Source organism: Pristiophorus japonicus, unplaced genomic scaffold (genome assembly GCF_044704955.1).
Source record: "Pristiophorus japonicus isolate sPriJap1 unplaced genomic scaffold, sPriJap1.hap1 HAP1_SCAFFOLD_56, whole genome shotgun sequence".
Lineage (NCBI taxonomy): Eukaryota > Metazoa > Chordata > Chondrichthyes > Pristiophoridae > Pristiophorus > Pristiophorus japonicus.
In genome coordinates, this window is record NW_027254467.1 from 2,131,039 (window position 1) to 2,203,127 (window position 72,089).

A 72,089-nucleotide genomic window follows, 5' to 3' on the forward strand; every position below is an offset into this window, starting at 1 on the left:
AAGAAGTCGGAGCAGGAGTAGGCCACATGGTCACTCGAGCCTGCTCCACCATTCAATACGATCATGGCTGATTCCCATAACCCCTTATTCCCTGAACGTTTAAGGGTCGCCCATTTAAAACGGAGATGAGGAGGAATTTCTTCTCTCAGAGGGTGGTGAATCGTTGGAGCTCTCTGCCCCAGAGAGCTGTGGAGGCTGGGTCATTGAATATATTTAAGGTGGAGATAGACAGATTTTTGAACGAGGCCATATGGCTTGAATTGGAGAATAGAAAAGGGGCGATCACACGATTGGGAATGTACGAGAGATCCCCGAATATCCAGGGGGAGATATAGGGTCTGGTTATTCTGATTCATCAAGGAAACTATCGATCCTGGAGGAAAAATACTCTGATACAAAGGAAACGGACCCAGCCTCTCCAATTGATCAGTTAATTAATGATGTTTTCCCGTGAAAGCAACATAAAAGTTTAACACAGCGTATTCGCCCAACGTGGGGCTTGAACCCACAACCTTGAGATTAAATGTCACACGCTCTACCAACTGAGCTAGCCGGGCTTGGCCAATGTGGGATCCTTGACGTATGTCAAATGTTGTGGGTGGATTAATGATGATTGAAATCATGATTGAGTATCTCACAGACTTGAATTATGGAATTCCTTCAGTTCGCATTTCTTTAATTGTGCAAAAGAAGATTGTGGGTTAATTAATGATGTTTTTCTATGAAAGCTGCATTAAATTAAAATAAATGCAATCACCCAACGTGGGGCTCGGACCCACGACCATGAGATTAAAAGTGTCAAACTCTACCGACTGAGCTAGCCTGACTTTTGCCCAACGTCGGTTTTTATCGCTCATTGCAGCCAGGCGCCTGTTGGCTCCGCCCCAGATGTTGAAACTTGCTGTTGAAACTTCTGCAGTGTATATCACGTTTGCTTTACACGCAAAAGCTCCCTCGTTCAATCCCGGGAAAAAACATTATGTTTAAACTTTCTGTGGATGAACAACCGGAGGCGAGTTTAGTCTCCCGGCAAATGCTGCCTGACCTGCTGAGATTTCCAGCATTTGCTGTTTTTATTTGCTATTTATTCTCCTGGCAAAAGGCTCCCTTATTCCTTAATTGCACTTTGTTTCACTTCAATATATAGATAACTTTGACTGAGAGAAAACGGATCCACCGGGGACCTTTTGCGTGTGAGGCCAACGTGATACCCGCTACACTGCAGCCCGTCAAAGGGCGAGAAACCACTGAATATAAAGGATGAGCTGACAAATATCAGGGGCAGTGCAGTCTGGTCAATGTCAAACCCTCCTTTCTTATTCAGCAGTGGCATGAACGGGAGTCAGACGTCACAAAGTTTAATTAAAGACACAAATACTAGTAACACTTCCAAATCTTTTCAGTGTAAAATTCTTTCACTTTATTTGAAATCCTATTGCGTTGAGTCTGCAAATACGCACAGTGGGATTGTATCTTCACTATTGATTGTATTTTGTGTGCACGATAGGAATAACAAGTGCTCTTAAATTTGATAAACGTTGCCCCAGATCCCTGAAGACTTTGAACCAGAAAGCTAAAATACAGTGAGTAAAATGGGATATGGTTTAACAGTTAAGATGCAAAGCACAGGACAAATGATTGAAGTATGGACTGTTCCTGATTTAGCATTTGTTTGATTGTGCAACAGAAGGTCAGGGGTTAATTAATGATGGTTTCCCGTGAAAGCAAGAGAAAAGTTGAAGAAGAAATCATACGGTGCCTGTCAGGTGAGCGCTGCTTGTGACACCTGGTGGGAATGGGCGGGGATTTTAAAGCCCCTTGTATTGCAGAACCTTCATATAGACGAACATCTCCAGCGCAATGTGTAGGTCGCATGGTGCAACGGTCGTGTGTCTGACTCCAGATCAGAGGGTTGTGTGATCAAATCACTTCGAGGTCACTGTTCTCTTGGATATATTTCTTCCAGAATTATTATTTCCTTTGCTGTTTGGCAACAACCAAACCCATTTCACCAAGGTCTGTCTCACTGTTTCCCCGGTGCAAGGCAGAGATGCGCCTGCTGCCCTCATTTATTTCATGTGACAAGACACAAAAGTTCAAAATCAAACTGCAGGTGGCCACATGCAGCACTGAGCAGTCAGGATGGACGAGCGGTCGAATGTGCTGTGATCAGGTCACTCTTTCATCTGGAAATGTCGGTTTATGTACCATTTCACATACTTAATCATTAAGCGGAACCCATTTGTTTTGTCACCACCAACTCCTTGAAAGTACGATTCAGCTGTCCTCCTGCTCCCTTAACATTTCCGTCTGACCTGGTGCTGAAGTTTGTTCATTCATTTGTCGACCGGCAATCATATATTTTGCCCTGAGCATGTGAGGAACTTTTATCCCGATCTGATTTGGTTTAAATGTGGTAATCTGGTGCTGAATGTAGAGATGTTTCCGCAGTGTAACGGTTAACACGTTCGCCTCACACGCGAAAGCACCTCGGGGGGAAATAATTTCTGGAGCTTTCTCATGCATGTTCAGAGGAGAGTTTGTTCTCCTGTGAAAGGTCAAGAGATCATAAGAACGTAAGAGTTAGGAACAGGAGTCAGCCATTCGTCCCATTTTCAAGTTTTCAAGATCTTTCCACCAGGTTTCGGACCGGGGACCTTTCGTGTGTGAGGCGAATGTGATAACTACGACACAACGGAAACACTGTGATATAATCTATCTTCGGATAAAACCACAGCTCTAAACCTACACAGCTAGCCGAGAATTCCGGAACTTGTTTTCAGAGAATAGAATGATGGTGCTATATTTAGGAAGGCTGTACGTGTGGCCTTCGACAGCGTGGGACATTTTCCACGCCTCGGGAACCTACTATCAGCAAGGGCAGACATCGATGACGGGGTCCAACACCGCCTCCAGTGTGCCAGCACAGCAATCGATCACCTGAGGAGGAGAGTGTTTGAAGACCAGGACCTCAAATCTGGCACCAGGCTTATGGTCTGCAGGGCGGTGGTGATATCTGCCCCGCAGTATGGCTCCGAGACATGGACTATATACAGCAGACATCAAAAATCACTGGAGAAATATCACCATGGCTGTCTCCGCAAGATCCTGCAAATCCCATGGGAGGACAGACGCACCAAAATCAGTGTTCTCGCTCAGGCCAACATCCCCAACATTGAAGCACTGACCACACTCGACCAGCTCCGCTGGGCGGGCCACATTGTCCACATGCCCGACACGAGACTCCCGAAGCAAGCGCTCTACTCAGAACTCCGACAAGGTAAGCGAGCCCCAGATGAGCAGTGTAATTTATCTCACACTACTGTATATAACTGTACCTTACCATGCTATACATGACTGCAACTAGATATGACCTGTAACCACAAGCATACTTTATCACCAGGGTTTCACTTGCAGGAGACACTGCATACCTGTTCCACACAGGTATATAAAGGCAGGTCTCAGGCAAGTGTGGCACTCAAGAGCTGTGAAATAAAGGTGCATGTCCAGGGTGACCTTGACTTCAGCATGTGCCTCGTGTAAGTCTGTACTGCAGGGTCAGGACTTTGCAGTGGCAACGAGTTACGAGATCACAGAATCCACAGAATGGCTACCAACGGCTCAGATGAGAAATATAATGCTGGAGACAATTGGGAGGACTTTATAGAAAGGCTCCAGCAAAGCTTTGTAATCAAAGACTTTTTGGGCGACGATAAGGCAGACAAGAGAAGAGCCCATCTCTTGACCAGCTGTGGCTCGAAAACTTACGCCTTAATAAAGGACCTGCTGGCACCCGAGAAACCGGCAAGCAAGTCGTTTGAGGAGTTGAGCACTCTTGTGAGAGACCACCTGAAGCCAGCGAGCAGCCTACATATGGCCAGACACAGGTTCTACAACTGCAGACGCTGTGTTGGACAGAGCATACCCGACTTTGTGGCGGAACTTTCTTTCCCTGGTGGACTGCCTCGGTACAAATGTCTGTTCTAGTGTGTTGGCTGTGCCCTCGCTGGGCTGGCGTGTTGTTGGCCCTGCAGGGCTGCTGGGTGAGCCTGGCCTTGCTGGGCTGTTGGGCGTGATGAGTTCGATTTCCTGGTCCGTTGTGGTGTCGTTGATCCTTTGGGTGTGTGTTGTGGGTTCGAAAAAGGTGGTGTCTGCTGTGGGTTGTTCAGGGCAGTCTGTGAACCGCAGCCTAGTTTGGTCCAAGTGCTTTCTGCAAATTTGTCCATTTTCTAGTTTGACGACATTCCTTCTTTAGCTATCACCGTGCCCGCGATCCACTTGGGACCATGTCCATAGTTTAGCACATGCACGGTCATTCAGATCAATTTCCCGTGACACAGTGGCGCGACCATCATGTACATTTTGTTGCTGACGCCTGCTCTCTCACTGATCATGCAGGTTGGGGTGGACCAGCGAGAGTCTGCTTTTAAGTGTCTTTTTCATGAGTAGCTCAGCCGGAGGCACCCCTGTGAGCGAGTGGGGTCTCGTGCTATGGCTGAGCAGTACTCGGGACAGGCGGGTTTGGAGTGAGCCTTCTGTGACTCGTTTAAGGCTCTGTTTGATGGTTTGTACTGCCCGCTCTGCCTGCCCATTGGAGGCTGGTTTAAATGGGGTCGAGATGACATGTTTGATTCCATTGCGGGTCATGGATTCTTTAAATTTGGCACTGGTGAAACATGACACGTTGTCACTGACCAGTATGTCAGGCAGGCCGTGGGTGGCAAACATGGCCCTCAGGCTTTCAATGGTGGTGGTGGCAGTGCTTCCCGACATTATTTCACATTCAATCCATTTTGAAAAAGCATCCACCACCACCAGGATTATTTTACCGAGAAACGGGCCCACATAGATGACATGGATCCTCGACCATGGTCTGGAGGGCCAGGACCACAAACTTAGTGGTGCCTCTCTGGGAGTGTTGGTCAACTGAGCACATACGCTGCATTGCCGTACACAGGACTCGAAGTCAGAGTCGATACCGTGCCACCACACGTGGGATCTGGCTATCGCTTTCATCATTACTATACTCGGGTGTGTGCTGTGGAGATCCGAGATGAACGTCTCCCTGCCCTGTTTTGGTAGCACTATGCGGTTACCCCACAACAGGCAGTCTGCCTGACTGGACGGCTCGTCCTTTCGCCGCTGGAACGGCTTGATTGGCTCTTGCATTTCAACGGGGATGCTAGCCCAGCTCCCATGTTGTCCATAGTTTTTTACTAGGGACAGCAGAGGATCTTGGCTGGTCCAAGTCCAAATCTGGTGTGCCGTGACAGGTGATTTATCATTTTCAAACGCTTCTATGACCAAGAACAAGTCAGCGAGCTGCGCCACCATCAACAAGTTTGCAGGCTGCGTCATTGCCACCCCCGTGGTGGGCAGTGGTAGCCGACTGAGAGCATCCGCACAGTTCTCAGTGCCTGGCCTGTGGCGGATGGTATAGTTGTACGCTGAGAAAGTGAGTGCCCACCTTTGTATGCGGTCTGAGGCATTAGTATTTAACCCCTTGTTTTCAGCGAACAGGGATGTAGGGTATTGTGATCGGTTTCCAGCTCAAATTTGAGGCCAAACAGGTACTGATGCATTTTCTTTACCCCGAACACACATGCTAATGCCTCTTTCTCAATCATGCTGTAGGCCCTCACGGCCTTAAACAAGTTCCTGGAAGCATAGGCGACAGGTTACAATTTGCCTGCAATGTTCGCTTGTTGTAATACACACCCGACTCCGTACTACGACGCATCACATGCTAGCACAAGTCTTTTACTTGGTTTATACAATACAAGCAGCTTGTTGGAGCATAAAAGGTTTCTGGCTTTCTCAAAAGCAATTACTTGTTTTTCTCCCCATACCCAGTTCTCACCGTTGTGCAATAACACATGTAGGGGCTATAAAAGGTGCTTAACCCCGGTAGGAAGTTACCAAAATAGTTGAGGAGTCCCAGGAACGACCGCAGCTCTGTGACGATCTGTAGCCTGGGTGCATTCCTGATAGCCTCTGTCTTGGCGTCTGTGGGCCGAATGCCGTCCGCCGTGATCTTTCTCCCCAAAAACTCCACTTCTGTTGCCATGAAGACGCATTTCGACCTCTTCAGCCGCAGCCTTACACGATCCAGTCGCAGGAGGACCTCCTCCAGGTTTTTTGTATGTGTTCAGCAGTGTCCCGACCCATAACCAATATGTCGTCCTGAAAGACCACCGTGTGTGGTACCGACTTGAGTAGGCTCTCCATGTTTTTCTGGAAGATCGCTGCAGCCGACCGAATTCCAAACGGGCATCTGTTGTAGATGTATAGTCCCTTGTGCGTGTTGATCCAGGTGAGGCCCTTCGAAGACTCCTCCAGCTCCTGCGTCATGTCAGTCGAAGTCAGGTCGAGCTTGGTGAACGCCTTGCCTCCTGCCAGTGCGCCAAATAGGTTGTCTGTCTTAGGTAGCGGGTATTGGTCCTGTTGCGAGAAACGATTAACAGTTACTTTATAATCGCCGCAAACCCTGAACGTGCCATGACTTTTGAGTACTGGAACAATCGGGCTGGCCCACTCGCTGAATTCCACTGGGGAGATGATGCCCTCGTGTTGCAGCCTGTCCAGCTCGATTTCCACTCTCTCCTCATCATGTGAGGTACCGCTCGCGCCTTGTGGTGAATGGGTCGTGCCTCTGGGACCAAGTGCATCCGCACCTTTGCCCAGGAAAAGTTTTCAATGCCTGGCTCAGAAAGGGAAGGAAATTTGTTCAGAACCTGGGTACATAAGGCCTCATCGGCATGTGATAACGCCCGGATGTTATCACAGTTCCATCGGATTTTGCCCAGGCAGCTCCTTCCAAGCAGTGTGGGGCCATCGCCCTGGACAATCCAGAGTGGCAGTTTGTGCACCGTGCTCTCGTAGGTGACCTTGACCATGGCGCTGCCCAGGACAGTGATAAGCTCTTTGGTGGACATTCTCAGTATCGTGTGGATGGGGCTTCGGGCTGGTCTGAATGCCTTGTTGCGCCACAGTCTCTCAAACATCTTTTTACTCACGATGGATTGGCAAGCGCCAGTGTCCAGTTCCATGGTTACTGGTAAGCCATTCAATTTTACAGTTAGCATTATAGATGGACATTTCGTCGAAAATGTGTGCACCCCGTGTAATTTAGCATCTGCCTCCTCTCTCTGAGGCTCTAAATTGCTTTGATCCACCATGGACCGATCTTCCTCTGCCACATGGTGGTTAGCAGCTTTTGCAGAGCTTGCAGCTCATTCGCAAGCCCGTTGGAGATGCCCCATTCTTCCAAAGCTCTTGCAAACTAACCCTTTGAAGCGGCATGAATAGGCTGAATGGAAGCCTCCTCAACGCCAACAATGTGTGAATTGCCTTGCATTCATCCTTTGTTGGGGATTCTGAGTCATCTGGGTCACCTGAGGCCTGCTGGCAATTGCTTACTCGTGGTTTCTGCCCTGTACATGTCTGCTCACAAACACAGTTCCACTATATTTATGAACATTGCTAGCACTTGTGTGCTGAGAGATTTGTTTGGTGTTGTCACTGGTGGACATAAATACCTGTGTTATCGCAATGGCCTTACTGAGGGTCGGTATCTCTACAGCCAAAAGTTTTCGTAGGATGGTCTCGTGGCCAATGCCCAGTACAAAAAATTATCTGAGCATTTGTTCCAGGTAGCCATCAAACTCACATTATCCTGCATGTCGCCTCAGCTCGGCAACGTAGCTCGCCATTTCCTGATCTTCAGATCGCTGGCACGTGTAGAACCGATACCTCGCCATAGCACGCTCTTCCTCGGGTTAAGATCGTCCAGAATCAGTGTACACAGCTCCTCATACGAGTTATCTGTGGGTTTCACTGGAGCCAGAAGATTCTTCTTGAGGCTGTTGGTCGGTGCCCCACAGATTGTGGGGAGGACTGCTCTCCTTTTTGCAGCGCTTCCTTCTCCGTCCAGCTCATTGGCTACAATGTACTGGTCTAGCTGTTCGACATAGGCTTCCCAGTCCTCACCTTCCGAGAACTTCTTCACGATTCACAAAGTTTGCTGCAGGTTTCTGTTGGATTCGTATTCTCGTCGCCAGTTATTGTGGTCCTAACACAGATGATGCTGCACACAGGGATGTTAAAGTAATAGTGACCTCAGTCTCTCATAAGACACTCCAGAGTGAGAAACTGGCCTTAGGGGCCGGCTTCAATACAGTGCTCCCAAAGGGTGCTGGGATCCCTTGCGACTTCAGGGGATGACCTCCCTGGTGGCGGAACATGGGAGTGCATGCTTTACAGATACACAACACATTCATTGCCTCAACTTTGATTTCTGCCAACATCCCTTGTGTTTAACCTTCGCCGCACATCCGCCACGATCTCTCACCGTTCCTCCACCACGACATCTCACCGTTCCACCACCACGATCTCTCGTCACTCCTCCACCACAACCTCTCATTGCTGCTCCACCATGACCTCTCACCACTCCTCCACCACGACCTCTCACCGCTCCTCCACCACGACCTATCACTGCTCCTCCACCACGATCTCTCAACGTTCCTCCAACACGATCTCTCACCGTTCCTCCACCACGACCTCTCACCGTTCCATCACCACGATCTCTCACCGTTCCTCCACCACGATCTCTCACCGTTCCTCCACACTGACCTTCCCGCTCCTCCGCTGTACCTGTGTCCCGCCGATGTTCCTGCCCATGCACCAAACGGCGACCTGGGTTTTGATGACGTGCAGCAGAGCAGGTCTCCAGCCGTCCTGGTTAACCCTTGGCACTGGACCAAGATCTCGCTCTGTCAAGCCCGTGTGGTGGCTGGCGTGCAATGTTCACACCACGTTAAAACAATCCACTCGCAGGCATCTTCCACCCTTTTATTGGCGTGCAGGTCTGGAACATCGGGTCCTTCATTGCAACACCTGTGAACCCATGTGGAAGTAAGCCTTCCTCGTTCCAGGACCCACCTATGATGATGATGATGATGATGTGTGGGACCTTACCAAATGCCTGCTGGAAACCTTCAGGTTAAATCTAGTAAGACCCGTACCTTGATTCAGTTTTCACTGATCTTGCCTTAGGAAGGCTATATTGGCTTTGGAGGGAGCACTGTGCAGGTTTCCAGAATGATACCTGGATTCCAAGATTTCAATTAAGATATGAGATTTCACCCACTGGAAATTAGAGGGTCGAGCAGTGATTTGATCAAAATTTTCAACATAATAAGGGAACAGATAGAGTAGACAGTGAGAAATCATTTCCGCTGGTTGGGGAGTCCCAGACTAGGGGCCATAGTCTAAACATTAGAGCCAGACGTTTCAGGAGTGAAATTAGGAATCATTCCTACACACACAGGGTGGGAGATGTTTGGAACTGCCTTCTGCAAAGGGCAGTTGGTGCGGGGTCAGTTGTTCATTTTACATCGCCTTTTGACTAAACTTTTTAAGGAATATGGGCCAAAGATGGATATATGGAGTTTCGTCACAGATCATCCATGATCACATTGAATGGTGGAACCGGCTCGAGGGGCTGAATGGCCTCCTCCTGTTCCTGTGTCACAGGCTCGAGTGGTTGAATGGCCTCCTCCTGTTCCTGTGTAAAGGCTCGAGGAGCTGAATGGCGTCCTCCTGTTACTGTGTAACAGGCTCGAGGGGCTGAATGGGCCTCCTCCTGTTGCTGTGTAACAGGCCCGAGGGGCTGAATGGGCCTGCTTCTATTCCTGTGTAACAGACTCGCGGAGCTGAATGCCCCTCCTGTTCCGGTGTAACAGGCTCGAGGGGCTGAATGGTCCTCCTCCTGTTCCTGTGTAACAGGCTGAAGGGGCTGAATGGGCCTCCTCCTGTTACTGTGTAACAGGCTCGAGGGGCTGAATGGGCCTCCTCTTGTTCCTGAGTAACAGATTCGAGGAGCTGAATGGGCCTCCTCCTATTCCTGTGTACAAGGCTCGAGGGGTTGAATGGGCCTCCTCCTGTTCCAGTGTAACAGGCTGAATGGCTGAATGGGCCTCCTCATGTTCCTGTGTCACAGGCTCGAGGGGCTAAATGGCCTCCTCCTGTTCCTGTGTAATAGGCTCGAGGGGCTGATTGGCCTCCTCCTGTTCCTGTGTAACAGGCTCGAGGGGCTGAATGGCCTCCTCCTGTTCGTGTGTCACAGGCTCGAGTGGCTGAATGGCCTCCTCCTGTTCCTGTGTAAAAGGCTCGAGGACCTGAATGGCGTCCTCCTGTTACTGTGTAACAGATTCGAGGAGCTGAATGGGCCTCCTCCTGTTCCTGTGTAACAGGCTCGAGGAGCTGAATGGGCCTCCTCCTTTTCCAGTGCAACAGGATGAATGGCTGAATAGGCCTCCTCATGTTCCTGTGTCACAGGCTCGAGGGGCAAAATAGCCTCCTCCTGTTCCTCTGTAATAGGCTCGAGGGGCTGAATGGCCTCCTCCTGTTCCTGTGTAACAGGCTCGAGGGGCTGAATGGGCCTCCTCCTGTTCCTGTGCAACAGGCTCGAGGAGCAGGTCCATCTCCAGAGCAAGGTGATGTCCACATCTGCCTGTTGTAGACTTGCGCAATCCAATATCCAGGATTACGTGCTGAGGGACGCACTTAAAATTGGTGTCGTTGCCGCAAAGGCAGGGTGGGGAAGGGCCACAGTTTAAAGCCCTTCTGACACGGTAAACCCCGGGGCTGGAATCAGTAGAAAACTCCCCTCGGGCCGTACTTGTAACTTCTTTATTGTGTACAATGAGCACCATGATCTGTAAACACCTATGTGGTGCCATGTACAATGTAGTGTCTGTTTCGTGATGCACGTTGAAAAAAAGTGTTAATGTACCGGCACCCATTCCATGTGCTGTATCGTGACACGTGTGATGTAATTTGTTGAATGTACTACAAGGTATCCCGTATTGTACTGAATTGTACTGGAACTGAAAAGCAAGGGAATATATCGACCGGAACTGCCGTCAGCACACAAATGTAGTGTATGGGATTACTGACCGCAGCTAAATGTGCTGAACTGCTTTTGAATGTACTGTACAAATTTTTATATCAATAAAGTATTTTTTTTAAATTAAAAAAAAATCTCTGCCTGACACCGGGGAAGCGGTGAAACAGACCTTGGAGCAAGGATCTGGTTATTGCCAAACAGCAAAGGAAACATTAATTCTGGAAGAACAATATCCAAAAGAACAGTGACCCCGACGTAATTTGAACAACCAATCTTCTGACCGGGAGGCAGACGCAGTACCGTTGCACCATGAGACCTACACAGTGACTTTGAGTTGTTCGTCTATATGAAGGTTCTGCAATACAAGGGGCTTTAAAATCCCCGCCCATTCCCACCAGGTATAGAAACATAGACATAGAAACATAGAAAATAGGTGCAGGAGTAGGCCATTCGGCCCTTCTAGCCTGCACCGCCATTCAATGAGTTCATGGCTGAACATTCAACTTCAGTACCCCATTCCTGCTTTCTCGCCATACCCCTTGATCCCACTACTCGTAAGGACCTCATCGAACTCCTTTTTGAATATATTTAGTGAATTGGCCTCAACAACTTTCTGTGGTAGAGAATTCTACAGGTTCACCACTCTCTGGGTGAAGAAGTTCCTCCGCATCTCGGTCCTAAATGGCTTACCCCTTATCCTTAGACTGTGACCTCTGGATCTGGACTTTCCCAACATTGGGAACATTCTTCCTGCATCTAACCTGTCTAACCCCGTCAGAATTTTAAATGTTTCTATGAGGTCCCCTCTCATTCTTCTGAACTCCAGTGAATACAAGCCCAGTTGATCCAGTCTTTCTTGATAGGTCATTCCCGCCATCCCGGGAATCAGTCTGGTGAACCTTCGCTGCACTCCCTCAATAGCAAGATGTCCTTCCTCAGGTTCGGAGACCAAAACTGTACACAATACTCCAGGTGTGGCCTCACCAATGCCCTGTACAATTGTAGCAACACCTCCCTGCCCCGGTACTCAAATCCCCTTGCTATGAAGGCCAACATGCCACTTGCTTTCTTAACCGCCTTCTGCACCTGCATGCCAACCTTCAATGACTGATGTACCATGACACCCAGGTCTCTTTGCACCTCCCCTTTTCCGAATCAGTCACCATTCAGATAATAGTCTGTCTCTCTGTTTTTACCACCAAAGTGGATAACCTCACATTTATCCACATTTTACTTCATCTGCCATGCATTTGCCCACTCACCTAACCTATCCAAGTCGCTCTGCAGCCTCACAGCATACTCCTCGCAGCTCGAACTGCCACACAATTTAGTGTCATCTGCAAACATGGAGATATTACACTCAATTCCTTCATCCAAATCATTGATGTACATTGTAAAGAGCTGGGGTCCCAGCACTGAGCCCTGTGGCACTCCACTAGTCACTGCCTGCCATTTTGAAAAGGACCCTTTTATCCCGACTCTCTGCTTCCTGTCTGCCAACCAGTTCTCTATCCACGTCAATATATTACCACCAATACCATTTGCTTTGATTTTGCACACCAATCTCTTGTGTGGACCCAGGACAAAAGCCTTTTGAAAGTCAAAATACACCACATCCACTGGTTCTCCCTTGTCCACTCTACTAGTTACATCCTCAAAAATTCCAGAAGATTTTTCAAGCATAAATCCATCCCTTTCATAAATCCATGCTGGCTTGGACCGATCCTGTCACTGCTTTCCAAATGCGCTGCTGTTTCATCTTTAATAATTGATTCCAACATTTTCCCCATGAGTGAAGTCAGGCTAACCGGTCTATAATTACTCGCTTTCTCTCTCCCTCCCTTCTTAAAAAGTGGTTTTACATTAGCTATCCTCCAGTCCATAGGAACTGATTCCGAGTCAAAAGACTGTTGGAAAATGATCATCAATGCATCCACCATTTCTAGGGCGACTTCCTTAAGTACTCTTGGATGTAGACTATCAGGCCCCAGGGATTTATCATCCTTCAATCCCATCAATTTCCCTCCTCATAAGGATATCTTTCAGTTCCTCCTTCTCACTAGACCCTCGGTCCCCTCGTACTTTTGGAAGGTTGTTCGTGTCTTCCATCGTGAAGACGGAACTGAAGTATTTGTTCAATTGGTCTGCCATTTCTTTGTTCCCCATTATAAATTCACCTTAATCCGACTGCAAGGGATCTACAGTTGTCTTCACTAATCTTTTTCTCTTCACATATTTACAGAAGCTTTTGCAGTCAGTTTTTATGTTCCAAGCAAGCTTCCTCTCATAATCCATTTTCCCCCTCCTAATGAAATCCTTAGTCCTCCTCTGTTGAATTCTAAATTTCTCCCAGCCCTCAGGTTTGTTCCTTTATCTGGCCAATTTATCTGCCTCTTCCTTGGTTTTAACACTATCCTTAATTTCCCTTGTTAGCCACGGTTGAGCAACGTTCTCCGTTCTATTTTTACTCCAGACAGGAATGTGCAATTGCTGAAGTCACCCGTTTGATCTTTAAATGTTTGCCATTGCCTATCCACCGTCAACCCTTTAAGTATCCTTGGCCAGTCTATTCTAGCCAAATCAGACCTCATACCATCAAAATTACCTTTCTTTAAGTTCAGGACGCAAGTTTCTGATTTAACTGTGACACTCTCCATCGTAATGAAGAATACTACCATATTATGTTAATCTTCACCAAGGGGGCTCGCACAACATGATTGCGAATTAGTCCCTTCTCATCACACATCACCCAGTCAAGGATGGCCAGCTCACTTCTTGGTTGAGAAAACCATCCATAATACACTCCATGAAATCCTCCTCCACCACATCACTACCATGTGGTTAGCCCAATCACTATGAAGATTAAAGTCACCCATGAGAATTGCTGTCCCACCACTGCACACATCCCTTCTTTCTTGTTTTATGCTGTCCCCAACCTTACCACTATCAACCAGTGAGACAGACATTGCAGCAAGGGTCTGGTTATTGTGAAACAGCAATTGCTAAAAGAACAGTGACACCGACATGATTTGAACACGCAACCCTTGGATCTAGATTCAGACGCACTACCGTTGCACCACAAGGTCTACACAGTAGCTAAGGGATGTTCGTCTATATGAAGGTTCTGCAATACAAGGGGCTTTAAAATCCCCGCCCATTCCCACCAGGTATCACAAGCAGCGCTCACCTGACATTCACCGGATGGTTTGTTCGAAAACCTTTCTCTTGCTTTCACAGGAAAGCATCATTAATTAACCTCTCACCTTCTTTTGCACAATCAAACAAATGCTAACTCAGGGACACTCCATACTTCAATCATTTGTCCTGTGCTTTGCATGTTAACTGTTAAACCATATCCCAATTTACTCACTGTATTTGAGCTTTCTGGTTCAAAGTCTTCATTGCCGATGACACCACGAATCTGGGACAAATTTTATCAAATTTAACAGCACCGGTTATTCCTACCGTGCACATAAAATACAATCAGTCGTGAAGATAAATTCCCAACGTGCGTATTTTCTGATTCAACGCAGTAGGATTTCAAATAAAGTGAAATAATTTTACACTGAAAAGATTTGGAAGTGTTACTTGTATTTGTGTCTTTAATTAAACTTTGTGACGTCTGACTCCCGTTCATGCCACTGCTGAATAAGAAAGGAGGGTTTGACGTTGACCAGACTGCACTGCACCGCATATTTGTGAGCTCATCCTTTATATTCAATGGTTTCTCGCCCTTTGATGGGCTGCAGTGTAACGGATATCACGTTGGTCTCACACGCGAAAGGTCCTCGGTGGATCCGTTTTCTCTCACTCAAAGTTATCTATTTATTGAAGTGAAATAAAAAGCAATTAAGGAGAATAAATAGCAAATACTGCAAATCTCAACAGGTCAGGCAACATTTGCAGGGAGACCAAACTCGCCTCCGATTGTTCATCCACAGCAAGTTTAAACATAATGTTTTTACTCAGGATCGAACCAGGGACCTTTTGCGTGTAAAGCAAACGTGACAACCACTGCACTACAGAAACCTCTGACACAATAGACCCAACAGAGGGGAGCTGACCAGTGAGCTCCATCTGTGCTGATCGGGAATGTGTTGGCTCACCTTCAACAACTTTTGTCCCACACTGAAAGTTCTCAATCCTTCGACTCCGCTGCCCTTTACAGAAATGTCACGGATCACTCAGCCACCGTGTTCACTTTCACATCGTCACAGTGGGGCCGCAGAGGCTCCTACCATCTCCCCGCAATCAGCGAACTCACCTAGTTTACAAACTTAAACCCCGAACACGTGCCTGGCAAAGGGCAGGAGAAGCCAGATATTCTGTAAGCTCGGTCTATCACAGAAAGTATTGGTATTCATGGTGATTATAGCAATTATTAATAGTCTCACAGACCTCAATTATTTTTATGCGATGAATTGATCGAGGATTGAAACCAGGTTAGTGCGCCAGATCTTAACCCCTTGACCACCAGGGAACAGTTACGATAAATGTCGATATATTTATATATATTTAGATAGGAACCTGAATGTCAATGGCTAGCTACCTTGACCTCTTGGTGCCCACGGTAGTGTGCCTAACTTTGAGTGAGAGAAATTGTTCCACAGTGACATCTGTCAAGAAAGACTGGATCAACTGGGCTTGTATTCACTGGAGTTCAGAAGAATGAGAGGGGACCTCATAGAAACGTTTAAAATTCTGACGGGGTTAGACAGGTTAGATGCAGGAAGAATGTTCCCAATGTTGGGGAAGTCCAGAACCAGGGGACACAGTCTAAGAATAAGGGGGAAGCCATTTAGGACCGAGATGAGGAGGAATTTCTTCACCCAGAGAGTGGTGAACCTGTGGAATTCTCTACCACAGAAAGTTGTTGAGGCCAATTCACTAAATATATTCAAAAAGGAGTTAGATGAAGTCCTTACTACTAGGGGAATCAAGGGGTATGGTGAGAAAGCAGGAATGGGGTACTGAAGTTGCATGTTCAGCCATGAACTCATTGAATGGCGGTGCAGGCTAGAAGGGCCGAATGGCCTACTCCTGCACCTATTTTCTATGTTTCTATGTTTCTATGTGTTCTACATGGTTACTGCTTGTAATATTACAAGGTGTGCACCAGAGGGCACTGCAGTGGGAGACTTGTAGCTTACCTGTACAGGTGTGCCTGCCTAGTGTAAAAGGCAGGCCACCAGGTGTGATCCTCACTCTGTGGTTATCAATAAAGGTGTAAGGTCACTACAGTTCAAGCACGACACATTGTCTCCTGGAGTCATCATCAGAGCATCTGCAGGTATAACAATTGGCGACGAGATTACGGACCTTCACACAAAAATGGCTAACCTTGGTACGTTGCAGCAGTTCGCTGACGGTGATGATTGGGAAGCATTTGTGGAGAGGCTCGACCATTTCTTCACAGCAAACGACCTGACAGGTGACAACCCGGCCACACTGGTTGATAAGTGCAGAGCTATGCTGCTAACCAGTTGTGGGCCCACCGTCTATGGCCTCGTCAGGGACTTGCTGGCACTAGCGAAGACAACGACCAAGGCGTACGAGGAGCTTATAACACTGATCCAAGAACAACTCAAGCCCAAAGAGAGCATCCTCACAACCAGACACCGGTTTTATACACACCGACGGCCCGAAGGCCAGGAGATCACGAAATATGCTGCAGACCTCAGGAGGCTGGCGGCACCGTGAGATTTTGGTGACCACCTCACCGAAGCACTGCGGGATATCTTTGTCATCGGAATCGGCCACGAGGGCCTTCTTCATAAGCTACTGTCAGCGGATACCACAGTCACACTGCAGAAGGCCATCTCCTTGAGCCTAGCATTCATGACCTCGACCTGTGGCTCTCGGCAGATGACTCATCCTCAGGACTCAAACCCGGCAAGTACTGTACACAGAGTGGTGCATTTAGAGGCTGGACTGCAGAACGTGAACCTTCTCAGGGGAGAGAGAACAGGCTCCCGAGTCCCTTAACTCACAGTCCATGGTCAGATCAGCCATGATATTATTGAATGGCAGAGCAGGATCGAGGGGCCGAATGGCCGACTCCTGTTCCTATTTCTCATGTTCTTATGTTAATCATTTAAGGAGCTTGAATCATTGATGAAGTTTTCTCCTCTATCTGACTTTACACACTCTGTATTTCGGAGATTGGATTAAAATGTTCACTGCTCATGCAACAAGGAACCTGGTGCGAATTTTGTTCAATTTATTTCATAGCAAAAGTAGTCTCCAAAATAATGTTTCTACACGGGTTCAAAACGGGGACCTTTCACGTGTGGTTCTCCACAGTGATGGAAGTTGTGCTGGAGTTTAAAATGGTGCATTCGATCCACTTTGAAAATGCATCTACAACTACGAGGAACATTTTGCCCATGAATGGGCCCGCATAGTCTACGTACACCCGCGACCATGGTTTGGTAGGCCAGGGAATGGGGCTCAGTGGAGCCTCCCTGGGGGCATTGCTGAGTTGGGCACAAATAGTGCACCTTCGAACGCAGAGCTCCAAGTCCGCGTCAATACCAGGCCACCAGACGTGAGATCTGATTATGGCCTTCATGAGAATGATCCCCGGATGCTTGCGGTGGAGCTCCCGGAAAAATGCCTCTCTGCCTCGCAGAGGCATGACTACTCGGCTGCCCCACCTGAGGCAGTGTGCTTGTAGTGATAGTTCATGCATGCTCCTGTGAAAGGGTTTTAATTCCTCGGGGCAGGCATCACGAGCCTCTGCCCAGTCACCGGTTAGGACACACCTTTTTACTAAGGATAACGTGGGGTCGCTGGCCGTCCAGGCTCTGATTTGGTGAGCTGTTATGGGCGAATCTGTGGACTCAATGGCATTGATTGCCATGACAATCTCACAGTCCTGTTGGTCAGACCCTTCCGTGGTCGCCAGGGGTAGCCTGCTGAGCGCATCGGCACAGTTGTCTGTACCTTGTCTGTGCCTTATGGTATAGTCGTAGGACGCCAGCATGAGTGCCCACCGTTGAATTCGCGCCGAGGCATTAGCGTTTATTGCCTTAACAGACACTTCTGGTACAACAGCCCCAACAGAGGGGAGCTAACCAGTGAGCTCCCTCTGTGCTGATGGCGAATGTGTTGGCTCACCTTAAACAACTTTTGTCCCACACTGAGGGCCCAAGTTTCGGGTGGAGTTGCTCCTAGTTTTTTGGAGCAACTAGTTTAGTTTGGAGAACGTTAGAAATTGCAATTCTCGGATATCAGTTTGCTCCAGTTCGACTGAGTTAGTTGAGGTTGGCTTCAGGTAAGGTGTTTTTTTTTCAAAAGGGGGTGTGTCCAGCCACTCAGGCCTGTTTTGCATATTTCGGCAGTGAAAACATACTACAAGCTAACTTAGGCTGGAGTAAGTTCCCACTTATGTAAGTTCAGAACAACCTTACCTAGAGGTAAGCTCAGTGCAGGCACAGCCAGAGAGGGGGTGGGAATTAAACACAAAAAGGACTGAAGCATTAAATACATCACTTAAAATGTCCAAAAACCTCTTTTGATGATATCTTGCCTTATATCTGCTGAATGAGGATAGCTGCTTCTCTTTTTTATAAATAAACAAGTGTAGCCTCCCGGCTGAGGCAGGCACATTCAGGCTGCTTTCAGATGAGCTGTGAGAGATTATTAAAGGGTCCGAGGGTCCTGTAGCTCCCCACACCAGGATATCCTCTCCCCCGGTGTTTTCCTCAGCCTGTGTTCGGTGTACGGGGAGCTTTGGCCCGGGTCCGAGGTAGCTTGCATCCCAGGGATGGACAATAACACTCAGAGCTCTGGAACTGGGAAGAGCGAATAACTAATGAGTTGTTTGTGGGTTTGACATGCGGCTTAGATCTGCTGGTATTAACCGAGGCAGGGGCTGTGAGACATTGCATTGTGTTCAGGTTTAATCACAGCAATATCCGCAGTCAGGAGCTGAAAAGGACGAAGAGCTGAAAAAACACGAGAAAAAAGCTAATAAATGTCAGCAATTGTGGTAAACTCTTTAATGTGTTTCCTGTTCGTTTAGTGGTGCGGCGCTCACAGAGGGAGCCCGGATTCAGAAAGTAACTCTTTCATTCAAAATCTTTAAAATAATGACGTGCAACGAATTAAACTGTGTGTCGGGGGATGGAGGTGGGTGATGATTATTTGTTTTATTCATCCGAAAGGTGCCTGATTTGTAGGACAAGGCTACATATCAGGAAGGAGTGTAATTAGATGACAAAGGAAGTGATTTTCTGATTATAAGTTTGGAGAATAAAAAGAGTAAATGCTGGAAACACTGAGCAGGTCAGCCAGCATCTGTGGAGAGAGAAACAGAGTTAACGTTTTAGGTTAATGACCTTCCATCCAAAGTTGGGCACATGTGTTAGGTAATATTATTAAACGTTTAAATTGTCACGTAGCAGGGGTAACGAAAATATATAAAATGTGGCATTTGTAACAGATAGATAGAATCCGATTAATGTTTGATCAAGTTGTACACCGAGCTGGGAACTGTAACGTGTTTGAGTTCTTCGGCTAACATTCGCATGGTTTGGGTGTAAGTACTGTTAATTGTATGTTTAATTATTGTCTGCTTAATAACTCTGACATGTAATGTTGCGGATCCTATTCCTGCACTGCACGTGTTACAGCTCTGTTTGGAGCACCGATCCCTTCAATCCGTCGCTTACAGGGACAGTTACATTCACCGTTTCTTTGTTTGGTGAAATTTCAAAGATTGAAAGGGGCGCACATCAACCTGGTCACCTACTAACTAACCGCTGCACGCTGCTCCCGTGAGATGGAAGACCAGTTACTGTTTCAAGCTTGAACGCAGGTACAAGCAGAATACATTCATTGAAAGTCCAAATCCCTGAGGCTTCTGATTATTTGCACCGAACTCCTTCGCAAAGAGTTGCGGTTCGTGTGGGTTGATTTGGGCACATCTTTCCCCACACGACGACACTTCAAACAGAACTCAACGGCTGTAAAGCGCTTTGGGGCGTCATGAGTTCCTGAAAGGGATTGCAGAAATGCAAGTCCTTCTTTGCAAAAGTTCGATGCAATTTCAAAATTCATTGGTAAACTGAGGGTTTGTCTGGGATTTGAAGACAGGACCACGTGCAAATTTCAAGTAACAACACCATAGCAAGAATCATATCCCTAGACCAACTAGCCAACTGCTTGACAAATATGGCGATAAGGTGTAACCATTATTGTAGCATTGTTAGTGAGTTGCTATTCTTGATCGGAGGAGCACATGAGATGGAATCAGTGACTTTTCTTTTTCGACCTGTCTTCTGAAGCACCGCACGGTCCCAGTCCGACAGTCAATGAGCTGTTGGGACGTTAGTGTATCCAGGCTGTGGGTGGTCACCCCGAGCGCAGCAGAGGGGTTTCTGCATTAGTTCTGGGTGGGGACAGAATCTTTCCCCTTCTCTCTTCCTCTTGTCTATATCCCTGTGCTTTGGTTTCTCTATTTATTCCCCTGTCTCAGTTTCTAGTGTTTAAAAGGGAACAAAAGATGAAATGGGTGTCACTGTGGAACAATTTATTTCACTCAAAGTTAGACGCACTACCGTTGCACCATGAGGTCTAGGTAGGTAACCGTTGATATTCAGGTTCATATATAAATATATATAAATATATCGACATGTATCGTAACTGTTCCCTGGTGGTCGAGGGGTTAAGACCCGGCGCACTAATCTGGTTTCAATTCCTCGATCAATTCATCGCATAAAAATAATTGAGGTCTGTGAGACGATTAATAATTGCTGTAACCACCATGAATACCAATACTTTCTGTGATAGACCGAGCTTACAGACTATCTGGCTTCTCCTGCCCTTTGCTGGGCACGTGTTCCGGGTTTAATTTTGTAAACTGGGTGAGTTCGCTGATCGCGGGGAGACGGTAGGAGCCTGTGTGGCCCCACTGTGAGGATGTAGAAGTGAACACGTGGCTGGGTGATCCATGACATTTCTGTAAAGGGCAGCGGAGGAGAAGGATTGAGAACTTTCAGTTTGGGACAGGAGTTGTTCAAGGTGAGCCAACACATTCCCGATTAGCACAGAGGGAGCTCACTGGTCACCTCCCCTCTGTTGGGGTTATTGTACCAGCGGTTTCTGTAGTGGTTATCATGTTTGCTTTACACGCGGAAGCTCCCTGTTTCGATCCCGAGTTTAGTCTCCCGGCACACGCTGCCTGACCTGCTGAGATTTCCAGCATTTGCTGTGTTTATTTGCTATTTATTCTGCAGGCAATAGGGCTCCATTATTCCTTAATTGCTCTTTATTTCACTTCAATAAATGGATAACTTTGCGTGAGAGAAAACGGATCCACCGGGGACATTTCGCGTGTGAGACCAACGTGATATCCGCTACACTGCAGCCCATCAAAGGGCGAGAAACCACTGATTATAAAGGATGAGCTCACAAATATCAGGGGCAGTGCAGTCTGGTCAATGTCACACCCTCCTTACTTATTCAGCAGTGGCATGAACGGGAGTCAGACGCCACAAAGTTTAATTAAAGACACAAATACAAGTAACACTTGCAAACCTTTTCACTGTAAAATCCATTCACTTTATTTGAAATCCTACTGCGTTGAATCAGGAAATACGCACAGTGGGATTTTATCTTCACTACTGATTGTATTTTCTTTGCATGGTCGAAATAACCGGTGCTGTTAAATTTGAAAACAGTTGCCCCAGATTCCTGGTGTCACCGGCAATGAATACTTTGTACCAGGAAGCTAAAATACAGTGAGTAAAATGGGATATGATTTAACAGTTTAGATGCAAATCACAGGACAAATGATTGAAGTATGGAGTGTCCCTGAGTTAGCATTTGTTTGATTGTGCAAAAGAAGGTGAGGGGTTAATTAATGATGGTTTCCCGTGAAAGCAAGAGAAACGTTTAAGAAGAAACCATACGGTGCCTGTCAGGTGAGCGTTGCTTGTGATACCTGGTGGGAATGGGCGAGGATTTTAAAGCCCCTTGTATTGCAGAACCTTCATATAGATGAACATCCCTTAACTACTATGTAGACTTTGTGGTGCAACGGTAGTGCGTCTGACTCTAAATTAAAGAGTTATGTGTTCAAATCATATCGGGGTCACTGTTCTTATGGAATTGCTGTTTTAAAATAACCCAACCCTTGCTGCAATGTCTGTCTCACTGGTTGGTCGTGGTCAAGTTGGGGACCGCATCAAACAAGAAATAAGGGATGTGTGCAGTGGTGGTACAGCAGTTATCATGGGTGACTTTGATCGACATAGTGATTGGGCTAACCACATGGTAGTAATGTGGTGGAGCAGGATCTCATGGAGTGTATTATGGATGGTTTTCTCAACCAATAAGAGAGCTGGCCATCCTCGACTGGGTGATGTGTGATGAGAATGGACTAATTAGCAATCTTGTTGTGCGAGGCCCCTGGGGGAAGATTAATAGAATATGGTCGAATTCTTCATCAAGATGGAGAGTGTCACAGTTAATTCAGAAACTTGGGTCCTGAACTTCAGGAAAGGTCACTTTGACGGTATGAGGTGTGAATTGGCGAGAATAGACAGGCCAAGGATACTTAAAGAGTTGACGGTGGATAGGCAATGGCAAACATTTGAAGATCGCATGGGTGACTTCAGCAATTGTACATCCCTGTCTGGAGTGAACGGAGAACGTTGCTCAACCGTGGCTAACAAGGGAAATTAAGGATAGTGTTAAAACCAAGGTCGACGCAGACAAATTGGCCAGAAAAAGGAACAATCCTGAGGACTGGGAGAAATTTCGAATTCAAGAGAGGAGGACGAAGGGTTTCATTAGGAGGGGGAAATGGATTATGAGATGAAGCTTGCTTGGAACATAAAAACTGACTGCAAAAGCTTCTGTAAATATGTGAAGAGAAAAAGATTAGGGAAGACAAGCGGAGGTCCCTTGCAGTCGGATTCAGGTGAATTTATAATGGGGAACAAAGAAATGGCAGACCAATTGAACAAATACTTCAGTTCAGCCTTCATGAATGAAGAAACGAATAACCTTCCAAAAGTACTATGGAAACGAGGGTCTAGTGAGAAGGAGCAATTGAAGGATATCCTTATTAGGTGGGAAATTGATGGGATTGAAGGATGATAAATCCCCGGGGCCTGATAGTCTGCATCCAAGAGTACTTAAGGATGTAGCCCTAGAAATAGTGGATGCATTGGTGATCATTTCCAACAGTCTATTGAATCAGAATCAGTTCCTATGGACTGGAGGGTAGCTAATGTAAAACCACTTTTTAAGAAGGGAGGGAGAGAGAAAGAGTGTAATTTTTGACCGGTTAGCCTGAATCAGTCGTGCGGAAAATGTTGGAATCAATTATTAAGGATGAAATAGCAGCGCATTTGGAAAGGAGCGACAGGATCGGTCCAAGTCAGCATGGATTTATGAAAGGAAAATCATGCTTGACAAATCTTCTGGAATTTTTGAGGATGTAACTAGTAGAGTGGACAAGGGAGAACAAGTGGATGTGGTATATTTGAACTTTCAAAAGGCTGTTGACAAGGGTCCACGCAAGAGATTGGTGTGCAAAATCAAAGCACATGGTATTGGTGGTAATATACTGACGTGGATAGATAACTGGTTGGCAGACAGCTAGCAGAGAGTCGGGATAAAAGGGTCCTTTTCAGAATGGCAGGCAGTGACTAGTGGAGTGCCGCAGGGCTCAATGCTGGGACCCCAGCTCTTTACAATATACATCAATGATTTGGATTAAGGGACTGAGTGTAACATCTCCATGTTTGCAGATGACACTAAACTGGGTGGCGGTGTGAGCAGTGAGGGGGACGCTAGGAGGCTGCAGGGTGACATAGACAGATTTGCTGGGTGGGCAAATTCATGGCAGATGCAGTATAATGTGAATAAATCTGAGGTTATCCACTTTGAGGGCAAAAACGTGAAGACAGAATATTATCTGAATGGTGGCAGATTAGGAAAAGGGGAGATGCAATGAGACCTGGGTGTCATGTTTCAACAGTCACTGAAAGTTGGCATACAGGTACAGCAGGCAGGAAAAAGGAAAATGGTATGTTGGCCTTCATAGCTAGGTATTTGAGTATAGGAGCAGGGAGTTCTTACTGCAGTTGTACAGGGCCTTGGTGAGGCCTCACCTGGAATATTGTTTTCAATTTTGGTCTCCTAATCTGAGGAAGGACGTTCTTGCTATTGAAGGAGTGCAGCGAAAGTTCACCAGACTGATTTCCGGGATGGCTGGACTGACATATGAGGAGAGATTGGATCAACTGGGCCTTCATACATTAGAGTTCAGAAGGATGAGAGGGGATCTCATCGAAACATATAAGATTCTGATGGGACAGGACTGGTTAGATGTGAGTAGATTGTTCCCGATGTTGGGGAAGTTGGAGCAGGCTCGAGGTGCTAGATGACCCACTCCTGATCCTAATTCATATGTTCTTATGTTCTTATAGCAATTCTAGAAGAATAATACTGAAACGAAATGTGACCTGACACCCAGAAAGAAGTGTTAAGGCAGATGGTTAAATGCTGCATACCTTTCTGCAAAAAATTCCTTTCACAAACATTTCTCTGACCGAAACAGCACAAAACAAAAATGTTCCTTTCAAAGTCATTAAACTCACGAATTTCCATGTCCCGCGAATCTCCTGAATCAGATGCCTCTAGTTTTGCCGACTCAATCCATGTCCCTTTGCAATGTTCTGCTTCCACCCACACTATGAAATGTGCCACTAACTTATCGAATGATTGGAATGGTTACAGCACGGAAGGCCATTCGGCCCGTCGAGACCGTACCGACTCTCAGCGAGTCCCACTCCCCCGCCCTTTCCCCGTAGCCCTGCAATTGTTTTTCCTTCAGACACTTATCCAACTCCCATCTGAAAGATAAGATTGAGTCCGTCTCCACCGCCCTTTCAAGCCGTGCATCCCAGATCCTAACCACTTGCTCCTGTTCCTATGTGTAAAGTCTGGGAAACACGAGACCAATTTCTGCCACACACACAGCCTCCCTAAATATATCACCGTCATTCTATTCTAGTAAAACGAGCTCCTGAAGTATCGGCCAACTGTGTAGGTTAAAGCTCTGGTTATGTTCCTAGCATTATGTCAATCGCAGTGTTTCTGTAGTGTAGTGGTTATCACGTTCGCCGAGCAAGCGAAAAGTTCCCCGGTTCAAAACCGGGTGGAAACATTTTGAACATTGTTCAATTAAATATTAGAAAAAATGGAATGACTGACATTAATGGTTCAATATTAACAAAGTTGGTGTTTGTTTCTGCTGATGTTAATAACCCTTCAACTAGGCTGGAGATTAGTATTTTGATGTTTCAAATAAAATTGTTGATATTTGATGTCTCCAAGATAAGAGAGACGAATTGATGTCCTCTTTCTGACTGCTCCATTTTTGATCGGGGTGGAGGAGCGGTGAGAGATCGGCGCCCAGGAGCGTCGTGATCGGGGCTCAGGAGAGGCGAGGGCCCAGGGACAGCATGTTCCAAATGCCAGATGGAGAGTGTCACAGTTAATTCAGAAACTAGGGTCCTGAACTTAAGGAAAGGGAACTTTGACGGTATGAGGTGTGAATTAGCTAGAATAGACTGGCCAAGGATACTTAAAGGGTTGACAGTGCAGAGGCAATGGCAAACATTTAAAGAATACATGGGTGAACTTCAGCAATTGTTCATCCCTGTCTGGAGTAAAAACAGAACGGAGAACGTTGCTCAACCGTGGCTAACAAGGGAAATTAAGGATAGTGTTAAAACCAAGGAAGAGGCATATAAATCGGCCAGAAAAAGCAGCAAACCTGAGGACTGGGAGAAATTTAGAATTCAACAGAGGAGGGCTAAGGGTTTCATTTGGAGGGGAAGCTTGCTTGGAACATAAAAGCTTCTGTAAACATGTGAAGAGAAAAAGATTATTGAAGACAAACGTCGGTCCCTTGCAGTCGGATTCAGGTGAATTTATAATGGGGAACAAAGAAATAGCAGACCAATAGAACAAATACTTCGGTTCTGTCTTCAAGAAGGAAGACACGAATAACCTTCCGAATATACGAGGGGAGCGATGGTCGAGTGAGAAGGAGGAACTGAAGGATATCCTTATTAGGCGGGAAATTGTGTTAGGGAAATTGATGGGATTGAAGGCTGATAAATCCCCGGGGGCTGATAGTCTGCATCCCAGAGTACTTAAGGACGTGGCCCTAGAAATAGTGGATGCATTGGTGGTCTTTTTCCAACATTCTTTCGACTCGGGATCAGTTCCTATGGACTGGAGGGCAGCTAATGTAACGCCACTTTTTTAAAATGGAGGGAGAGAGAAAACGAATAATTATAGACCAGTTAGCCTGACATCAGTAGTGGGGAAAATGTTGGAATCAATCATTAAGGATGAAACAGCAGGGCATTTGGAAAGCAGTGACAGGATCGGTCCAATTCAGCATGGATTTATGAAAGGGAAATCATGGTTGACGAATCTTTTGGAATGTTTGAGGATGTAACTGTAAATGTAGATTATTTTACCTCAATCTGGTTCAGCAAAATTACTGAAACGAATACCGTTTGTGCTTTAAACAAAGCAAGCTTTTATTTAAAAAGCAAATCCCGATCGGGGACCTTATCAGACAGAAGGAATGCAACTCTGATAGAACGCACCCACTTCCTGCGGCCAAAGTGATGTTCCATTGTAAAGGGACGACGGTTATACATTTTCGGCAAAAGATAACAAGATAGGGTTAGAGTGACATCCTAGTCCAGCCTATCCCTTTTGATCTCTCTTTGCCTTTGTCCACTCATAAGCCGACCTAAGTATGGTCTGATTTTAAACGAAGACCTTCTGTTAATGTTTCAGGTTAATAACATGATTTAATAAGACCTTGAGGTTTTTCTGCAAGCTGTGGGTTTAGTTTCAATATGTGTTAGTGTTGTAAAATTTCGCAGTATCGAGTCTGAGATATCATGGCTATTCTCCATGAATTCTTTGTTAGCTTATACTGTCCCTATACAATTCCTACGTTCTCAACTTCAATGTCTCTGTACATTTTTAAACATTCACATTCCCCCCTTTTATCATTCCATGATAACCCTGGTGACAATTCCAGGAGTATTGCATTCTGCCGTTCGCCCTCTCTTTCCTGATACATATAGTTGTTATTGTCGAGTAGTTCTTTACTTCGTTGGATCATAACTCGGGAGCCCTTGACCACAAGAGGGTTTGCTAACCTTGCCATCATAACTTTACAACAAAGGTTAAGGCAACCAACAATTCGATAGGATCTCCCAGATCCATCTGATAGCCAATCAAATCAGCTAGATCCTTCTGCTGGTGTGGATAACTTCTTCACCTGCCTTCTTATGTGATCAGCGAGATTTGTTATGTTTTCTGAGCTCTCAGGAATGTAAGTGCAACATTCAGATCCTATCAAGGCACACGTTCCCCTTTCTCAGCTAACAGGTAATCGAGGGCCATTCGGTTTTGTAATGCTACGGTCCTTATTGCTACCATTTCAGCTGTGATGCCCTCCAGAGCTTCAGCATTATTGTATTGGCCCCCCTCCTCTCGTGATAGTTTGGCTCTGAATCCATCTGACCGTCTCAGTTAGGGTTAGTGGAACGGGGCGCAAAGGAATTCCCCCTTTGGAATGTATAGGGAATGTGAACACACCCAGCATCTAGCAAAGTTCCCATTTTGCGCATAAACATAAGACATGTACAAAAAGGTGTTTACATGGAGCTCTATTCTCTGTTTCCCCTCCCATGTGCCGAAACTGTCATATATCAACACTATTATACAGCCTGTGGCATACAGACAGTTTCATCTTATGGCTCAGGATTCAGATGAATAGTCCAATTATTTTGCTGATTAAAAGAGTTCAGTTCTCCCGTCTCTCTTCTTCGGTCACCGTCGGTGTAGCTGGCTGTCTATCACCACGGGTAAAATTTCAAACTGGCCCACGTTCCAATTAGGATGCCAACGGCCTTGTTCAGCTATGGAGAAGAGGAGGTCTGTAACAGAAACAGGATTAGAATAACCAGTAAAATAGGTTCGGTAGAGGGTGGTGAGCTTGCAGTGGTGCAGGTGATCCCAGGCACCCCTCCCCTCAACCTTGGCTGCAGTGGCTGTAGTGAGTAACACCTGAAAAGGCCCCTCCCATTCTGGCTTTAATCCCTTCCGAATCAATACTTCCCTGGTGCCACGAGGGACAATTCGGGTAAAAGTGGGAAGTCGAGGTGAGCCTCTCGAACCTGGTTGTGAGCGAGTCGCAGAGCCTGAGTCAGAGAAAGAACATAGGTGGTCATCAGACGAGCTGAGATAACAGATCTAGGAACAATTTCCCTCATTAACACCTTAACAACAGTTTGAGCCTTATGGTCCAGGGTAGGGTAGGCTTCAATCCATCTGCTAAACACATCTGTTATTACTAACACATATTTGTAACACTTAACTTTTTGCAACTCAATGTAGTCCAACTGAAATGTCTCAAAGGGACCTACGGGTGGGGGCGCTTTACCCCAATCACAGGGGATTCCCTTCCCTGGATCATGTTGCTGGCAAACCAGGCAACGACTACTGATGTTCTGGGCGAGCGCCTGGAGTCTAGGGTGCCACCAGTAGCGAAAAGTGCATCACTCGTGGTTCTTGCTCCACAATGAGTAGCAAAATGCATACATTCAATAACCCACAGAGCCAACTCGTCAGACGTGCAAGTCTGTTCCGCGGGAGTGGTGCAGAGTTTAGAAACATTGTCATAAGTACATGCATAATATTTCCACAACAGTTTATCTTTTTCAGGAGCGTTCTCCTGTGCTTTTATAACATCTTGGATGGTTGGCATTGGTTTTTCCGAGGCTAACTTATCCTTCGCAGGATTTTTAGTCTGACTCATCATTTTGGGCACTGCTATCTGTTGGTCACGAGAGGCCTGTTTAGCCTCTTTGTCAGAACAGTGGTTCCCTATATCTACCGGGGATTTTCCGGTGGTGTGGGCGGTACATTTAACAACGGCAATGTGCTTGGGGAGCATGAGGGCTTGCAACAAATCAGATCATGGGCCACCCCAATGGCATACCGAGAGAAGGTATAGATATTGACTTTGAGGTCCTTGGCCAAGATACAGGCTCGGGTGAGGGAGAATAGTTCAGCTTGTTGGGCAGAAAAGGCGGTTTCAAAAGCGGCAGATTCCAAGACCTGATTCTCCTGGTTCACAATGGCGTTTCCGCAGATTCGTGTACCTTCTGGATTAATAGAAGAACTTCCGTCAACATACATAATACAGTCTGGATCTTCAATTGGGACATCAACAAAATCTTCCCTGACTAATGTGGCCTCTTAAATTAAAGATAAACAATCATGATTGGGTTCTTCCTCATCTTGGGGTGGCTCAGTAAGAAAACAGGCCGGATTAATTGGAGTACAGTGCCGAAAGGTCAGTTTAGGATAGCCTGTGATTTCAGTGGGTTCGGTCGGATAGAGGGCCAGTCCACATTGCCCTGCACTGGGATCTCAATCAGATCAATGGGAATATAACCCACTTGGGAGGGGTCCTCTGCCCACACATGAGGATCCACATAGTCAGGTATGTCAGAGCAAGTATGATGCTGCAGAGTCGTTAAGACCTTCTCGGGGTCCCCGTGCAATTGGACTGTTCGGCCATGTTTTACAATTTGCACATCTCGGCTGGTAGGGTCAGCCTCGTCTATAGCCTGGCGCACCATAACTTCCAAATCTTTAGCGTAGTGGGTAGGTAATATTTCACTAGTAATATGTGGTGCCACCGTTGGGGGCTGTCCATTTCCACAAAATCTGCCTTCCCTTCCGGTCCAGTCACTCTAGCCCTTAATAGAATTTCCTTCACTTCCCCTTCCTAATCCTGATAAAAGTTCTGCAGGTCCTGATTCTTTCCACTGGGATTGTCACTTGATAGGGTGCCTGCGGCAGGTCCAGAGAACACCACTGAGGTGTTCTAGTGGTATAATACTGCCGCTTAAGGGTTCCCTGTTTTACAATAATCCCTTCATCTCCACACTCTGAATGCAACTGCAATTTGCAGAGGAGGTCTCTAGCCATCAAGTTATAGTCCAGATTGGTTGTGATTACAAATCGATGTTCCACCGATTCTTCCTGTTAACCCATTTTAACTGGTTCTGACACCGGGAATGTAGAGACTTGTCCCAGGAATCCTGACAGTCCCTGTGTTTCAGTGAAGGCGGGGAGTTTAAGCTTTGATTGTACAGAAGACATGAAGGCTCCCGTATCTATCAAGAAGGTTTGCCACTCATTCCGAATTTTTAACAATATCATCGGTTCGTCATCTGGGGAGAGTCCCTGCCTAGTCAATACGAATCGGGGGATTGTTGGCCAAAGGGGTTGTTCTGGGAGAAGTTCGTGTAAGATCCCCGTCCTCTGCCCCCTTGCCACCCACCTCTTCCTTTTTCGTGCTGACGGGAGGGACAATTTCCATTCAAATGTCCTTCTTGCCCACAAATAAAGCATCCATCTCGTCTTTCCCAGCCCCGACATCTTCACATACCAGGCCGGGGACAGTAGGGCGGTCCGTAATTAGCAGGGCCCGGGCCATTTGGGTGTTTGATATAACCGTATCGCTGTTTATCCACCCAATCCTACACTCAACACTGCGGTTCCATCTGGTATCCCCTTGGGTCGGGTTTTTGTACTTCCACCCGAGGCGGCTCTTCCTTTCTAGTCAAGTATTCAGTCTTGACCCGGGTTGGGGGCGCACCTCCCCACTCTCCTTTCTTTTCCTGCCAATAATATTGAACCGCCCTTTCCATCTGGGCTTTACTATTATCTGCCCAATTATTCGTCCGGATAGCGTGAGCAACCGAATAGGGCAGGCACTGAAGTAGGATCGCGCAGAATTGAGGAGAATCCTCTCTTGCCCTGAAAGCATTATCTCCTGATTGACTTCCTTATATTTCAATAAATCTTTCCATGAATTCCTCGACAGTTTCTTCTCGTTTGGGTTTAGTTTCTAATACTGCGGCCATACTGATGGGCTTCTGAAGGGTCGTGTTGAGAGCATTAAAGATAGCGTTTAGGCGATCCTGGACATCGTTAGGGTGAGCAACCACCAATGCACCATGAGTAGCACGTCCTAGGTGAGTTAGAAATCGGGCATGCTCAGTTGGGCTCAGGGTTTGCTTTACCAGGGCCCACAGGTCCCTTGATTCTGCATTATATCCAGGCATGTCGTGGTCACTCCGTGAAATCGGAGGTCAGGGTTAAGTTGGGTTTGTGGATCCCTTTCAGCTTATTTATCTTCGCCTTTTAACTCTTCAATTTGTCTTGTTTGAGCATCTATTTCTTTATTGTATCAGGCAAGTATTATTACATAAGCTAGTTCTGTTTTTATTTTTATTCTGACTATCGCACCATTCCTCTGTTAGGTGAGTCTTTTTTCTATTAAGAAATCCAAATTGATAATGTTCAGTATGAAACGGCTTTCAATGGAACGGGTTAACTCCTTTACAGGTTTGTAAGAAGACCTGATGTCATTACGTGACTTCATGTAACCATCTGAAAAAAAAATCTTTTCATCAGGAAAGGCAGCATTTGATTAACTCCAATATTTTTAAACTTCTTATTCAAGTACTTGCCAAAGATATATTTTTTTAATTGATTTAAAACGAGACCACACATTTGTTTACTGAAATTCAATTTCGTCATCATCCTCGGTCAATGCAAAGCCAACCATTTTAACTAGTAGTCTATCGATACCTTTCTCAGAGGTCCCAGTGGAACTCTGAGTTCGTTTCTCGTGCGTGCACTCTTTCTTTAAGACGTCTACGGTTTTTAATATTTCCTCCTTCTGTCAATGAAAGCTCTAATTTAATGGAATTTTTCTGCCAACTGGACAGGAGTGATTTTTTTTTTTACACTGCAGTGGAATTTTTTTCATAATTTAAAATCTCAGAACATTTTATTTTCTTTCAGCACCTATTTAGTACGTTCCTTTTTTTTTGTCTTTTCCATAACTGGAGAGAAGTCTGGCACGTAGGCTGTGGACTGCTTTTCGTTATCTCAATTGTTCCAGCCTCAAGGTCGTGTTATTTAATATAATATTTTTTTTGCATCCTTTTGAATGCATCTCAGTTGTTTTGCTGTGCCTTCTCTGAATGTTTTCTTTCGACAAGTAAGTGAGCATGTCAAATCCTTTTTTAACCACCGGGACCATGTATTTTTTTCTTTTTTTTTTAATCAACAAACCTCTCCTTTGTACATTTCCTGGCTCCATAACTTATCATCCGAATGTACGTAATTCAATAAGGTTCACACTCTTAAACTTCCCACATACAGGACAACACTACGAAGGGTTAATAATAACTTTCATTCTGTTTGAAAAAGTAGGTGGAGTTAAAACAAACCACAACTCCCCGGCTTTTTTTTTACAGTAAAAATCACACAAGCATTTCTCATTTAAACAGACGTTATCAAGAGTCTCTTTTCTTTCCTATTAATTTTTGGATCATGATTGATCATCTATCCCTATCTAGCTTTAACTATCCCTACTTTCCGTGTCGCCGCACGGATCTACTCTTTCCAAGTCGCCGCTTGGTTTGCGTCATCACGCAAGACTTACCTATTCTAACCAATCTTTCCAAGTCGTCGCTTGGTTTGCGTCACCGCGCAATACTTACCTATTCTAACCTATCTTTCCAAGTCGCCGCTTGGTTTGCATCAACGCGCAATACTTACCTATTCTAACCTATATTTCCAAGTCGCTGCTTGGTTTGCGTCACCGCGCAATTTCCCTATCTCTATCCCTATTCAAAGTTTGAAAGGTATTCACCAGATTGTCCTGGATCTTGTTTAGACACTACCTGAGAATCAGCGAATGGCTAAACTTTCCTCAGACTTTTGAAACCGGGGGAAACTGGAGCAGTATTGAAATCATACTCACTCCAGTGGCCACTTTCCCATTGTCTCGTCCAAGGCTAGTCTGGCTCTTAATTTGCAAGTTTTCGGGAGTCGTCCGTTGAGATCCCACTTCTGACACCAAATGTAAATGTCGATTCTTTTCTCTCAATCTGGTTCAGCAAAATTACTGAAACGAATACCGTTTGTGCTTTAAACAAAGCAAGCTTTTATTTAAAAAGCAAATCCCGATCGGGGACTTTTTCAGACAGAAGGAATGCAACTCTGATAGATCGCACCCACTTCCTATGGACAAATTGACGTTACATTGTAAAGGGAAGACGGTTATACGTTTTCGGCAAAAGATAACAAGATAGGGCGAGAGTGATATCCTCGTTCAGCCTATCCTTTTTGATCCCTCTTTCCCTTTTTCCACTCCTAAGCCGACCTAAGTATGGTCTGATTTTAAACAAAGACCTTCTGTTAATGTTTCAGTTAAATAACATGATTTAATAAGACCTTGAGGTTTTTTCTGCAAGCTGTGGGTTTTGTTTCAATATGTGTTAGTGTTGTAACATTTCGCAGTCTCGAGTCTGAGATGTCATGGCTATTCCTCCATTAATTCTTTGTTAGCTTTTACTGTCCCTATACAATTCCCACGTTCTCAACTTCAATGACTCTATACATTTTTAAACATTCACATTATCAAATCAAAGACCAATACTTGTAAGGTGGCCAAGGTTAGTGGGAAACTAGAGGATTTGGAAAAATTTAAGCAACAGCAAAGAATGACTAAAAAAGCAATAAAGAAAGGGAAGATAGATTACGAAGGTAAATTTGCGCAAAACATAAAAACAGATAGTAAAAGCTTTTACAGATATATAAAACGGAAAAGAGTGACTAAAGTAAATGTTGGTCCCTTAGAAGATGAAAAGGCGGATTTAATAATGGGAAATGTGGAAATGTCTGAGACATAAAACAATTATTTTGCTTCCGTCTTCACAGTGGAAGACACAAAAACAATGCCAAAATTTGCAGGCCACAGAAATGTGGGAAGGGAGGACCTTGATACAATCACTATCACTAGGGGGGTAGTGCTGGACAGGCTAATGGGACTGAAGGTAGACAAGTCCCCTGTTCCTGATGAAATGCATCCCAGGGTATTAAAAGAGATGGCGGAAGTTATAGCAGATGCATTCGTTATAATCTACCAAAATTCTCTGGACTCTGGGGAGGTACCAGCGGATTGGAAAACAGCTAATGTAACGCCTCTGTTTAAAAAAGGGGGCAGGCAAAAGGCAGGTAACTATAGGCCGGTTAGTTTAACATCTGTAGTGGGGAAATTGCTTGAAACTATCATTAAGGAAAAAATAGCGGGACATCTAGATAGGAATAGTGCAATCAAGCAGACGCAGCATGGATTCATGAAGGCGAAATCATCTTTAACTACTTACTGGAATTCTTTGAGGATATAACGAGCATGGTGGATTGAGGTGTACCGATGGATGTGGTGTATTTAGATTTCCAAAAAGCATTCGATAAGGAGCCACAGAAAAGGTTACTGCAGAAGATAAAGGTATGCGGAGTCAGTGGAAATGTATTAGCATGGATCGAGAATTGGCTGGCTAATAGAAAGCAGAGAGTCGGGATTAATGGGTGCTTTTCCGGTTGGAAATCAGTGGTTAGTCGTGTGCCACAGGGATCAGTGCTGGGACCACAACTGTTTTCAATATACATAGATGAACGAGAAGAGGGGACAGAGTGCAATGCAACAACATTTGCAGATGACACAAAGATTAGTGGGAAAGCGGGATGTGTAGAAGACTCAGAGAGGCTACAAGGAGATTTGGATAGGTTAAGCGAATGGGCTAAGTTTTGGCAGATGGAATACAATGTCGGAAAGTGTGAGGTCATCCACCTTGGGAAAAAAAACAGTAAAAGGGAATATTATTTGAATGGGGAGAAATTACAACATGCTGTGGTGCAGAGGGACCTGGGGGACCTTGTGCATGAATCCCAAAAGGTAGGTTTGCAGGTGCAGCAGGTAATCAGGAAGGCGAATGGAATGTTGGCCTTCATTGTGAGAGGGATGGAGTGCATAAGCAGGGAGGTCTTGCTGCAACCTGGAGTACTGCGTGCAGTTTTAGTCACCTTACTTAAGGAAGGATATACTAGTTTTTGAAGGGGTACAGAGACGATTCACTAGGCTGATTCCAGAAATGAGGGGGTTACCTTATGATGATAGATTGAGAAGACTGGGTCTTTACTCGTTGGATTTCAGAAGGATGAGGGGTGATCTTATAGAAACATTTAAAATCATGAAAGGGATAGACAAGATAGAGGCAGAGAGGTTGTCCCCATTGGTAGGGGAGAAGAGAACTAGGGGGCACAGCCTCAAAATACGGGAGCCAATTTAAAACAGAGTTGAGAAGGAATTTCTTCTCCCAGAGGTTTGTGAATCTGTGGAATTATCTGCCCAGGGGAGCAGTTGAGGCTAGCTCATTGAATGTTTTCAAGGCAAAGATAGATAGATTTTTAACCAATAAGGGAATTAAGGGTTACGGGGAGAGGGCGGCTCAGTGGAGCTGAGTCCACGATCAGATCAACCATGATCTTATTGAATGGCGGAGCAGGCTCGAGGGGCTAGATGGCCTCCTCCTGTTCCTAATTCTTATATTCTTATGTTCTTATGTCTCAGTGTAGACAGGGGTCCCCAGGGGTGTTTCAGTATTTACAGGAACCCCCGCTAGTGTGTCAGTGTTTACAGGGGGTCCCTGGGAGTTGTCAGTATTTATCGAGAGTTCCCGGGAGTATGTCAGCATGTACGGGGGTTTCTGTATTTACAGGAAGCCCCCGGGATTGCGTCAGTATTTACAGGGGGTCACCGGGAGTGAGTCAGTATTTACAGGGGTCCCCGGTAGTGACTCAGTATTTACAAGGAGTCCCTGTGACTGTGTCAGTATTTACGGGGGTTTCCGGGAGTGTGGCAGTATTTATAGCGGATCCCGGGGAATATGTCAGTGTGTACAGGGGTGTCCCAAGGAGTGTGGCTGTATTTGCAGGGGATACCCAGGGAATGTGTCAGTGTCAACAGGGGTTGCCCCAGAAAATGTGTCAGTATCTACAGGGGTTGTCCCAGGGAGTATGTCTGTATTTACAGGGTGTCCCCTGGTGTGTGTCAGTATTTAGAGGGCGTCCCTGGGTGTGTGTCGATTTTTACAGCGAGTCCCCGGAGAGTGTGTCGGTATTCATTGAGGGTTCCCGTGAGTGAGTCAGTAATTAACAGGGGATATCCCGGAGTGTCTGAATGTTGACAGGGGGTCCCCAGAGGTGTGTGAGTATTTACAGGGACCCCCGCAAGTGTGTCGGTGTTTACAGCGGGTCGCTGGGTGTGTGTCAATATTTATCGGGACTCCCTGGGAATGTGTCAGTTTTTACAGGGGTCCCCGGGAGTATGTCAGCATGTACAGCGGGTGTCTCTATTTACAGGGGATCCTCGGGAGTTTGTCTGTATTTACAGGGGGTCCCCGGGAGTGTGTCGGTTTTTACTGGTAGTTCCCGGGAGCATGTCAGTGTTTACAGGGGTTCCACGGGTGTGTGTCAGTGTTTATAGGGGGTTCTCAGGAGTGTGTCAGTATTTACAAGTGGTCTCTGTGAGTGTGTCAGTATTTAACTGGGTCCCCGGAAGCGTGGCAGTATTTATGTTGGATCGCCGGGGAATATGTCAGTGTGTACAAGGGGTGTTGCAAGGAGTGTGACAGTATTTACAGGGGATCCCCAGGAGTGTGTCTATATTTACAGGGGGTCTCCAGAGGTGTGTCGGCGTTTACAGGGGGGCCCGGGAGAGTGTTGATATTCATAGAATATTGCAGTGAGTGAGTCAGTACTTAGCAGGGGGTCCCCAGGAGTTTCACAGTCCTGACAGGGAGTCACCAGGGGTGTGTCAGTATTTACCGGGAGTTTATCTGTATTTACAGGGGTTCCCGGGAGTGTCTCAGTATTCACAAGGGGTCCTGGTGACTGTATCAGCGTTTACGGGAGTCCCCGGGAGTGTGCCAGTATTTACAGATGATCCCCCGGGATTCTGTCTGTATGTACATAAGCTGCCCCCAGGAGTGTGTCTGTATTTACAGGGGATCCACAAGGAATGTGTCAGTGACTACAGGAGGTTTCCCAGGGAGTGTGTCAGTATTTACAGGGGGTCCTCGAGATTGTGTCGGTTTTTACTGGGAGTTCCTGGGAGTGTGTCAGTGTTTACAGGGGCTCCTCGGGAGTGTGTCAGTACTTACAGTGGATTCCCGGGTGTGTGTCACTGTTTACAACGGGTATCCAGGAGTGTGTCAGTAATAATAGGGTGTCGACAGGAGTGTGCCTGTATTTACAAGGTCCCCCGATAGTGTGTCAGTATTTACAAGTAGCCGCCAGATTTGTGTCAGTATTTACAGGTGATCCCCAGGAGTGTGTCTATACATATAGGGGGTCCTCGGGAGTGTGGCAGTGTTTACAGGGGGTTCCCAGGTGTGTGTCCGTATTTACAAGGACCCCCGATGGTGCGTCTGTATTTACAGGGGTCCACAGGAGTGTGTCAGTGTTTACAGGGGGTCCCTGGGTGTTTACAAGGGATCCCGGGGAGTGTGTCAGTATTTACAAGGGTCCCTGAAACAGTGTCGATATTTACATGGGGTCCCTGGGAGTGTGTCAGTTTTTACAGGGTGTTCCGGGGAGTGTGCAAGTAGCACAGGGAGTCCCCAGGAGTATGTCTGTATTTCCAGGGAATTCCCGTGGAATGTGTCAGTATTTACATGAGTCACCGAGGAGTGTGTCGGTATTTACTTACTTGGTGACTGAGGTGAACTCGCCCCAGATGTTGGGGGAACCCTCTGCTGGCTGTAAGCCCGGGCTGGGCCCAATGACACGGGAGTGACATCTAGCCTGACATCTATAAAAGATCGGACAGAGACTGGTGTCACAGAGGAGTCAGCACTAAATGTATTATTTTAACTAACCCTCGGTGTTCTCCAATAATGTCCCAAGATCTCCTCCTTTTCGAGGAAATGGCACCCACACTTTGATGTAAGATTTTGCTAACAAGCTATTCGCCTGTGAAGTGCTTCACAACCAACCCTAAACATTGCCTCTCCCATGCACAGGCTCTAGGCACACACTCCATACACGCTTACCCGCTTCACAAGGGTCACAGAATCGTGGAAATTTACAACACAGAAGGAATTCATTTCGGCCCATCGTGTCCACACCAGCAGACAAAGCGCTATCTTGCTAAATCACATTTTTCAACCCTTGGTCCGTAGTCCCGTAGGTTACAGAACTTCAGGTGCACATCCAAACACTTTTTAAATGTGGTGAGGATTTCTGCCTCTACCACCCTTTTAGTCAGTGAGTTCCAGACCCCCACAACTCTCAAATTACCCCTCATATCCCCTTACCAATTACTTTAAATCTATGCCGAATGTTGTTGACCCTCTGCTGAGGGAAATAGGTCCGTCCTTTTCACTCTATCTAGGCCCCTCTTAATATTATACATCTCAGAAAAGTCTCCCCTCAGCCTCCTCTGTTCCAATGAAAACAAACCCAGCCTATCCAGTCTATCTTCATAGCTATAATTCTGCAATCCAGGGCAACATCCTCATAAATCTCCTCTGTACCCTCTCTAGTGCAAGCACATCTTCCCTGTAATGTGGTGACCAGAACTGATCGCAGTATTCTAGCTGTGGCCTAGCAAGTGTTTTATACATTTCAGCATAACCTCCCTGCTCTTGAATTCTTGAGCCGTTGGATAGCGAGTAGGAGCAGCGTACTCGGCTGATTTGCACACCCCACCCCCGGGACTTCAAGCTCCAATCATGTCCCTATTCCTGCACACCGGCCGAGATCAGGTTAACTCAGATGGGGCCAGGGATGGAGACTGGGCCTTCCCTGCGAGCGCTGTGTGTACAGGTCCCACGTCTATCCCCTCCGCCCCATCCAGTTGTTGGGCTGGGGGCGGGGGGGTTGGGGTCAGGGTGACCCGAACGGGCAAACCGTTTGACAAGTGGTTTGGGGTGGTGACTTTCCTACCGGGCGGAGGCAGGCGTGGGACGGGACCTCGGTCACTCCTGTAGCCTACGGCCTCGATCTGTCCCACTTTTTAATGTTCTGAAATGCTAGCATAGAAAGGTCCCGCAATCAGCGCGCATACTCAGCTCCATTTACGCGCCCTCCTGTAACATTTCACAGAAACAGGCTTTTCGGCGCAACCGTTCTCTGCTAATTGCAGCCTTCTCCCCATAACCAAGCACAGCCCAGGGGTGAATCTGTGAGGCCTCCCCAGGTCGGTCAGCTCCATGCAATACTGGGCTGGAGAGGGGGGGGGAACTGCCTCTCTAACCCCTCCCACTCTATCTCCCTCCCCCTCTATATCACTCCCCCTGCAACCCCACCCCCTCTCCCTGTAACCTCGTCTCCTCTATCCTCCCCCTGTAATCGCTCCCTCTGTAACCCCTCCCCTTCTATCCCCGCCCCGTGTAACCCCGCCCCCTCTATCCCCTCCCCTGTAACCGTGGCCCTCTATCTCGCTCCCGCTGTCAGCACTTCTCCTCTATTCCTCTCCGCATAAACCCGTCCCCTCTATCACCCTCCCCTTTAACCCCTTCCCCTCTATCCCCCTCCATCCCTCTCCCCATAAACCCTTCCCCTCTAACCCAGTCCCCGTAACCTCTTCCCCTCTACCCCCTCCCCCTGTAACCCCTTCCCCTCTATCACCTCCCCTGTAACCCCTTCCTCTCTATCCCCTCCCCCCGTAAACCCTTCCCCTCTATCCCCCTCCCCCCGTAACCCCTTCCCCTCTATCCCCCTCCCCGTAAACCAGTCCCCTCTTTCCCCCTCCCCTGTAAACCCTTCCCCTCTATCCCCCTCCTCCTAACCCTTTCCCCTCTATCCCCCTTTCACTGTAACCGCTCCCCGTCTATCCCCTCCGCCTGTAAGCCCTCAACCTCTGTTACCGCTTCCGCTGTAACGCCGCTTCCGCTGTAACCCCGCCTCCTCTATCACCCTCCCACTGCAATCCCTCCCCCTGTAATTATTCCCACTCTATCCCCCTTCCCCTGTAACCCTTCCCCTTCCCCTGTAACACCTCCCCCTCTATTATCTTCCTGTATCCTCTTCCCCTCTATCCCTCCACCCAACCCTGTCAAATCTTTTAGAATTTTTTGAGGATGTAACTAGTGGAGTGGACAAGGGGGATCCAGTGGATGTGATGTATTTGGACTTTCAAAGGGTTTTTGAGAAGGTGCCACTTAAGAGATTAATGTGCAAAATTAAAGCACATGGTATTGGGGGTAATGTACTGACGTGGATAGAGAACTTGTTGGCAAACAGGAAGCAAAGAGTAGGAATAAACGGGTCATTTTCAGAATGGCAGGCAGTGACTGGTGGGGTAGCGCTGGGACCCCAGCTATTTACAATATACATTAATGATTTAAACAAAGGAATTCAATGTAATATTTCCAAGTTTGCAGATGACACTAAGCTGGGTGGCAGTTTGAGCTATGAAGGAGACGCTAAGAGGCTGCAGGGTGAGTTGGACCGGTTAGGTGAGTGGGCAAATGCCTGGCACTTGCAGTATAATGTCGATAAATGTGAGGTTATCCACTTTGGTGGTAAAAACAGGAAGGCAGATTATCTGACAGATTCGGAAAAGGGGAGGTGCAACGAGACCTGGGTGTCATGGTACATCAGTCATTGAAGTTTGGCATGCAGGTACAGCAGGCAGTGAAGAAAGCAAATGGCAAGTTGGCCTTCATAGCGAGGGGATTTGAGTATAGGAGCAGTGAGGTCTTACTGCAGTTGTACAGGACCTTGCTGAGGCCTCACCTGAAATATTGTGTTCAGTTTTGGTCTCCTAATCTGAGGAAGGACGTGCTTGCTATTGAGGGAGTGCAGCGAAGGTTCACCAGACTGATTCCCGGGATGGCAGGACTGACAAATGAGGAGAGACTGGATCGATTGGGCCTTTATACACTGGAGTTTAGAAGGATGAGGGGATCTCATAGAAACAGATAAAATTCTGACGGGATTGGACAGGTTATATGCAGGAAGTGTGTGCCCGATGTTGGGGGAAGTCCAGAACCAGGGGACACAGTCTAAGGATAAGGAGTAGGCCATTTAGGACTGAGATGAGGAGAAACTTCTTCACTCATAGTTGTTAACCTGTGGAATTCCCTGCCGCAGAGTGTTGTTGAGGCCAGTTCATTGGATATATTCAAGGGGGAGTTAGATATGGCCCTTGCGGCTAAAGGATTCAAGGGGTATGGAGGGAAAGCAGGAAAGGGATACTGAGGTGAATGATCAGCCATGATCTTATTGAATGGTGGTGCAGGCTCGAAGGGCCGAATGGTCTATTCCTGCACCTATTGTCGAGGTTACTGCTGTGAGGTGATGATCCGCCTGTTGCCCAGGTTACTGTGTCTCGCGGGCACTGGGACCCTGAAGCCCCGCCCATTCATTGTACCTGGCCAAGGCGGCCGCGCATGCGCCGTGACCACGCCCTGCAGAAGATGGCGGCCAGAGACCCCGCTGAAACGGGCCTGTCACCGCGGGACAACCACGGAGCCTGCGGACTCTTATTCTGCGCCTAAGACCTACACTGGGTGTTTATGATGCTCGCCGGCCCACCCGCGGGTCCATCTCCTCCCCCGCGGCCACCATCTCCGAGCGCCTACCCGAAGCGTTTGTTCCACCAACATCCGGCTGCTCTAGCCACGCATGCTCAGTGAGGGAGATCCGGGCTCAGCCCCGCCCACTGGGGGACCGCAAGCCTCGCCCCTCTCACACTCCGATTGATTGGAGTACCAACCGTCCACCCGGTTCTCCAGTCCCGCTCCCCAGCTCTTCCTATTGGTCCGGAGCTCCCGTCAATCTCCCCGGCATTGTGAGCTGAGCATGCGCAGAGTGAGCACTGGAGACACACGCATGCTGAGCCGAGCTCAGGCCGGAGCCGGATTCTGCACCGGGTGAGAATCAGCGGGGCACAGATAAGCCATCGATCGGTAACTGGGCGGGGAGGCTACATAAGCATCTGGTGTAGGCCGGAAGCCCCGAGTAATTACCCGAAACACCCGCGTTTGCAGAGACGGGCTTTTTCTCGCGGTAACAGGCCCAGATTAACCGCCATCTTTGTGCAGGAAGGTGGGAAGTTTCAAAGTGCGGCCTGCTAGCTTCATGACGTAACAGCGCATGCGCAGCCATCTTGTTACAGAGTGGGCGTGGCTGCAGTCTGTTCCCAACCGGGTCCCAGTGTCCGGGAGTGAAATCATCGCCTCATTTGTTTTATCCCCACTCTCCACACATCGTATTTCTCACCATCTCTCCTGAAGGTGTTGGTAAGTGCCCAGCTTACGGTTTACATCACACACAATTCTAACAGAAGAGCCAGCCGCAGAGCTGGGCCCCGTTCAACAGTCCTAGGGTTAAAATCTGCACGTATATTCCCAGGGTTCGAATCCCCATTTACAATCCCAGGGTTAGAATCCCCATGTACAGTCCCAGGGATAGAATCCCCATGTACAGTCCCAGGGATAGAATCCCCATGTACAGTCCCAGGGATAGAATCCCCATGAACAGTCCCAGGGATACAATCCCCATGTACAGTCCCAGAGTTAGAATCCCCATGTACAGTCTCGGGGATAGAATCCCCATGTACAGTCCCAAGGATAGAATCACCATGCACAGTCCCAGGGTTAGAATCCCCATGGACAGTCCCAGGGATAGAATCCCCATGTACAGTTCCAGGGTATGAATACCCATGTACAGTCCCAGGAATGGAATCCCCATGTACAGTCCCAGGGACTGAATCCCCATCTACAGTCCCAGGGATAGAATCCCCATGTACAGTCCCAGGATTAGAATCACCATGTACAGTCCCAGGTTTGGAATCCAGTGCACGTAAGTGGAATTTCGGGCTCGGTATTACAAGTTTCATCGGTTAAAGGCTGGAGAGATGAATCATTCACTGACATGCCCTTTTAAATTTATGTGGTCAAGTATTCAAATTCCCGGTAACTCTAATCCTGGATTTAAAGGAGAGGAGAGCTGTGTTTAACTCAAATAATCTCTTTGGAGATTCTCTGAGAGAAGGATCTGGTCAGCTTGAAACTGCAAGTTACAAATTTATAATTGGTAGTTTTTGACCAATATCGACTCCCACAGGGAGGAATAATTCTGTAATAAGGAAGGAACCGGGCAAGATTTGAAATGTTTTAACAAAGGATTCGAGGGACTCTTGCATTTTGGATATTTATTTTGTCCACTCGAGGAGTTAGATAACAGACTTTCTCCTTTGAATTTAGAGCTGTTACATTAGGCCATGATCTGTTTACTTGTTCATCTTCTGTTCAATACATTTGCTGAGTAAATTGAAAACCAAATTTGGAGGCGTGATGCTCTATTCGCACATTGAAGGTGAGAGAGATGCTGTGGGGCACACGTTATGTTCAGTAGCTGAAAGTAATTAACAGAGTGGGTTAAATGATCCCGGGCGTGTGAACAAACTAGAAATGTCTGTTGTGAATTTTTATCCTGTACTTACAGTGATGACTTTTGTAAACTCCTTTTGCAGGGTATTAGAAGGGGAGGATTTACAGACGGGAAACTCAAACCAAACATCACATCAAGATCTGACAGAGTCACTCGAGTCATCAGGGTCTGAACATCATCGGATCTGGAAAGTGGAATGAGAAATGTTTGTTTGTTCTGTCTGTGGGAAACGATTTCAAACATCAGTGTGACTGGAAAAGCACCGAGACACACACACCCGAGTGAGAGTGTTCCAGTGCACTGACTGTGGAAAGAGCTTTAACCAGTTACACAGCCTGAAAAAACATTGCACAGCGGAGAGATACCATACATGTGTTCTGTGTGTGGATGAGGCTTCAACTGATCATCCAACCTGGACAAACACATGGACACCCACACCATGGAGAAACCGTGGAAATGTGAGGACTGTGGTAAGCGATTCAATTACCCGTCCCAGATGGAAACTCTTCGACGATTTCACATTGTGGAGAGTGGCCATTCAGCTGCTCTGTGTGTGCGAAGGGATTTGCTCTGTTATCCAACCTGCTGACACAAAAACTAGTTCACACTGGGGTGAGGCCGTTCACCTGCTCCGTTTGTGGGAAGGGATTCACTCAGGCAGCTTCCCTGCTGAATTACCAGCGAGTTCACACTGGGGAGAGGCCATTCACCTACTCCATATGTGGGAAGCGATCCGCTCAGTCAGCTTCCCTGCTGAATCACCAGCGAGTTCATACTGGGGAGAGGCCGTTCACCTGCTCTGTCTCTGGGAAGGGATTCACTCAGTCATCTGGCATGTTGGCACACAACAAGCGAGATCACATTGAGGAGACGCCGTTCAGTTGCTCTGTGTGTGAGAAGGGATTCACTCGGTTATCCAACCTGCTGACACACAAATGAGTTCACACTGAGGAGAGGTCGTTCCCTTGCTCTGAATGAGGGAAGGGATTCGCTTTGTCATCCACCCTTCTGAAACACCAGCGAGTTCACACTAAAGAGAGGCCGTTCAGCTGCTCTGTCTGTGGGAAGAGATTCACTCAGTTATCCAACCTCCAGACACACCAGCGAGTTCACACTTGGGAGAGGCCGTTCACTTGCACAAAATGTGGGAAGAGATTCACTCAGTCATCCCACCTGCTGGTACACAACAAACGAGTTCATATGAAGGAGAGACCGTTCCCTTGCTCCGTGTGTGGATAGGGATTCACTGTTTCATCCGACCTCCTGATACACCAACAAGTTCACAACTGACTGCAGGGGTTGGATTCTGCTGTTAATTACACCCAAGGCAGAACTATGTTAATTCTGGAAGTTGGGATTTGTTTCTGCCTATAACTGGGCTATAGTTTGATACTCTGTACAAATGTGAAATAAATCAATCAGCTTTCTTTTAAACACCGTGTGCCTCGTCCTTGATATCTCAATGACAAGCCAAGCTGATTGAGGACTTGTTACGAACTAGAACATAGAACATAGAACATAGAACTGGGTGGAATCCATTTAGTACAGAGTTACCACAGATTTTTAAAAGCTGAATCTACAAAATGTCCAAATCTGACATTCGATTTCAAATTTTGGGAAATATTCTGATAATCTGTTATTGTCACGGGGCAAAGCAGCATTGTTACTTTAACATCAGTCCAACTCAATGGGCAATACGATCTCTAAAGGGAAAGGCCTCCTTAAGCTGACGGTGTCGGCAGTTCTGCAGCTCCTTTCTCACTGTGAGATAATTCTTTACTTCTTCATTCATTCTCGGAATGTGGGCGAGCCAGCTCGGCATTTATTGCCAACATTAATTGCCCCTTTAGAAGGTGGTGGTGAGCCGCTGCCTTCTTGAACCATGCTGAAGTCTATGTGCTGAGGTCAGGATGGTCTGAGACTTGGAGAGGAACTTGGATGTGCTGGTCTTTCCATGGACCTGCTCTCCTTATCCTTCTACACGGTGGAGATTGTGGGTTTAGAAGGTGCAGTCGCAGAAGCATTGTTGACTTGCTGCTGCAGATGGTGACATAGTGGTCCTCATTTGTTTAATCAAAGACAGGCCTCAGCCCAGTCATTTGTTCCCAATCTTGATGCAGTGGTTCAAGAGATGACAGGTATCTGGAGCAGTATCGAGAGGTGCTGGGTATCGGGAGCAGTATCGGGGATGGGTGGGACAGTAAGCTGTGAGGAGAACACAAAGCATCTGCAAAGGGATATGGTCCGGTTAAGAAAGTGGGCAATAAGATGTCAGATGGAGCATCATGTGGGGAACTATGAGGTTATTCACTTTAGTAGGAAGGACAGAAAAACAGAATGTTTTAAGTTGTGAGAAAATGTTAAATGTTGGGTGTTCCGAGAGGCTTGGGTATCCTCGTACAGGAAACACACAGTTGGCATGCAGGTACAGCAAGCAATTAGGAAGGTGAATGGCATGTTGGCCTTTATTGCAAGGGGTTTGGATGACAACAGTGAGAAAGTCTTACTACAATTGTACAGGGCTTTGATGAGACCACAGAGGTGGTCCAATGAAGGTTCACGAGATTGATCCCTGGGATGAGAGTGTTGTTCTCTGAGGAGAGATTGAGTAGATTATACTCTCTGGAGTTTAGAAGAATGAGAGGGGATCTCATTGAAAAATATAAGATTCTGAGGGGGATTGATAGGGTAGATGCTGAGAGGTTGCTTCCCCTGGCTGGAGAATCCAGAAATAGGGGGCATAGTGTCACGATAAGGGGTATGCCTTTTCAGACTAAGTTGAGGAGGAATGTCTTCACTCAGAGGGTTGTGAATCTTGGGAATTGTCTACCTAAAAGGACTGTGGATGCTGAGTCATTGAGTGTAACTAAGGCTAAGCTAGATAGATTTATGGACTCGAGGGAAATCACGGGACTATGGGGAACAGGCCTGAAAGTAGAATTGAGGTCGATGATTAGCCATGATCTTATCGAGTGACAGAGCAGGCTCCAAGTGCTGTATGGCTTACCCCTGCTTCCAGTTCTTATGCTTTTATGTTCTTAACTAGTTTCCAGAGATGAAGGGTGTGTAACCAGAGGACAAAGTTTTAACTAGCGAAAGAATCAGAGGCGAAATGAGGAAAGAAAGTACGCAGTGAGCTGTTATGATCTGGAATACACGGCCTGAAAGGATGCCAGGAGCAGATGCAGTAATAAGGTTCTAAAGGGAATTGAGTAAATACTTGAATTGGAACAAATGCAGGGATATTGGGAAAGAGAAGAGGGAATGGGACTAATTGGGATATTGGGAAGGAGCCGGGGGAATAGGATTGATTAGGATATTGGGAAGCACCAGGTGGAGTGGGACTGATTGGGATATTGGGAAGGAGCAGGTGGAGTGGGATAATTGGTTAGATCTTTCACATGAGTGCTGGCACTGGCACCAGTCGGCTGGATGTACACGATCTGAAATGTATCATTCTTCGACTCCGTGATTCAGTAACTACATCATGTCTCTGTTCATATTACACTACACCCTGTGTCTGTTTATATTACACTGGACCCTGTCTGTGTTTATATTACGCTAGACCTTGTGTCTGTTTATATTATACTAGGCCCTGTCTGTGTTTATATCACACGAGACCCTGTGTCTGTTTATATTACACTGGGCCCTGTCTCTGTTTATATTACACTAGGCCCTGTCTCTGTTTATATTACACTAGACCCTGTCTCTGTTTATATTACATTAGGACCTGTCTCTGTTTATATTACACTAGGCTCTGTCTCTGTTTATAATTACACTCAAACCTGTCTCTGTTTATTTTACACCAGAACCTGTCTCTGTTTATATTACACTAGACCCTGCCTCTGTTTATATTACACTCGGCCCTGTCTCGGTTTATATTACACTAGACCCTGTCCCTTTTTATATTACACTAGACCATGCCTCTGTTTATATTACACTAGGCCCTGTCTCTGTTTATATTACACAAGACACTATCTCTGTTTATATTACACGAGACCCTCTCTCTATTTTATTACACGAGACCCTCTCTCTGTTAATATTGCACCACACTCTTTCTCTGTATTACACTAGATCCTGTATCTGTTTACATCACTCTGGGCCCTGTATCAGTTATTACTGCACTAGACCCTGGCTCTGTTTATATGACACGAGCCCCTAACCCGTTTACTTGACACGATTGCATTTCTCACTTTATATTACAATAGAACCTGTCTCAGCTAATATTGAACCAGACCTTGCGTCTGTAAGATAGAGAGACAGATAATAGATAGAGGAAAAGATAAATATTGATAATCGTAAAGATATGTATTTGCATGTGTGAGAGGATGCAATCATTTGTTTTTTTTTACTTTGAAGCAGGTTTATTCTTGTTAATAGCTAGCAGCAGCTGTGGGCAATGTCCAATTGATCTGGTATTTTGTGGTTAATATTTGTGTTGAGAGGATGAGGTGAATCTATTAACAATCTCCCAGAGGTGGACTGTGATTGAGGGACAGGACTGAAGGGGAGCAATTCACTTTACACTATTAGTGGCACTCTGTGTGTTAAAGGTTACTAATTCACACTGTGTCCTGTGCCAACTGCTCACAGATTTTAATGCTAAGGATTGTTTTTCCTGCACTGTTTTCCATTGAGCTTTGCCTGGCCGACTGATTGGGTCAGACAGAGCCTGGAACCGGGACCTCACAGCACCGCCGGATGGGATGCCGCAGGGTCCTAATTTCCGCCGGGTTCAGTAACTCTCATCTGGTTGAGAGGAACAACGGGGAAAAAGAATCACACACCTCACTCTATATATGTGGGGTGTGTGGGTGTACAAAGTACATCATTCTTAATGTTTGCAAGTGCATTCTGCAAAAATAAATGATTATCTTCACCAGTTATTTTTCACCATTTTATATCCTTAAATTCAGAACGTAATTGCAGATAGTTTAATATCATTACCATTTATTGATAACCCATTGTCTTGTTTAGAAAGTGATGTCACACAGACCATTCCGTTACCAAGGTGACCATGTCTGTCCACAGTATTCAGTGGGTAACGGGATTCAATCACACTGAGGATAATGAGCAGCCACACACTGGTCTCTGCACTGATCGCCTCACCATCACACACAATCTCCTGATATACACCTGGAGTGTGTGATGATTGGTGTAAGTGATGGTAAAAATAAAGCTACCTGTACCTGGCATGAGGTTAATAAACCTGTAATTCTCTGCCTGAATAGTTCCCTCATTTGAAGAGAATGAAACACTTGTTACTCTTGAGAATGGTCGAGCTATAGTGGTAGGGGATTCTATTGTAAGGGGAATAGATAGATGTTTCTGCGGCCGCAATCGAGACTCCAGGATGGTATGTTGCCTCCCTGGTGCAACGGTCAAAGATGTCTCAGAGCGGCTGCAGGACATTTTGGAGGGGGATGGGGGGTGAACAGCCAGTTGTCGTGGTGCATATAGGTACCAACGATATAGGAAAAAAATGGGATGAGGTCCTACAAGCTGAATCTTTGGAGCTAGAAGTTAAATTTAAAAAGTAGGACCTCAAAGGTAGTAATCTCAGGATGGCTGCCAGTGCCACGTGTTAGTCAGAGCAGGATAGCTCAGATGAATACGTGGCTTGAAGAGTGGTGCAGAAGGGAGGGATTCAAATTCCTGGGACATTGGAACCGGTTCTGGGGGAGGTGGGACCAGTACAAACAGGACGGTCTGCACCAGGGCAGGGTTGGAACCAACGTCCTAGGGGAGTGTTTGCGAGTGCTGTTGGGAGATGTTAAACTAATATGGCAGGGGGATGAGAACCTATGCAGGGAGACAGAGGGAAGTAGAATGGGGGCAGAAACAAAAGATAGAAATAAGAAACGTAAAAGTGGAGGGCAGAGAAACCCAAGGCAAAAATCAAAAAGGGCCATATTACAACAAAATTCTAAAGGGGCAAAGTGTCTTAAAAAGACAAGCCTGAAGGCTCTGTGGCTCAATGCGAGGAGTATTCGGAATAAGGGACGAATTAACTGCACAGGCAGCAATTAATGAATATGATATAATTGGCATCACAGAGACATGGCTCTAGGGTGACCAAGGCTGGGAACTCAACATCCAAGGGTCTTCAACATTCAAGAAGGATAGACAGAAAGGAAAAGAAGGTGGGGTAGCATTGCTGGTTAAAGAGGAAATTAACGCAATATAAGGAAGGACATTAGCTTGGATGATGTGAATTCTGTATGGGGGGAGCTGCGGAATACCAAAGGGCAGAAAACATTAATGGGAGTTGTGTACAGACCACCAAAAAGTAGCAGTGAGGTTGCAGACAGCATCAAACAAGAGATTATGGATGCATGCAATAAACATACAGCAGTTATCAGAGGTGACTTTAATCTACATATCGATTGGGCTAACGAAACTAGTAGCAATACGGTGGAGGAGGATTTCCTGGAATGTATTAGGGATGGTTTTCTAGACCAATATGTCGAGGAACCAAGTAGAGGGCTGGTCATCCTAGACTGGATGATGTGTAATGAGAAAGGACTAATTAGCAATCTTGTTGTGCGAGGCCCCTTGGGGAAGATTGAACATAATATGGTAGAATTCTTCATTAAGATGGAGAGTGATACAATTAATTCAGAGACGAGGGTCCTGAACTTAAGGAATTTAGACTGGCAGATGATACTTAAAGGGTTGACGGTGGATAGGCAATGGCAAACTTTTAAAGATCACATGGCTGAACTTCAACAATTGTACATCGCTGTCTGAAGTAAAGATAAAACGGGGAAGGTGGCTCAACCGTGGCTAACAAGGTAAATTAGGGATAGTGTTAAATCCAAGGAAGAGGCGTATAAATTGGCCAGAAAAAGCAGCAATTCTGAGCACTGGGAGAAATTTAGAATTCAGCAGAGGAGGACAAAGGGTTTGATTAGGAGGGGGAAAATGAGAGGAAGCTGGCCGGGAACATAAAAACTGACTGCAAAAGCTTCTATACATATGTGAAAATGCAAAGATTAGTGAAGACAAACGTAGGTCCCTTGCAGTCACATTCAGGTGAATTTATAACGGGGAACAAAGAAATGGTAGACCAGTTGAACAAATACTTTGGTTCTGTCTTCACGAAGGAAGACACAAAAAACCTTCCGGAAGGACAAGGGGACCGAGGGTCTAGTGAGGAGGCACTGAAGGATATCCTTATTAGGCGGGAAATTGCGTTCGGGAAGTTGATGGGATTGAAGGCCGGTAAATCCCCGGGGCCTGATAGTCTGCATCCCAGAGTACTTAAGGAAGTGGCCTAGAAATAGTGGATGCATTGGGGATAATTTTCCAACAGTCTATCGACTCTGGATCATTTCCTATGTGCTGGAGGGTAGCTAATGTAACACCACTTTTATAAAATGGAGGGAGAGTGAAAACGGGTACTTATAGACCAGTTATGCTGACATCAGTAGTGGGGAAAATGTTGGAATCAATTATTAAAGATGAAATAACAGTGCATTTGGAAAGCAGTGACAGGATCGGTCCAAATCAACATGGATTTATGAAAGAGAAATCATGCTTGACAAATCTTTTAGAATTTATTAAGGATGTAACGAGTAGAGTGGACAAGGGAGAACCAGTGGATGTGGTGTATTAGGACTTTCAAAAGGCTTTTGACAAGGTCCCACACAAGAGATTGGTATGCAAAATTAAAGCACATGGTATTGGTGGTTATGCACTGACGTGGATAGAGAACTGGTTGGCAGACAGGAAGCCGAGAGTCGGGATAAACGGGTCCTTTTCAGAATGCCAGGCAGTGACTAGTGGTGTGCCGCAGGGCTCAGTGCTGGGATCCCAGCTATTTACAATATACATTAATAATTTGGATGAAGGAATAAAAACATAAGAACATAAGAACATGGAACAGGTGTAGACCATCTAGCCCCTCGAGCCTGCTCCGCCATTCAACAAAATCATGGCTGATCTGGCCGTGGACTCAGCTCCACTTACCCGCCGGCTCCCCATAACCCTTAATTCCCTTATTTTTAAAAATCTATCTATCTGTGACGTGAATACATTCAATGAGCTAGCCTCAACTGCTTTCCTGGGCAGAGAATTCCCACAGATTCACAACCCTCTGGGAGAAGAAATTCCTTCTCAACTCGGTTTTAAATTGGCTCCCCCGTATTTTGAGGCTTTGCCCCCTAGTTCTAGTCTCCCCGACGAGCAGAAACAACCTCTCTGCCTCTATCTTGTCTACCTTTCATTGTTTTAAATGCTTCCATGAGATCACCCCTCATCCTTCTGAACATCAATGAGTCTACTCAATCTATCATCATAAGGTAACCCCCTCATCTCCGGAATCAGCCGAATGAATCGTCTCTGTACCCACTCCAAAGTTAGTATATCCTTCATTTAGTAAGGTGACCAAAACTGCATGCAGTACTCCAGCTGCGTCCTCACCAATAGCCTGTGCAGTTGCCGCAGGACCTCCCTGCTTTTGTACTCCATCCCTCTCGCAATGAAGGCCAACCTTCCATTCGCCTTCCTGATTACCTGATGCACCAGCAAATTAACTTTTTGTGATTCAAGCACAAGGACCCCCAGGTCCCATGCACCGCAGCATGTTGTAATTTCTCCCCATTCAAATAAAATTCGATTTTACTGTTTTTTTTTTCCAAGGTGGATGACCTCATATTTTCCGACTTTGTATTCCATCTGCCAAACCTTAGCCCATTCATAGAAACATAGACATAGAAACATAGAAAATAGGTGCAGGAGAAGGCCAGTCGGCCCTTCTAGCCTGCACCGCCATTCAATTAGTTCATGGCTGAACATGCAACTTCAGTACCCCATTCCTGCTTTCTCACCATACCCCTTGATTCCCCTAGTAGTAAGGACTTCATCTAACTCCTTTTTGAATATATTTAGTGAATTGGCCTCAACAACTTTCTGTGGTAGAGAATTCCACAGGTTCACCACTCTCTGGGTGAAGAAATTCCTCGTCATCTCGGTCCTAAATGGCGTCCCCCTTATCCTTAGACTGTGTCCCCTGGTTCTGGACTTCCTCAACATTGGGAACATTCTTCCTGCATCTAACCTGTCTAACACCGTCATAATTTTAAACGTTTCTATGAGGTCCCCTCTCATTCTTCTGAACTCCAGTGAATACAAGCCCAGTTGATCCAGTCTTTCTTGATAGGTCAGTCCCGCCATCCCGGGAATCAGTCTGGTGAACCTTCGCTGCACTCCCTCAATAGCAAGATTGTCCTTCCTCAGGTTAGGCGACCAAAACTGTACACAATACTCCAGGTGTGGCCTCACCAAGGCCCTGTACAATTGTAGCAACATCTCCCTGCCCTTGTACTCAAATCCCCTCGCTATGAAGGCCAACATGCCATTTGCTTTCTTAACCGCCTGCTGTACCTGCATGCCAACCTTCAATGACTGATGTACCATGACACCCAGGTCTCTTTGCACCTGCCCTTTTCCTAATCTGTCACCATTCAAATAATAGTCTGTCTCTCTGTTTTTACCACCAAAGTGGATAACCTCACATTTATCCACATTATACTTCATCTGCCATGCATTTGCCCACTCACCTAACCTATCCAAGTCGCTCTGCAGCCTCATAGAATCCTCCTTGCAGCTCACACTGTCACCCAACTTAGTGTCATCCGCAAATTTGGAGATACTACTTTTAATCCCCTCGTCTAAATCATTAATGTACAGTGTAAACAGCTGAGGCACCAGCACAGAACCTTGTGGTACCCCACTAGTCACTGCCGCCTGCCATTCTGAAAAGTCCCCATTTACTCCTACTCTTTGCTTCCTGTCTGACAACCAGTTCTCAATCCATGTCAGCACACTACCCCCAATCCCATGTGCTTTAACTTTGCACATTAATATCTTGTGTGGGACCTTGTCGAAAGCCTTCTGAAAGTGCAAATATACCACATCAACTGGTTCTCCCTTGTCCACTCTACTGGAAACATCCTCAAAAAATTCCAGAAGATTTTTCAAGCATGATTTCCCTGTCACAAATCCATGCTGACTTGGACCTATCATATTACCTCTTTCCAAATGCACTGCGATGACATCCTTAATAATTTATTCCATCATTTTACCCACTACCGATGTCAGGCTGACCGGTCTGTAATTCCCTGTTTTCTCTCTCCCTCCTTTTTTAAAAAGTGGGGTTACATTGGCTACCCTCCACTCCATAGGAACTGATCCAGAGTCAATGGAATGTTGGAAAATGACTGTCAATGCATCCACTATTTCCAAGGCCACATCCTTAAGTACTCTGGGATGCATTCCATCAGGCCCTGGGGATTTATCGGCCTTCAATCCCATCAATTTCCCCAACACAATTTCCCGACTAATAAGGATTTCCCTCAGTTCCTCCTCCTTACTAGACCCTCCGAACCCTTTTATATCCGGAAGGTTGTTTGTGTCCTCCTTCGTGAATACCGAACCAAAGTACTTGTTCAATAGGTCCGCCATTTCTTTGTTCCCCGTTATGAATTCCCCTGATTCTGACTGCAGGGGACCTACGTTTGTCTTTACTAACCTTTTTCTCTTTACATATCTATTGAAACTTTTGCAATCCGTCTTAATGTTCCCTGCAAGCTTCTTCTCGCACTCCATTTTCCCTGCCCTAATCAAACCCTTTGTCCTCCTCTGCTGAGTTCTAAATTTCTCCCAGTCCCCGGGTTCTCTGCTATTTCTGGCCAATTTGTATGCCTATCTAAATCTCTTTGACGCCTTTCTGTGTCCTCTACACAACCCGCTTTCCCACTAATCTTAGTGTCATCTGCAAATTTTGTAACACTACACTCTGTCCCCTCTTCCAGGTCATCTATGTATATTGTAAACAGTTGTGATCCCAGTACCGTTCCCTGTGGCAGACCACTAACCACTGATTTCCAACCCGAAAAGGATCCATTTATCCCAACTCTGCTTTCTGTTAGCGAGCCAATTTTCTATCCATGCTAATACATTTCCTCTGACTCTGCGTACCTTTATCTTCTGCAGTAAACTTTTGTGTGGTACCTTATCAACTGCCTTTTGGAAATCTAAATACACCACATCCGTCGGTACGCCTCTATCCACCATGCTCGTGATATCCTCAAAGATTTCCAGTAAATTAGTTAAAGATGATTTCGCCTTCATGAATCCATGCTGCTTCTGCTTGATTGCACTATTCCTATCTAGATGTCCCGCTATTTCTTCCTTAATGATAGCTTCAAGCATTTTCTCCATTCCAGATGTTAAACTAACCGGCCTATTGTTACCCGCCTTTTGTCTGCCCCCTTTTTTAAACATAGGTGTTACATTAGCTGCTTTCCAATTCTCTGGTCCCTCCTCAGAGTGCAGAGAATTTTTGTAGATTATAACGAATGCATCAGCTATAACTTCCGCCATCTCTTTTAATACCCTGGGATGCATTTCATCAGGAACATGGGACTTGTCTACCTTAAGTCCCATAGCCTGTCCAGCACTACCCCACCAGTGCTAGTGATTATCTCAATTGAGTAAAGTATCTCCAAGGTTTCAGATGACATTAAACTGGATGGCGGTTTGAGTTGTGAGGAGGATGCTAAGAGGCTGAAGGGTGACTTGGACAAAGTAGCTGAGTGGGCAAATGCATGGCAGATGCAGTAAATTGTGGATAAATGTGAGGTTATCCACTTTGGGGCAAAAACACGAAGGCAGAATATTATCTGAATGGCGGCAGATTAGGAAAAAGGGAGGTGCAACGAGACCTGGGTGTCATGGTACATCACTCATTGAAAGTTGGCATGCAGGTACAGCAGGCGGTTAAGAATTAAAATGGTATGTTGGCCTTCATAGCTCGGGCTTTTGAGTATAGGAGCAGGGAGCTCTTACTGTAGTTGTACAGGGCCTTGGTGTGGCCTCACCTAGAATATTGTGTTCAGTTTTGTTCTCCTAACCTGAGGAAGGACGTTCTTGCTATTGAGGGAGTGCAGCGAAGGTTCACCAGATTGATTCCCGGGATGGCAGGATTGACACATAAGGAGAGACTGGATCAACTGGGCCTTTATACAATGAAGTTTGGAAGGATGAAAGGGGATCTCATAGAAACGTCTAAGATTCTGACGGGACAGGACAGGTTAGATGCAGGAAGAATGTTCCTGATGTTGGGGAAGTCCAGAACCAGGAGACACAGTCTAAGGATAAGGGGTAAGCCATTTAGGACTGAGATGAGGAGTAACTTCTTCATTCAGAGTTGTTAACCTGTGGAATTCCCGACCGCAGAGAGTTGTTGATGCCAGTTCATTGGATATATTCAAGGGGGAGTTAGAGACGGCCCTTATAGCGAAAGGCATCAAGGGGTATGGAGAGAAAGCAGGAAAGGTGTATTGAGGTGAATGATCAGCAATGATCTTATGGTGGTGCAGGCACGAAGGGCCGAATGGCCTACTCCTGCACCTATTTTCTATGTTTCTATGTACAGAAGGATCTAGGGGTTCTTGTACATGAAACTCAAAAAGTTAGCATGCAAGTACAGTAATAATCAGGAAGGCAAATGGAATACTGGCCTTTATTGCAAGGGGGCTGGAGTATAAAAGTAGGGAAGTCCTGCTGCAACTGTACAGGGCGTTGGTAAGATCACACCTGGAGTACTGCATACAGTTTTGGTCTGGACTTGTCTCTATTCCCATGCCGAGGGAATTGCTGCACCAGATGGGAGGGGCAACATTTGGGGACACGGATTCCCCACTAATTCCAATTCCCCTTCTGTCTGGTGGATAATGGAGGAGCCACTTTGTGTAATGTGCAAGTCAGTAAGAATTGTCAGCCAGCTCTTTCTAATTGGACATTTTATTCAGCAGAAAATTTCTCACACTATTGCAGATTTTGTACGAAAGATCAATTTAGGATTAAAGTAAAAGTTCATAATTTTATTGCAAACTAACTTTCTGATGAGAGTTGCTGAATTAAGGGGAAAGATAACACACAGCGTTGCTTAAATGGACACTGCAGCCCCGAGAACACAATTAGCAATATATCCAGAATATTAAAGTCCAGCCCAGTTATAGGGTTATTAACATCAGCAGAATCAAACACCAACTGTCAGAATGAACAAGGTTCAGTCGGGATGTGATTAACAGCAGTAGTAACAGCAGATTCCAACCCCTGCAGTCACTTGTGAACTCGCTGGTGTGTCAGCAGGGTGGATGACTGAGTAAATCCCTTCCCACACTCAGAGCACGTGAATGGCCTCTCCCCAGTGTGAACTCGCTGGTGTCTCAGCAGGTCGGATGAACAAGTCAATCCCTTCCCACACACGGAGCAGGTGAACGGCCTCTCCCCAGTGTGAACTCGCTGGTGTTTCAGCAGGTTGTATGAACAAGTGAATCGCTTCCCACACTCAGAGCAGGTGAACGGCCTCTCCCCAGTGTGAACTCGCTGGTGATTTACAAGGTCATGTGACACATTGAATCCTTTCCCACACTCAGGGCAGGTGAATGGCCTCTCCCCAGTGTGAACTCGCTGGTGTGTCAGCAGGTCGGATGACTGAGTAAATCCCTTCCCACACTCAGAGCACGTGAATCGCCTCTCCCCAGTGTGAACTCGCTGATGTTTCAGCAGGTCAGATGACTGAGTGAATCCGTTTCCACACTCAGTGCAAATGAATGGCCTCTCCCCAGTGTGAACTCGCTGGTTTTTCAGCAGGTTGGATGAAGAAGTGAAACCCTTCCCACACTCAGAGCAGGTGAACGGACTCTCCCCAGTGTGAACTCGCTGGTGATTTCCAAGGTCGTGTGACACATTGAATCCCTTCCCACACACGGAGCAGGTGAATGGCCTCTCCCCAGTGTGAACTCGCTGGCGTTTCAGCAGAGTGGATGACTGACTAAATCCCTTCCAACACTCAGTGCAGATGAATGGCCTCTCCCCAGTGTTAACTCGCTGGTGTTTCAGCAGGTTGGATGAACAAGTGAAACCCTTCCCACACTCAGGGCAGGTGAATGGCCTCTCCCCAGTGTGAACTCGCTGGTGTATCAGCAGGCTGGATGACGTAGTGAATCCTTTCCCACACTCGGAGCAGGTGAACGGCCTCTCTCCAGTGTGAACTCGCTGGTGTGTCATCAGGTCAGATGACTGAGTGAATCCCTTCCCACACTCGGAGCAGGTGAATGGCCTCTCCCCAGTGTGACTGCGGCGATGAAATTTCAGCTTAGACGGTGATCTGAACAGCTTCCCACAGTCACCACATTTCCACGGTTTCTCCTTGGTGCGGGTATCCTTGTGACTCTCCATGGTTGGACGATGGGTTGATGCCTCGCACACGCACACAACACGTTTACAATTTCTCCGTGCTGTGAATGGTGCGATGTTTTTTCATGCTGTGCAATTGGTTAAAGCTCTTTCCACAGGCAGTGCACTGGAACATTCTCACTCGGTGCTTTTCCAGACACACTGATGTTTGAAATCTTTTCCCACAAACAGAACAGACAAACATTTCTCCTTCCACTTTCAAAGACCGATGATATTCAGGTCCTGATGAATCGACTGACTCCGTCAGATCTTGACATGATGTTTGGTTTGCGTTTCCTGTCTGAAAATCTCCCCTTCTAATATTCTGTAAAAGGAGATAATAAAACTCATCGCTGTCAGTATAAGACAGACATTCAGGATAGACACATCTAGTTTCCATGGAACATTCTTTCCTTTCTTGTTCTTCCAAAGCTGTAAATCCCTGTCCCACACATTGTCCCTCCTGCTGTGCTGAAATCCAAACAATCGCACATTTCTGCACTGTTTCTCCTCCATTCCCAGTTTTCACCACCAATTCTGGCTGGGTTCATGTCTACACTCTCTGGTTTCTCTCCCTCCCCACCCCTGAAGGTGCTGAGTCTGGCTGCATTAATTCCACATTCTCCAGTTTCCCTCCCTCTCTTCCCCTAAAAGTGCTGAGTCTGGCTTTGAGGAACAGGGTGGATGAAGGGGATCAGTGGATGTGGTGTATTTGGACTTCCAGAAGGTATTTGACAAGGTACCACATAAAAGGTGACTGCACAAGATAAAAGTTCATGGGGTTGGGGGTAATATTTTCGCATGGATAGAGAATTGGCTAACTAACAGAAAACAGAGAGTCAGGATAAATTCTCGGGTTGGCAATCAGTAACTAGTGGTGTGCCGCAGGAATCAGTGTTGGGACCCCAACTATTTACAATTTATATTAACGACTTGGATGAAGGGACCGAGTGTAATGTAGCTAAGGTGGGAGGAAAAGCAATGTGTGAGGAGGACACAAAAAACTTGCAAAACGACATAGACAGGCTCAGTGAGTGGGCAAAAATTTGACAGATGGAGTATAATGTTGGAAAGTGTGAGGTTATGCACTTCGGCAGAAAAAAATGTGAAGGGCAAGTTATTATTTAAATGGAGAAAAATTTGCAGTACAACGGGACCTGGGGGGTCCTGCTGCATGAAACACAAAAGGTTCGTATGCAGGTACAGCAAGTGAACAGGAAGGCCAATGGTATCTTGGCCTTTATTGGAAAGGGGATGGAGTATAAAAGCAGGGAAGTCTTATTAAAGTTATACGGGGTATTGGTGAGGCCACACCAAAAGTACTGCGTGCAGTTTTGGTTTCCATATCTAAGAAAGGATACACTTGCTTTGGAGGCAGTTCAGAGAAGGTTCACGAGGTTGATTCCAGAGATGAGGGGGTTGACCTATGAGGAAAGGTTGAGTTGTTTGGGCTTCTGCTCATTGGAATTCAGACGAATGAGAGGTGATCTTATCGAAATGTATAAGATTGTGAGGGAGCTTGACAAGGTGAATGCAGAGAGGATGTTTCCACTGATAGGGGAAAATAGAACAAGGGGCATAATCTTAGAATAAGGGGCCGCACATTTAAAACTGAGATAAGGAGGAATGTCTTCCCTCAAAGGGTTGTAAATCTGTGCCATTTGCTGCCTCAGAGAGCTGTGGAAGTTGGCTCATTTAATAAATTTAAGACACTGGTTCCCCTCCCTCTCCTCTCCTGATGGAGCTGACTCTGGCTGGGTTCAGTTCTACACTCACTGGTTCCCCTGCCTCTACTCCACTGAAGGTGCTGACTCTGTCTGGTTATAGTTCTACACTCACTGGTTCCCCTCCCTCCCCTCCCCTGAAGGTGCTAACTCTGAATGTGTTCAATTCTACACTCACTGAATCCCCTCCCTCTCCTCCCCTGAAGTTGCTGACACTGGCTGGGTTCAGTTTTACACTCACTGGTTCCCCTCCCTCTCCTCCCCTGAAGGTGCTGACTCTGGCTGGGTTCAGTTCTACACTCACTGGTTCCCCTCCCTCTCCTCCACTGAAGGTGATGACTCTGACTGGGTACAGTTCTACACTCACTGGTTCCCCTCATTCCCCTCCCCTGATGGTGCTGACTCTGGCTGGGTTCATTTCTACACTCACTGGTTCCTCTCCTGATGGTGCTGACTCTGACTGTGTTCAGTTTTACATTCACTGGATCCCCTCCCTCTCCTCCCCTGAACGTGCTCACTCTAGCTGGGTTCAATTTTACACTCACTGGTTCCCCTCCCTCTCCTCCCCTGAAGGTGCTGACACTGTCTGAACACAGTTCTACACTCACTGGTTCCCTTCCCTCTCCTCCCCTGATAGTGCTGACTCTGTCTGGGTTCAGTTCTGCACTCACTGTTTCTCCTCCCTCTTCTCCACTGAAGGTGCTGACTCTGTCTGGGTACAGTTCTACACTCACTGGTTCCCTTCCCTCTCCTCCCCTGACAGTGCTGACTCTGGCTGAGTTCAGTTCTCCACTCACTGGTTCCCCTCCGTCCCCTGATGGTGCTGACTCTGGCTGGGTTTAATTCTACAATCACTGGTTTCCTCTCCCTCATCTCCTCTGAAGTGCTGGCTGTCTTCGATCTGGTCCTGTGTAATGAGATAGGATTAATAATCAATCTCCGAATAAAGGACTCCCTTGGAATGATCATAGCATGGTTGAATTTCAAATTCAAATGGAGGGCGAGAAAATTGGATCTCAAACCAGCGTTCTAAGCTTAAATGATGGAGATTACAAAGATATGAGGGAAGATTTGGCTAAAGTGGATTGGGAAAATACATTAAAATGTAGGACAGTTGATGAACAGTGGCGTCAATTTAAGGAAATATTTCGCAACTCTCAAGAAAAATATATTGCAGTGAGGAGGAAAATGTGTAAAAGAAAAGATATTCATCTGTGGCTAACTAAAGAAATAAAGGGCATACAAAGTGGCCAAAACTGTTGGGAGGACAGAAGATTGGGAAGCTTTTAAAAGCCAGCAAAGAATGACTAAAAAAATGATTAAGAAAGGGAAGATAGACTATGAAAGTAAACTAGCACGAAATATAAAAACAAATAGCAAGAGTTTCTACAGGTATATAAAAACTAAAAGAGTGGCTAAAGTAAATGTTGGTCCCTTAGAGGACGAAACCAGGGAATCAGTGATGGGGAACATGCAGATGGCAGAAAATCTGAAATATATTTTGTATCAGTCTTTATGGTTGAGGACACCGAAAATATCCCAACAGTGGATAGTCAACGGGCTATAGCGGGGGAAGGAACTTACCACAATCACAAAGGAGGTGATATTCGGAATAAAGGCGGACAAGTCCCCTGGACCTTATGCCTTACATCCTAGAATCTTAAGAGAAGTGGCTGCAGAGATAGTGGATGCATTGTTTGTAATCTACCAACGTTCCCTGGATTCCGGGGCGCTCCCAGCAGATTGGAAAACTGCAAATGTAATGCCCCTATTTAAAAAAGGAGGCAGACAAAAAGCAGGAAACTATAGACCATTCGTCTAACATCTGTAGTTGGGAAAATCCTTGAGTTCAATATTAAGGAAGCAGTAGCGGATCATTTGGAAAAGCATGATCCGATAAAGCAGAGTCAGCATGGTTTTATGAAAGGGAAATCATGTTTGACAAATTTGCTGGAGTTCTTTGAAGATATAACAAGCAGGGTCGATAAGGGGCAACCAGTGAATGTGGTGTATTTGGATTTCTAAAAGGCATTCGATAAGGGGCCAAATGAGAGGTTAGTGCACAAGATAAAAGCTCACAGGGTTGAGGGTAATATATTAGCATGGATAGAAGATTGGCTAACTAACAGAAAACAGAATCGGGATAAATGGGTCATTTTCCGCTTGGCAAACAGTGACTAGTGGGATGCCGCAGGGATCGGTGCTGGGTACCCAACTATTTACATTCTATATTAATGACTTGGATGAAGGGACCGAGTGTTATGTAGCCAAGTTTGCTGACTACACAAATATGGGTGGCAAAGCAAATCTGGAAAGGGATATAGACAGGCTAAGTGAGTGGGCAAAAACTGACAGATGGAGTATAATGTGGGAAAGTGTGAGGTTATTCAATTTGGCAGAAATAATAGAAAAGCAAATTATAATTTAAATCGAGAAATATTGTAAAGTGCCTGCAGTACAGAGGGACCTGGCGGTCCTTTTGCATGAAACACAAAAAGTTAGTGTGCAGGTACAGCAAGTAATCAGGAAAGCAAATGGAATGTTGGCCTTTATTGCAAAGGGGATAGAGTAGAAACATAGAAAATAGGTGCAGGAGTAGGCCATTCGGCACTTCGAGCCTGCACCGCCATTCAATGAGTTCATGGCTGAACAGGCAAATTCAGGAGCCCATTCCTGCTTTCTCACCATACCCCTTGATCCCCCTAGTAGTAAGGACTACATCTAACTCATTTTTGAATATATTTAGTGAAATGGTCTCAACAACTTTCTGTGGAAGAGAATTCCACAGGTTCACCACTCTCTGGGTGAAGAAGTTTCTCCTCATCTCGGTCCTAATGGCTAACCCTTATCCTTAGACTGTCACCCCTGGTTCTGGACTTCCCCAACATTGGGAACATTCTTCCTGCATCTAACATGTCTAAACCCATCAGAATTTTAAACGTTTCTATGAGATCCCCTCTCATTCTTCTGAAATCCAATGAATACAAGCCGAGTTGATCCAGTCTTTCCTGATATGTCAGTCCCGCCTTCCCTGGAATCAGTCTGGTGAACCTTCGCTGCACTCCGTCAATATCAAGAATGTCCTTCCTCAAGTTAGGAGACCAAAACTCTACACAATACTTCAGGTGTGGCCTCACCAAGGCCCAGTCCAACTGCAGCAACATCTCCCTGCCCCTTTACTCAAATCCCCTCACTATGAAGGCCAACATGCCATTTGCTTTATTAACTGCCTGATGTACCTGCATGTCAACCTTCAATGACTGATGTTCCATGACAACCTGGTCTCGTTGCACCTCCCCTTTGCCTAATCTGTCACCATTCAGATAATAGTCTATCTCTCTGTTTTTACCACCAGTGTGGATAACCTCACAGTATAAAAGCAGATAAGTCCTGCTACAACTGTACAGGGATTTGGGGTTGCCACACCTGAAGTACTGCGTACAGTTTTGGTCTCCGCATTTAAGAAAGGATATACTTGCATTAGAGGCGGGTCAGAGAAGGTCACTGGGTTGATTCCGGAGATGTGGGGGTTGACTTATGAGGATAGGTTGAGTTGGTTGGGCCTATACACATTAGCGTTCAGAAGAACGAGGGGTGATCTTATTGAAACTTATAAGATTATGAGGGGGCTCGACATGGTGGATGTAGAGAGGACATTTCCACTCATCAGGGAACCTAAAACTAGGGGACATAGTCTCAGAATAAGGGGCCACCCATTTAAAACTGAGATGAGGAGAAATTTCTTCTCTGAGGGTTGGAAATCTATGGAACTCTCTGTCCCAAAGAGCTGTGGAAGTTGGGTCATTGAATATATTTAAGTTGAAGATAGACACATTTTTGAGCGATAAGGGAGTAAAGGGTTATGGGGTGCGGACAGGGAAGTGGAGCCGAGTCCATGATCGGATCAGCCATGACCTTATTGAAGGGGGAGCAGGCTCGAGGGGCCAACTGGCCTACTGCTGCTCCTATTTTTTATGGACTAACCTGTTTCCCCTCCACTCCCAGTTTTCACCACCGATTCTGGCTGCGTTCAGTTCGATTCTTACTGGTTCCCCTCCCTCTCCTCCCCTGAAGGTGCTGACACTGGCTGGGATCAGTTCTAAACTCACTGTTTCTCCTCTCTCCCATCAATATGCTGACTGTGGCTGGGATCAGTTCCACACTCGCTGATTCCCCTCTCCTCGCCTGAAGACGCTGACTCTGTCTGGGTTCAGTTCCACAGTCACTGGTATCCACTCCCCTGAATGTGTTGACTCTCAGTTCTCTTTATTCACTTCGTCCCTGCACAAAGATGGCCACGCATGCGCTGTGCTACTCACTGAATCAAGATAGCGGAGCACTGAATCTGCCTTCCTACACCAAGATGGCCGCCGTTAGCCTGGGCCTCTGACCGGTAGAAAACCAGAAGCTGCAACCACCGATATTCCGATAAACATTCCGGGCTTGCGGCGGGCACCGGTTGTTTATGAAGCCCCCCTGCTCCCAGCTGGTCAATTACTCCGCTCGGTACCGCTGAAAAAGACACTTCTGTAGAGCCTGTCCAAAACGTGTCTCCTCCTCCAAAGCAAGGCAGGGCCCGCGCCTGCGCATTGAGCTCCTGTAGTCTAGCTGCGACACATTCTCCCCCGCGGGGCATGCTGGGTAGATAAGACCATGAGACATTGGACCATGAGACATTGGAGCAGCCCCCCGAGGCTGCTCCCCATTCAATAAGATCATGGCTGATCTGATCATTGACTCAGCTCCACTTTCCTGCCTGCTCGCCAGAGCCCTTTACTCCCTTATCGCTAAAACATCTGTCTATCTCCGCCTTAAATATATTCAATGACCCAGCTTCCACAGCTCTTTGGGGCAGAGAATTCCATGGATTTCCAACTCTCTGAGAGAAGAAATTCCTCCTCAGCTCAGTTTTAAATGGGCTGAGGAGAAAGGCTGCATTTGTAAATAGAACAGGATTTACTGTGATTGCATTGGGCACTGAACCATATTCATTCTGGGAGCTTTTGCTTGTTTCTGATAATCTTAATAACCCCTATACCTGAGCTGGAAATTAATACCCTGTATAAAAGTTGAATAAATTATCTTTGTTTCAAACACAGCGTGTGAAATATTTGATTCCTCCATGATCAGAGGAGACCAATCGGTGTTCCATTTTAGTGCTTTTTCTGAAACTAACTTTTATCACTTCTCACCTAGTTCACCTTATATCATAACAAACCCCAAACTTGTTCCGTTTGAGTACATGAGTTGTGGTTGTAGTAGACTTAACTGCAGTGTCTCACTTTAAACACAGCTGAAATCCTTTGAATCACCCCGTTATTGAACTGTCTTGCATAAGATTTGAAATCCGTTACTTTTGTGTCTATTAACCCAGTTTTGGATCCGATTGAATTTTAAAAACTCATCCACACATTTTACATGTGATAGCCTGTGAAATATTCTAATATTTGTAATTGTCTTTTCCACAAACTCCTTTCCCAAGCCACTGACTCCATCCCTCGCCCCAACTTCTTTCTGAGGCTGAACCAGACTGTTCACAGCCTTGGTGTCATACTTAACCCTGAAATAACTTTTTGACCACATATCCACAACATAAATAAGATTGCCTATTTCCACTTCTGTAACATCGCCCGTCTTCGCCCCTGCCTCAACTCATCCACTGCTGAAGCCCTGATCCATGCCTTTGTTACTTCTGGTCTTGACTATTCCAATGCACTTCTCCCACTTTCTACCCTACATAAACTAGAGTTGATCGAAAACTCGGCTGCCCATGTCCTAACAAGTCCAGCTCACCCATCACCCCTGTGCTCGCTGACCGACATTGGCTTCTGGTGAAGCAACGCCTTGATTTCAAAATTCGAATACTTATTTTCAACTCCCTCCATGGCCTCGCCCCTCCCTAGCTCTGTAAACTCCTCCAGCCCCACATCTGCTCCCCCCACATCCCGCCCATGAGATATCTGTCTTCCTGAGCATCCCTAATTCTAATTGTTCAACCATTGGTGGTTTTGTTTGCTGTACCTTCTGTTGCCCAGGCCCCAAGTTCTGGAATGCCCAGCTTAAACCTTCCTGTCCAACGCGTGCTAAACGTGCCCTGGCAGATTTTGAATGGATAGTGTAGAGCAAATTTTTCTCTGTATCTAGTGGACAGAGTCTCAAAAAAAGGGGCCGCCAATTTAAAAATGAGATGAGGAGGAACTTATTTTCTCAGAGGGTTGTAAATCTGTGAATTTTCTACCCCAAAGAGCTGTGGAGGCTGGGTCATTGAATATATTTAAGGCCGTGATAGACAGATTTTTGAGTGATAAGTGAGTAAAGGGTTCTGGCGAGCGGGCAGGAAAGTGGAACTGACTCGGATCAGACAAGCCATGATCTTATTGAATGGGGAGCAGGCTCGGGGTCCGGGTTGCCCACTCCCGCTCCTATATCTCTTGGTCACCACCCCACCACGGAGCCTGTTTTTTTTCCTTGTCTTTAATGGCCACTGATCATTATCCCACCATTCACACCCTATCCTGACTAATGTTGTTCGAACTCCTGCCAGTAACATTTGAATTCGGCACATCCTCCCTGTTGTCTCTCTAATCTATCCTGCCTTCCCCCCTATCAGAGACCTTCCCTGTTGTCTTTTCTCTCCCTCCCAGTGCTCCTTCAGGATCTGTTCTTTCCCAGCACTCTCCAGTTGTGACGGAGGCCCGCGGCCCCGCCCCCCTCTAACGCTGCCCACAGATGCTGCCTGAGCTGCGGACACTTCCGGCATCTTCTGTTTGTGTCGCAAGAGACACTTTCCCTTCAGCACCGCGCGCCCTGGATTGTTCGCCGATTGATTGATTGATGCCGCGGCCCCGCCCCCCCCCCCCGCCGCTGATTGGCGCGGAGCAGCGCGCTGGATGGGCTGGTGCCCCGCGCCGCCACGCCATTGGCTGCGGGCTGAGTTCTGCACGTGGGCGGGCGGTTGGCGGTTTGTTGGCGGGCTCCGCTCGCGGCCTTTCAACTCGGGGGCCCGTGTGAGGCGGGGCGGCATTGTGCGCAGGCGCGGGCCAGCCTATTGGCCGTGGATGGACGGACGTTTCGCCACCGCCGTGGAAGATGGAGGAGCGGCCCGAGCAGCGCACCCGGCCTCCCTGTGGACTCACGGACACGTGCGGGCAGCGAGCTTTGGCCGCCGAGTCGGCGGGTGGCGGCTGCGGCGAACTTTCGGGTGTGGACGAGCCTGGTTTACTGTCGGGAGTTGCGGGGAGTTCGGCCGCCATCTTTGGGCAGCGCAGAACTGCCCGCCGCAGGGAGCGACAGCAGCGGGGCTTCCTCGACGCCACAATTCTTGCCATTGACCCGCTGCAGGGCATGGAGCATGCGTAGCGGCCATCTTACTGCAGGGCGGCCATCAGGTGCAGGATGGGGACCAGTGAAATAAATACATGAGAACATCCGATATCGGAGATGAGTCGGCTTTTGGTCCCTCGAGCCTGCCGCCATTCAAAAAAGATGATGGCTGCAGCATCTTTGGTGTTTCTCCTTGGAGCAGTGAAGGTGCAGGGCAGGTTTAACAGAGCTGCTCACAATCAGGAACGCTTTAGATTGAGTCAGGGACCAGACTTATGTGTTCTGCTCACACAATCAGAGAATGGTTACAGCACGGAAGGCAATTCAGCCCATCCAGCCCTGGCTGGCTCCCAGCTAGTCCCACTGCCCCGCCCTTTCCTCCGGCCCTGCAAATGTTTTCTTTCAGATAATTACACAACTCCCTTTTGAAAGCAGTGATTGAGTCTGCCTCCACCACATTTTTCAGGCCGTGCATTCCAAATCGGAACCACTCGCTGCATAAATAAGATTTTTCTTACATCCCCTTTGCTTCTTCTGCCAATTCGCTCATGTACCAGCAGGTTGGATGAACGAGTGAATCCCTTCACATACACAGGGCAGTTGAACGGCCTCTCTCCATTGTCACGGCGTCGATGATTTTCCAATGCAGAGGGGCAATTGAATCCCTTCCCACAATCCCCACATTTCCACTGTATCTCCGTGGTGCGGCTGTCCATGTGTCTCTCCAGGTTGGACGATCAGTTGAAGCCTGATCCACACACAGAACATGTGTACGGTTTCTCCCCACTGTGAATGGTGCGATGTTTCTTCAGGCTGTGTGACTGGTTAAAGCTATTTTCACAGGCAGTGCACTGGGACAATCTCACTCGTGTGTGTATGTGTCTCGTTCATCCCACCCACTGGTACACGAGCGAATTCACACTGGGGAGAGGCTGTTCAACTGTCCTGTGTGTAGTTTCTTTGTGTGCCTTACCTGCAGTCTAGCAAAGAGTGCACCATCGGAGCAGGCTGGGGAGCAGAAGGAGCAGCATGTCGGCCTGGCCCAGTAGTCTCAGCGGACCCAAGCCTGCGACCACCATAGGAGCAGGCCGGGGAGCAGAAAGAGAAGCATGGCAGCCTAGCCCAAGCAGACTGAGCGGCCCCCGGCCTGCGAGCACCATCGGAGCAGGCCAGCGAGCGGACGCAGCAGCGTGGTGGCCGAGACCAGCAGTCTGAGCGGGCCCCGGCCTGCGACCACCATTGAAGCAGGCCGGGGAGAGGAAGGAGCAGCGTGGGGGCGTACCACTCCAGGGAGCAGAATGTGCTGCAGCAGGTAAGCAATGGCCGTGAAAAGGGCCGTCACCAAGGTCCAGGTCAGTGATTGGAGCGTGGGCAGGTACAGCAGGAGCGGCGAGGTCGGGGTGAAGCAGCGGCGAGAGATTGTAGAGCGACGTGATCGGGGCCCAGGAGAAGCGCGAGTTCAGGGCCTAGAAGAGGCGAGGACCCAGGTGCAGCATGGACCAGCCCACACTGCGATTTGTGTACGCACTAGGTCCGTGCAGCAGAGCTGGTCTCCATTCGTCTTGATTTATCCTTGCCACTGGACCAAGACCTAGCTCTGTCAAGGCCGTGTGGTGGCTGGCATGCAACGGTCACCACACATTAAAAATTCCACGCACAGGCATCTTCCACCCTTCAAGATTTAGTTTGGACCTGGAATTTTAGGTCCTTCATTGAAACACGTGTGAACTTTTTAACATGGAAGCAAGTCATCCTCGATTCGAGGGACTGCCGATGATGATGATGATCTTCTGCCAATCACCATAAACCTGTCTCATCTGGTTCTCAACACTTCTGCCAGCGGGAACAGTATCTCTCTATCTAATCTGTCTGGACCACTCATGATTTGGAACACCTCTATCAACTCTGCTCTCAAACGTCTCTGCTCAAAGAAGAACAACCCCAGCTTCTCCAGTCTCTCCACGTAACTGAAGTCCCTCATCTCATGAATCATTTTTGTCAATCTTTTCTGCACCCTCTCTCAGACCTTCACATCTTAATGTGCGGTGCCCAGAATTGGACACAATGCTCCAGTTGAGGCTGAACTAATGTTTTAGAAAGGTTCATCTTAACCTCCTTGCTTGTGTATGCCATGCCTCTGTGATGCACAGGATCCTGTAAATTTTTTAACTGCTTTCTCAACCTGTCCTGCCACCTTTAGCGATTTGTGTGCGTAAACCTGCTCACTGTTCATGCACACCCTTTAGGATTGTACCCTTTAGTTTATGTTGCCTCTACTCGTTCGTTTATTCATGCTTCTCTAATTTTATTTCTTAACTCAGATTCACGGCTTCAATTTATTACCTTCTCTGAGACCCTCAACGTAATCTGGCACCATAATGTTGGCGAGTGGTGATTGATTGCCCTGGGAATCAACAGGAAGAGAGCTTCGAGATCGGTGGTGTTATGCTCATAATAAAGTAACGCAACTGAGTAATGTAGACAATGAGTATGTGTCACCTTAGCTCCTTTATTCAGACTGCAAAGTGTTGGTACAGTGTGGAAGGCCTGCTTATATGCAGTGCTCCCAAGAGATGCTGGGATCCAACTGGTAAGCCCTCAGGTGGCAGTATTATACAGGTTGCCTGGGGTTGCATACATGACATTACTCCCTTTAAAGTCAATAGTACTCTTATTTACAGTGTGAGCCAATTTGGGGCTTTTCACTCCCTTGTTGATCGTCTCGGTACAAATGCAGTTGTGGGTGAGCTGGTTGGTTCTTCGCTGTGCTGCTGGACAGCTGCCCTTGCCGGGCTGCTGGGGATGGTGAGTTCAGTTTCGTGGTCAACCATAATTTCGGTTGTCGCTTGTGTATATATTGGAGGGTCGAAGCTGGTGGTGTCCTCATCAGCTTGCTCGTGGCTGTTTGTGAATCGCAGTTTGGTTTGGTCCAAATGATTTCTGCACATTAGTCCATTGGCAAGTTTGACCTGAAACATCTGACTCCCTGCTTTGGCTATGACAGTGCCAGCAAACCATTTGGGATCATGTCCAAAATTGCGTACTAATACAGGGTATTGACTTCATTATCACGTGATAAGTCTGCATGATCATGGTACATGCTTCATTGATGCCACCTGTCCTCGACGTGATTATGGAGATCAGGGTGGACAAGAGAGAGCCTTGTTTTGAGCGCCCTTTTCATGAGCAGTTTGGCTGGCGGAACCCCCGTGAGTGAGGGGGGTCTGGTGCGGTAGCTGAGCAGGACTTGGGACAGGCGGGTCTGCAGGGAGAATTCCGATAAGCATTTCAAGCTTTGCTTGATGGTCTGGACTGCCCGTTCTGCCTGACCGTTGGATGTGGGCTTGAACGGGGCGGATGTGATGTGCTTGATCGCATTGCGGGTCATGAATTCCTTGAATTCAGCACTGGTGATGAATGACCCATTGTCGCTGACAAGAACATCGGCCAGACCATGTGTGGCAAACATGGCTTGAAGGCTTTCGATGGTGGCAGTGGATGTGCTTACAGACAATATTACACATTCAATCCATTTTTAAGCATCCACAACAACCAAAAACATTTTGCCTAGGAACGGGCCTGCAAAGTCATTGTGGATCCTCGACCATGGTTTGGAGGGCCATGACCACAAACGTAGCGGTGCCTCTTTGGTTGTATTGCTCAGTTGAGAGCAAATGTTGCATTGGCGCATGCATGACTCTAAGTCTGCGACGATGCCGGGCCACCACGCATGGGATCTGGTTATAGCTTTCATGATTACTATGCCTGGGTGGGTACGGTGCAGGTCGTGAATGAACATTTCCCTGCCTTTCTTCGGCAAAACCACGAGATTACCCCACAAAAGACAGTCCGCCTGTATGGACATTTCGTCGTTGCACCGCTGGAACGGCTTGATCTCTTCATGCATCTCCGCTGGGATGCTGGACCAGCTCCCATAGAGGACACCGTTTTTTACAAGGGACAGTAAAGGATCCTGGCTGGTCCAGGTCCTGATCTTGCGGGCGGTAACGGGTGACTTTTCATTTTCGAATGCATCCATCACCAAGAGCAAGTTGCAGGCTTTGCCATTTCCACCCCGGTGGTGGGCAATAATAGCTGACTGAGAGCATCAGCGCATTTCTCTGTCTGGTCTGTGGCAGATTGCATAGTTGTATGCAGGCAGCATAAGTGACCATGTTTGGATGCGGGCAGAGGCTTTGGCATTAATCCCGTTGCTCTCTGAGAATAGCGATATGAGCGGCTTATGGTCAGTTTCCAGCTCAAACATGAGACGAAACAGATACTGGTGCATGTTTTTCACCCCGTAAATGCATGCCAGAGCTTCTTTTTCAATCATGCGATAGACCCATTCGGCCTTGGATAAACTCTTGGATGCATAGGGGACCGGTTGCAATGTTCCCGATTTGTTAGCTTGTTGTGACACACACCCGATCCCGTATGAAGACGCATTGCAAGCTAGTACTCAGCGTTTACATGGGTTATACAAGACAACCAGTTTGTTGGAACATAACAGATTTCTGGCTTTCTCAAAAGCAGCCTCTTGTGATTTACCACATACCCAGTCATCTCCCTTGCGTAGTACATGTAGAGCTTCTAGCAAGGTGCTTAACCCAGGTATGAAATTACCAAAATAGTTGAGTAGTCCTCTGAACGATGGCAGCTCTGTCATGTTCTGTGGTCTCGTCGCATTCTTGATGGCCTCCGTCTTGGTGTCGGTGGGTCTGATTTCATCTGCCGTAATTCTTCTCCCAAAGAACTCGACCTCTGGTGCCAGGTAAACACACTTTGCGCCTTTCAACCTGAGTCCCACTTGACCTAGCCGAATTAGAACCTCTTCCATGTTCTGCAAGTATTCGATGGTGTCCCGACCTGTGATCAGTACATCCTCCTGGAAAACCACGATGCGTGGAACCAACTCTAGCACACTTTCCATGTTCCTTTGGAAAATTGCTGCGGCCGATCGAATCTCAAACGGGCCACTATTCTAGATGAACAGATCTTTGTGCGTGTTGATGCAGGTGAGGCCTTTCGAAGATTCCGCCAGCTCCTGCGTCATTTAGGCCGAGATCAGGTCCAACCTGGTGAACTTCTTTCCTCCAGCCAGAGTCACAAATAGGTCATCTGCCTTGGGTAGCGGGTTCTGGTACTGTAGTAAAAACAGTTAATCGTTACTTTCTAGTCCCCACAAATTCTGACCGTGCTGTCGCCTTTGAGAACCAGAAAAATAGGGCTGGCCTACTCATTGAGCTCAACGGGCGTGATGATGCCTTCTCACTGCAGCCTGTCCAGCTCAATTTCCACTTTCTCTCGCATCATATATGGTACCGCCCGTGCCTTTTGGTGGATGGGTTGTGCACCGGGAACCAAGTGGATCTGTCCCTTTGACCCCGAGAAACTTCCGATGCCTGGCTCAAACAATGACAGGAACTTGCTCAGAACCTGGGCACATGAGGCGTCATCAACGGACGAGAGCGCTCGGATGCTATCCC

General features: G+C 46.8%; 2 protein-coding genes and 2 non-coding genes across 4 annotated transcripts; 2 read left to right on the forward strand and 2 right to left on the reverse strand.

Annotated features, from left to right (window-relative positions):
• Window positions 1-484: 484 nt before the first annotated feature.
• Window positions 485-557, reverse strand: trnak-uuu (transfer RNA lysine (anticodon UUU)). The gene has a single exon. It is a non-coding gene; the product is annotated as a tRNA-Lys (tRNA).
• A 24,463-nt stretch (window positions 558-25,020) lies between these two features.
• On the forward strand, window positions 25,021-25,094 carry trnaa-agc (transfer RNA alanine (anticodon AGC)). Its single transcript has one exon. It is a non-coding gene; the product is annotated as a tRNA-Ala (tRNA).
• Window positions 25,095-43,727: 18,633 nt separating this feature from the next.
• Window positions 43,728-44,242, forward strand: LOC139254520 (gastrula zinc finger protein XlCGF17.1-like). The gene is made up of 2 exons (XM_070873740.1): window positions 43,728-43,773; window positions 43,905-44,242. The coding sequence occupies exons 1-2, from the start codon at window positions 43,728-43,730 to the stop codon at window positions 44,240-44,242; spliced, it is 384 nt and encodes a 127-aa protein (XP_070729841.1).
• A 12,121-nt stretch (window positions 44,243-56,363) lies between these two features.
• Window positions 56,364-57,696, reverse strand: LOC139254516 (zinc finger protein 271-like). Its single transcript, XM_070873738.1, has one exon. It carries the CDS (start codon window positions 57,554-57,556, stop codon window positions 56,435-56,437), a length of 1,122 nt encoding a protein of 373 aa, XP_070729839.1. The 5' UTR covers window positions 57,557-57,696; the 3' UTR covers window positions 56,364-56,434.
• Window positions 57,697-72,089: the final 14,393 nt, after the last annotated feature.

Bases quoted from the DNA above. Each gene is read 5' to 3' on its own strand.
- LOC139254516 (XM_070873738.1), bottom strand. From the start codon at position 57,556: ATGGAGAGTCACAAGGATACCCGCACCAAGGAGAAACCGTGGAAATGT.
- LOC139254520 (XM_070873740.1), top strand. From the start codon at position 43,728: ATGGACACCCACACCATGGAGAAACCGTGGAAATGTGAGGACTGTG. The intron at 43,774-43,904 runs GTAAGCGATTCA...CACAAAAACTAG, and splicing joins GTGGAAATGTGAGGACTGTG to TTCACACTGGGGTGAGGCCG.